The sequence below is a fragment of the Mobula birostris genome, chromosome 13 (assembly GCF_030028105.1).
Source record: "Mobula birostris isolate sMobBir1 chromosome 13, sMobBir1.hap1, whole genome shotgun sequence".
Lineage (NCBI taxonomy): Eukaryota > Metazoa > Chordata > Chondrichthyes > Myliobatiformes > Myliobatidae > Mobula > Mobula birostris.
In genome coordinates this window covers 32,078,167-32,148,841 of record NC_092382.1, presented here as the reverse complement: position 1 = coordinate 32,148,841, position 70,675 = coordinate 32,078,167, and the positions used below count along the sequence as shown (strand labels likewise).

Sequence of the window (70,675 nt, the reverse complement as noted above, 5' to 3'; positions counted from 1 at the left end):
CCAGAATTCACAGAGTCTGAGAAATGTAAGGAACAAGGAGATTAAAACCACTCTTGCCCGCAAGTCAATGTCTGGACTCTGCCGAGAGACGGTAGTCTTCCCCGCCACACATTGCCTTCTTGAAAGATGTTAGAGAGATGACACCGTTTAATTTTCAAAACATTTTCATGCTGAATAAAGCTTCACCCCCTTCCCAGGCTGCCTCCCGGAATCACTGCCATTGCCAAGTGGCCACATTGTTGCTGACCCTGCTGCTTCACGGGGGTCGGACTGGATTCAGTCACTGCTCGGCAGATGGGTTTGAACAACAATCCGGTCACCACTGAAGTCACCATCACTGGCCTTTCAGCTTGACCGACTTGCCCTCCTCTCGCATTCTTGTTCCAGCTTCTTGGCTACTTCCATAGAAACCATAGAAACCATAGAAAAACTACAACACAGAAACAGGCCTTTTGGCCCTTCTTGGCTGTGCCGAACCATTTTCTGCCTAGTCCCACTGACCTGCACACGGACCATATCCCTCCATACACCCCCCATCCATGTGTTTGTCCAATTTATTCTTAAATGTTAAAAAAACACACACTTACCACCTCGCCTGGCAGCTCATTCCATACTCCCACCACTCTCTGTGTGAAGAAACCCCTCCCCATGTTCCCTTCAAACTTTTTCCCCCTCACCCTTAACCCATGTCCTCTGTTTTTTTTTTCTTCCCTTGCCTCAGAGGAGAAAGCCTGCTTGCATTCACTCTATCTATACCCATCATAATTTGATACACCTCTTCCTTTCCACTCCTGGTGAAGGGTCTCGACCTACAACGTCGATCTTCTGCAGGTGTTGCTGAACCTACCGAGCTCTTGCAGTATTGAGTGTTTGCTCCCCCTGCGATGCCCTGGAAGCTTCTTGGGGGATGGGATGTGTGGCACGTGGTTTAGTTTTTTTACAGCCCCTTGGAACTGACTGAATGCTTGAGAGTGGGTGAAGAAGGGTTTGGCCAGGTGTGAATACTCTACGTACTACAGCCTTCAGTCCTGAAGGGGGAGAAAAAAACCAGCTATAACTAACATCGATCTGTAAAACTGTTTGTATGTTTTTCAGCATGAACTGGCCTGTGGGGTGAGGTGATCGATGGAGGGGGAACTGAGTTGTTTTTGACAGCATTTCTGTTTGAATTGAACTGCTGAAGAAATATGGGAAGTGATTACCGCAGTTCCCCATTTCTCTCTTATCTGTTGCTAGCAGACAGTGTAGCGTTAGACACTGCAACAGAACTAACGGATACAATAACAACGTTAACGTTCCCTGCCTCCACCAGCGGCACTTAACAGCCGATGTGTGCACAGTCTATAGAATGCAGTGCAGTTACTCACCAGGACTATTATACGTCAACCTACGACCACCACCCCCACCACTGCACCCACCGCCGCACCCCACCTCCCACCTCCTCCCTCGCACCCTCTCTATCGCTCTCGCCGTGGGGGCGAATGGCAGCAATAAGATGAACGAATAGCGCCACCCGCTTATCCCGCCACTCGGAAATCTGCCCGTCCTGCCTGCATCACAGTGCGGGTCCGATTCCCGGAACCCGCTACCTGACAGCACTTTGGGACCACCTTCCCCAGACAGGGTCTGACAGTTCAAGGAGGGAACCCACCAGTAACACCTCAGTGAGGGGTTTTGGTGAGGGAGGAGTGATAAATACCAGCCTTGACAACAGCACCCAGATTCATCCCTTAAAATACTAAGGAACAATCCCCACAACTCTCTGCTGAAAATATTCCCCTGGGAATTGTTTTCCATACAACCGTTTTACCATATAGCAATTACAGCACGGAAACGGGCCATCTCGGGCCTTCTAGTCCGTGCCGAACTCTTATTCTCACCTCGTCCCACCGACCTGCACTCAGTCCATAACCCTCCATTCGTTTCCTGTCCATATAGCTGTCCAATTTTACTTTAAATGACAATATCTAAACTACCTCTACCTCTTCTATTGGAAGCTCGTTCCACACAACTACCACTCGCTGAGTAAAGAAGTTCCCCCATGTGTTACCCCGAAACTTTTGCACCCTAAAACTCAATTCATGTCCTCTTGTTTGTATCTCTCCCACTCTCAATGGAAAAAGCCTATCCACGTCAACTGTATCTATCCACCTGATAAATTTAAATACCTCTATCAAGTCCCCCCTCAACTTTCTCGGCTCTAAAGAATAAATACCCAACTTGCTCAATCTTTCTCTGTAAATTAGGTGCTGAAATCCAGGTAACATCTAGTAAATCTTCTCTGTACTCTCTCTATTTTGTTGACATTTTTCCTGCACTTCGGTGACCAGAACTGTACACAGTACTCCAAATATTGCCTTTCCAATGCCTTGTACAATTTTAACATTCCATTCCTGGTGACCATATCCCGCTGAGGTATGTCTCAGTGGAGAGACTATGTTCATTCTGTAATCTATCAACACACATTGATATTGGACAAATCAACCAACCTCCCTTAGCACCCGATCCCGAGAAGCTCAATCCTTCCTGCTGAATCTGTCTGCTCTTGGTTTTTAAAATGCTCTCCCTGGTACATCTATAGATTTTTTTCTACGATCATTGGTGACGTACCACGTACTCTGATAGTTTAAGGAGACAGCCCACCAGAAACACCTGAGTGAGGGTTTTGGTAAGGGAGCGGTGATAAATTCCAGCCTTGCCAACAACACAAAGATTCATCCCTTAAAATACTCAGCAACAATCCCAACCACTCTGTCCTAACACCCGGTTAAATATCTCAATTGCTATGTTTTTATTTTCTCTCATCCTCTGTAGTTGCATTAATGTGCTTGACACAGATCAGATACTCTGAAATGTTAACAGCCAACAGCATGAAGCTGATCACGATTGCATTGCTGATCCATCATTAAGGGCTGGTGCATTCCACGCACCAACCACTCTCTGAGTAAAAAACTTTCCTCTAATATCACCCTTGCACTTCCCACCCCTTACCTTAAAGCCATGTCCTCTTGTATTGAGCAGTGGTGCCCTGGGGAAGGGGCGCTGGCTATCCACTCTATCTATTCCTCTTATTATCTTGTACACCTCTATGATGTCTCCTCTCATCCTCCTTCTCTCCAAACAGTAAAGCCCTAGCTTCCTTAATCTCTGATCATAATGCATACTCTCTAAACCAGGCAGCACCTGGTAAATATCCTCTGTACCCTTTCCAGTGCTTCGACATCCTTCCTATAGTGAGGTGACGAGAATTGGACACAGTACTCCTAGTGTGGCCTAATCAGAGTTTTATAGAGCTGCATCATTACACCTCGACTCTGAAACTCTAACCCTCGACTTATAAAAGCTCACAACCCCATAAGCTTTCCTAACTACCTTATCCACCTGTGAAGCAACTTTCAGGGATCTGTGGACATGTACCCCGATATCCCTCTGCTCCTCCAAACTACCAAGCATCCTGCCATTTACCTTGTACTCTGCCTTGGAGTTTGTCCTTCCAAAGTGTACCACCTCACACTTCTTCGGGTTGAACTCCATCTGCCACTTCTCAGCCCACTTCTGCATCCTATCAATGTCTCTCTGTAATATTTGACAATCCTCTACACTATCTACAACACCACCAACCTTTGTACCGTCTGCAAACTTGCCAACCCACCCTTCTACCCCCACATCCAGGTCGTTAACAAAAATCGCGAAAAGTAGAGGTCCCAGAACAGATACTTATGGGACACCACTAGTCACAATCCTCCAATCTGAATGTACTCCCTCCACCACCACCCTCTGCCTTCTGCAGGCAAGCCAATTCTGAATCCACCTGGCCAAACTTCCCTGGATCCCATGCCTTATAACTTTCTGAATAAGCCTACTGTGTGGAACCTTCTTAAATGCCTTACTAAAATCCATATAGATCACATCCACTGCACTCTCCTCATCTATATGCCTGATCACCTCTTCAAAGAACTCCATCAGGCTTGTTAGACACGATGGCCCTTCACAAAGCCATGCCGACTGTCCCTGATCAGAAAATGATTCTCTAAATGCCTACAGATCCTATCTCTAAGAATCTTTTCCAACAGCTTTCCCACCACAGACGTAAGACTCACTGGTCTATAATTACCTGGACTATCCCTACTACCTTTTTGAACAAGGGGACAGCATTCGCCTCCCTCCAATCCTCTGGTACCATTCCCGTGGACAACGAGGACATAAAGATCTTAGCTAGAGGCTCAGCAATCTCTTCTCTCGCCTCGTGGAGCAGCCTGGGGAATATTCCGTCAGGCCCCGGGGACTTATCTGTCCTAATGTATTTTAACAACTCCAACACCTCCTCTCCCTTATTATCAACATGCTCCAGAACATCAACCTCACTCATATTGTCCTCACCATCATCAAGTTCCCTCTCATTGGTGAATACCGAAGAGAAGTATTCATTGAGGACCTCGCTCACTTCCACAGCCTCCAGGCACATCTTCCCACCTTTATCTCTAATCGGTCCTACCTTCACTCCTGTCATCCTTTTTTTTCATTCTCGTAATTCAAGAATGCCTTGAGGTTTTCCTTTACCCTATCCTTGCCATAGAGGGAGTACAAAGAAGGTTCACCAGATTGATTCCTGGGATGGCAGGACTTTCATATGAAGAAAGACTGGATGAACTGGGCTTGTACTCGTTGGAATTTAGAAGATTGAGGGGGGACCTGATTGAAACGTATAAGATCCTAAAGGGATTGGACAGGCTAGATGCAGGAAGATTGTTCCCGATGTTGGGGAAGTCCAGAACGAGGGGTCACAGTTTGAGGATAGAGGGGAAGCCTTTTAGGACCGAGATTAGGAAAAACTACTTCACACAGAGAGTGGTGAATCTGTGGAGTTCTCTGCCATAGGAAACAGTTGAGGCCAGTTCATTGGCTATATTTAAGAGGGAGTTAGATATGGCCCTTGTGGCTATGGGCGTCAGGGGGTATGGAGGGAAGGCTGGGGCGGGGTTCTGAGTTGGATGATCAGCCATGATCATAATAAATGGCGGTGCAGGCTCGAAGGGCCGAATGGCCTACTCCTGCACCTAGTTTCTATGTTTCTATGTTTCTACTTGCCAGGGCCTTCTCATGCCCCCTTCCTGCTCTTCTCAGCCCCTTCTTAAGCTCCTTTCTTGCTTCCCTGTATTCCTCAATAGACCCATCTGATCCTTGCTTGCTAAAACTCATGTATGCTGCCTTCTTCCACCTGACTAGATTTTCCACCTCACTTGTCACCCATGGTTCCTTCACCCTACCATTCTTTATCCAGTTCCCAGCCTTCTCCCCGTTACCTTTTAATGCCATGTCAAATCAAGAACCTATCAATCTCTCGGATTACTCGGAGGCATTTAAAGTCTGGAAGAAGAATAATGGAATGGTCGGGGAGGGGTGAGTTGGCAGGGGATCGAGTGTGATAGGGACCTGGGAGTGAAGTGTTTTGGACATATTCTACTGAATGATTCGGCATGTTAGAGGACCGGAGAATTGTTTTGTGTTGCTGTTCCCCTGTGCTCATCTGACAACAGATGTTGCGGACAGTATAAGGATAAAAGAAAGTTTGAGACAGGATCTCTAACCTGACAACATAGGACTAAGCTCGTCAAAGGCTGACATTCGTGAGAAGTTTTTTTGTTTTTTCTCTTGGTTTTTCTTAGAATTGAGCTCGGGAAGTATGTGTTACACAATGCCAGTTTGTTCGGAACCGACTTTGTTTACAACAAGGGAAGCAGCCGATTGCCATCTGCAGAAACTAGATCGACAGAAAGTTAACTCTTTATAAACACCAACAGAGAGACAGAGAAGATGGGGAGCGTGACTGAACACGGGTCACCGAGGGTGCGCCAGAACAGACCACGTCCATCTCAGATCTCCTATCGCCTCTTTTTTTTTATTTTTCGAGTGTCATCTTCTTCTCATATGTACGCTTTTTAATCCTGAGGACGTGTCTTCTGGTCTTAGATTCTCCCACCATAAGAAACATCCTCTCCACATCCACTCTCTCTGTGTCAACTGGTCCTAGATTCCCCCACTATGGAAAACATCCTCTCCACATCCAATCTCTCAAAGCCTTTCACCATTCGAGAGCTTTTATTGAGGTCACCCCTCATTCTTCTGAACTCGCTGTATACAGGCCCAGGGCCATTGAAAGCTATTCATTGAACAAGCCATTCTACCCTGGAATGACTTCCACACAGCTGCTTTGAACTCTTCATCAGTTTCAGCTCATCGTTTGTCAGACAAACGGCTCAGACCTGCTTACAATGCCACAAGTGATCTTTCACCAGGGCATTATGAAGTTTTAATATTGCATCTTGCTTCTATATTCGAGTCCTCTTGAAATGAATGCCAACACCTCTTTTACCTTCGTCATCAGAGACTGATCCTGCAAGTCAACCTTTAGCGAATCCTGCACAGGGAATCCCAAGTCCCTTTGTACCCCAGTTTTTGTCTTGTATTTCCTTTCCATTTAGCAAACAGTCAACCTTCCATTTCATCCCCCAAAGTGCATGCTCAAACACTTCCGAAAGTACATTCCAACTGCCTCTTTTGACCATTCTCCCAATCTGTCTGAGTCCTTCTTTAGCCTCTCTAATTTGATATCTCTTCATCTATCTTCCAATCGTCTGCAAACCTTACAACAAAACCATGACTACCCCCATCCCACTCATTGACATCTGACGGAAAGGAACCTTTCCCAACACAGACCCTGTGAAACACCACTCGTCACCGTTTGCCAGTCCAAAAAGAGTTCCCTTATTCCCACCCTTCGTCTCCTTCCCGGACTACGTGTTCCCGTTCTGGGAAACTGCCAAGCGGCCTGCATTATTTCCGGATTTTCTGGAGCTGCTTCGGCGACGAGTGCTTTCGGGGTGAGGCTCTGGGTGTGACCCGATTCCTCGCCGATTTCGCCGACTGAAGCATCTGGGGAGACCGAAATGTCGAGACAGCAGGCGCTGTGCGAGCTACCGGAGGCCTCTCTATTTCTCCCGGTGGTGACAGACAGTCCACTGGTCCCAGAGTCAGGGCAGCTGGAATGGACTCAGGTTATCAAATCATTTTCATGTAACTGAGTGGAATTCAAAGCGATCTGCGTGAGATTCAGGGGTACACGCAAAAAGAAAATTATATTCAGGTGGACAGCGGCAAGGTGAATTGCTGAATTCCAACAGTGACAGAAGACAACACAATCAGCTTGAATACTATGGGTTAATGGCTGCAGGAGCCCATACTGATATAATTTGATTCATGTTATCCAAATGAAAGAAAAAAAAATACGGAAAGCACAAATTGGGGGCGGGTGGTAAATACGAGAGGAATTAGTGAGAAGGTGAGAGAAGGAAAAGTGAAATCCAGATTTACATGAAATACCGAGAGTGGTCGGTGCCTTGAACGCACTGTCAGGGGAAGCAGTGAATTGCAGTTTAAGTGTCATTTGGGCATTTACGCGGGGAATGGAAGTGTGCTGATCTCATATCGGCAGATGTATTGTTCTAATCTCACATGATGGTTTTCGTTGGCCGAGGTGCCAGTTCCTATTCACGTCTGTTCCCCCCTCCTCGCCACCCCCCAGCCACCTTGAGCTGTACGAACCAAAGAGCAAAGAAAGAAGAAGTTTGAATCCATAATACGCAACAAAATATCAGGTAACTGCGTTACAGTGAAACATAGACACCAGGGAGACTGGTGGAAGAACCAGGGGATGTGAACGGGTTATGGGGTAAATCAGGATTTTTCAAACAGGAAGTGACGTCATAATCTCGGTGTACAGGAACATTGGTAACGGAGGCTGAATCAGTGACTCGGATTGATAATCATTTACTGAGCTAATTCACGCAGAAATCAGGAGGCAACTCAGGGTTTCAGCAAAGTTTTCTGTTTTATTACGTTTATTATTCAGCCATAAAGCGCGGAATAGCCTTTCAGCAACCGACGACAAACCCCATTAACAGAGGAGATTTACGAGGGCGATGCCTGGGTTGGAGAGCCTGGTCTATCAGAATAGGTTGCGTGACCTCCGCCTTTTCTCCTTGGAGCGACGGAGGATGAGAGGTGACTGATAGAGGTGTACAAGACGATGACGGTGATTGATCGTGTGGACAGCTGGAAGCTTTTCCCCAGAGCTGAAATGGCTAACACCAGAGAGCATAGCTTTATGGAATTTGGGGGTCGGTACAAGGGGAAGGTCAGAGGTAAGATTTTCACACAGAGAGTGCAGGGTGCGTGGAATGCACTCCCAGCGAAGGCGGATGCAATGGATCTTTAAGTGCAAACACAGAATAATCTGCAGATGCTGGGGTCAAAGCAACACTCAGAGCACGCTGGAGGAACTCAACAGGTCGGGCAGCATCCGTGGGAAAGATCGGTCGACGTTTCGGGCCGGAACGTCCCGACGAAGGGTTCCGGCCAGAAACGTCGACCAATCTTTTCCACGGATGCTGCCCGACCTGCTGAGTTCCTCCAGGGTGTTGTGGGGATCTTTTAAGTGTCTGTGAGATCGGCGCATGGAGTTTAGAAACATAGAGGGCTGTGTGGCAGGGTAATTCTAGGCCGTTTCCAGAGTAGGTGCCATGATCGGCACAACATTGTAGGCCGAAGAGCCTGTAATTTGCTGTAGATTTCTATCTTCTATGTTCGATGTTCTAACAGTAACTTAACCACGGGACACTTTACAATGACCAATTAATCTTCACGGACTTTGGATAGGGAGATCTACAGATTTATTACACATGACGCCGGACTTCATCTCCGAACTCGCAATGCTAACAGCACCTGAGTAAAATAGGGTTGATTGAGGCTTAAGAGCAGAGAGACTATGTTATTTGCTGCTTCGCTTGGAAACACTAAAGTTTATTAGGTATTTTCTAGTCCCTGGATAGACACTCCTGCCTCCCATCCTCGTATCCCCACCACTCTGTCCAAATGGGTTTGTGCCTCTGAGACACTAATGGAAGCTGAATACGAGCAGACTGACACAATATTCAGTGGGCGAATACGTATCCCTTGCTCACAGCGAGCTCCGTGACGCTAAGGGTGAAATTAATGGAATTATTCCCACTTGGCCGCTTGTGCCGCTGAACCGGCCTCACGCCAAGTGAATAACGGAGCTATGCTGGGGGTTGAGAGCGAAACACTACGATATTTCATGTTTCTGAGCGTACCAAGTGGTCAGAAAACTATCGGCCCATGATGGGGGTCAGGAGGGTATAGAAATTGTATCACACAGCAGCGTTGAGAGGGAATATGTTGGTGGCAGTGTGAAGGTGGCAATTACGGGATGTAAGGTCTGGGTTGAGCTGAGAAAACTAAGCTGCTTTGATACTAACGAGTCAAAACCTTCAGTGATATCTTCATCGTGAGGATGTGAAACGCAGAGAGAATCCTACGGAGACATGGGGAACAATTATAAAGAAACAAGGAAAGACATTCTGAACGATGGCTTTTTCCTCGATGGTTGTCCATCCTCTGTGTCAATTCACCTGCCAACTATCCTCTTCCGTTCACCAGTGACGTCATCTGAGGAAACAACACACCATTTATGTTGACTACGTCAGCAACCCGGAAGTGCTGCTGCTGGTGAGGAGAATTACGAGGTGACGATTTTCGAATCTGTGCTAAAACATCGTGACAATGCAACCTTGAAAACAACTAGTATATTTCATATAGATACAGGCCCAGAAAATTTGTTCCTTTCAATATCAATAAAACGCTGTATGATACCGCCTAACTCGAATCTTGCGTTGTTACGTGTCTCGAAACTGCTAATCACAGTGTAGTATATACATGGACACAACCATTGCACTGCATAACTCACAGACCTGAAATTAGTAGATACGTTTCCTTTACAAGTGACACTGTGTATCGTCAGCCCAATATTCCATTCACATACCTCTTCAGATCACTGTAAACAGAACGGTCCTGCAGCACAAGTCCCTGTTAATGTGAGGAAATCAGCATGATTAGCAGCATTTTGTTATTAAAAGCATTTTGTGATAGAAGAGAACAGCAATAATACTGAAGAATACTTGCGCTTATTTAATAAATTCTGTCTGAAAGTAACACGGAATAGTCAGACCATGATGAAAAGAGGATCAGAGACAGACAGTCATGATCCCCAAGCGAAAGGGAGCATAATCCCTTGTCATTCGCTTCTCTTCCTTCAAAAGATCAGAGTGATATTTGCAACTTTCCAGTCCTCAGAAACAATTCCACAGCAATCTGTAGCTTGGAATATCAGTAATTATCCCTCTACTACCTCTTCAGTGGCCCATTTCAGAATGGTGTGGTGCAGTTAATCTTGTCCATTTAGTCCAGGTGATTCATCTACCTTCAGCCCTTCCAGCTTGCCTTGCATCTTCTCCTTATTAGCCACTCCCGTGTCCTGACACTGTCAGACTGATAGTTTGCTCCACAGCAAAGATTGACACATAATACTTCATGAATGGATCCGCCATGTCTTTGTCCCCAACTGCTGCCTCTTCGATTTCATTTCCGCTATGGAATGTCTCACCTCATCGTCTGTCTCTTACTGTGTAAAGTGGAAACAATTACTTCAAGAAGGCATTGACGCAAATGTAGTCCTTACCATATAAGTGGAATTTCAATCATCTGCATTGTTCCTTGTGCCCTGGAACGAGAACATGAAGATTTCTATTGAAGCGTTTAACCAAGTGCACAACAATTGTATTCTGACTCTGCACATAAAAAAGGGAGTATCAATTTTCACATTCACTGCTGATTGGAGCATATTGCATCATTCGCCGTTCGACAGACTGCGTGTTTCGGATTCAGTGTCAGAAAAGTACATATTTTCTCTGACACCAGGAACGCTTCCGGACAGCATTAGATGATTTGTAAGCATTCAGCAATAAGGGTAGCATGATGAATGTTATTTGACGAGGAGCTCGCCTTCAGAACCAAACATCTTGAGAGATTATTCCTGATCAGAATTTGCACGTCACAGAGAGGGGATATGGACTTGCGTCCTCAGGATGCTGACCGTATTTGCTATTTCTCTAAACGTTCACATAGATCATCGCTGATCACAGTCCGGCAGGTGCAGACCTAACCACCGCTTCCACTTGTGTCTTTCCCGCTTTGACCGGACATTTAAAGAGGATCCTTCATGAAATATATTCCACTCAGAGTAAGAGCTGTCTTTTTTGCATTGTACAACAATTATGTATTCTGCAGAAACAGCAAATAACTCGGGTGAAGAAGTTCTGCAGGTGCTGGAAATACGGAACAACGCACACAAAATGCCGGAGGAACACAGCATTTCAGGTAGCATCAATGAAAATTAATAAACATTCGACGTTTTGGGCCGAAAGCCTTCTGCTGGACTGGAAAGGAAGCAGAAAGGCGCCAGAATTTAAAAAAAAAAACAATAAGTGGGGGAGAGGAAGGTTGTCTATGTGGAAGATGAATGGTGGACCTGGAGAGTGGGGAAGGTAAAGCGCTGAAGGAAAATGAATCCGATTACAGAGGAAACTGGACCATGGTAGAAATCGAAGATGGAGAGTCTCCGGGGAAGTTCATGGACATGTGAAGATAAGAGATAAGAGTCGAGGGCGAAGAATGGAACAAGAGGGAAGTGAACAAAAACACGGGTAGGAAAAGGTCCATGTTCGTTGCTATCTGGTTTGGGTCTACTTTGAGGCGTTGTTCCTCAGTTAACTGGAAATGTGAACCAGTGATCTACATAAATGGCCAATCAGTGCCCAAGGGCCCGATGGACGCTACCGATCACATTACCGATGTTCTTATCTTTCCTTCGCAAAACAATGACTGAGACCATGAACATAATACAAACATCCAACCTGCTCATTCCTTGGGAAATTTTCATAGTTTTGCGATGCGTCCGCAGCGTTTGTATCCAAGGTGCCTGTGGGATCAAAACAGATATGTCACAACGGTGAAGAGCAGTAGGGACCGTTGTTAGTACTGCAGACGTCAATCCGGGCCCCAAACAAAATGCAACCATAGCGTGAGCCACGTCCCATCCAGTTGTCAGAAACACGTAATCTCTTGTACAGAAGACCAGTAACTGAGGGCCTATATTGATCAATATGAAGGGAAATTAAGTCCACTAAACTACAATTCCATCTCCCCCTGATATTGTAATGTTCAGTTCAAAATTTAAACTTTTTTCACTGGGATACCAAACGATAGGCAAGATAAAACGACCTCCAGCTTGTGTGCGCTATGAGCTTCCATATTTAAATGCAATGTTTAGATTTCCGTGGGCTCAGTAATAGAACAGTTCAAACGGGGTTCACTCACTCTTTCTTCTGGAATTGGTGCTCGTGTCGTGTTTGGATTGCGGTGGATCTTTGATGCTGAATGAACAGAAACAAAGGTCAAAACATGAATTCGGCAGGATGTCACTTTCCTTCACTGATCCACCGAATGAGAACGACCCCTATAATTCCATTTGATAATTTCTATTCATTCCTTGATACTGTTCCTGTTATTAGATACCCTGTTCCAGTCCTACTCGATCTCAACAACAGTGACCATAATGGGTTATGGATAGAAAACGTTCTGGAATTTCGGACCTCAGCTTTCCAGGAGAAAGTGACACACCTGCATTAATGAACGCAGCCCACTTTCAAACAAATGCTCACACTTCAGGAAAGCCACGTCCACGTACAAGATAATACTGATTCTGTCCACGGATGTCTCCTGATCTGTGGCATAATTCTAGAGTTGCTAATCAATTTTAGCTCCTCCTTGGGTAAAGAGGTTTAAAATGCCAACAGGTGGAGACCGAGCAGTCCCCATTTTCCTTAAACACCGGGGACGTGCGGATTGACCAACTGCTCCACTGTGACTGAAACTGATTGTTATCGACAGGGTAATATTCAGTCATAGATCCGTTATCTCACGGAAAAGGACCTCAGTGCCTGGTGAGGATCTACACCAATGCACCGTCCGTGTTCCATTCCTGAACCTTGGACATGAATCGTCACCATTTAATTATCCATTTCCCTCTTAAATTCCGCAGCTGATCCGCCCTTAGGAAATCTGCAAACAGAGCTTCCCCTGTTCCAACAGCAAACTGCTGGCAAACTAACCATTCACCCTACACACATCAAAGTTGCTGGTGAACGCAGCAGGCCAGGCAGCATCTGTAGGAAGAGGTGCAGTCGACTGCACCTCTTCCTACAGATGCTGCCTGGCCTGCTGTGTTCACCAGCAACTTTGATGTGTGTTGCTTGAATTTCCAGCATCTGCAGAATTCCTGTTGTAACCATTCACCCTGACTTGTAATGGCTGCCTCTTTCATCTTGAGTCTCTAGACTTTAATCCTGTACTCAGTGATGTGGGAGAGCAAATTCAAACTCACATATGAACTCCGATGTTTATGTGTTTCAGTATGAACTCCACTCAAAATGCCTTCCAGGAAACAGCGTGCTTCCAAAAGCACAATCTGTCCCTGAACCCAGTATCCGCTCTGGTATATTTCTTCTGCACCATTTCTGAATCCCTAGCTTGCCTCCTGTCATATGCTGAGGAGGCAGGAAAAAATAACTTTCAACACGGCCAATAGTTCTGTTCCTGCTATGCACGCATTCCAGACTTCAATAATTGTTGTTTCGGAAACAAATCCCAGGACCCGTTGTGCCGTGTGAAACACTTCCTCGTCCTGCATCTCCGCATCTAAAAAGGGTCTGTTCATGTTCCCCCACAAATAATGCCTGACTCGCCAATTTCCTCCAGCTCCAGTTTGTGTCCCCTTCTTCGTTCACCGGCTGCATCGCAAATTCGCGTTAAAGCTTCCAATAACCCACTTCTGCCAAAAAGAAAAATCTTCCGCACTAAATGAAAGTAGAGGTGACATTCGGGAAAAAAAAATAAAAACATGCATTTACCCGTCAGTGTTCCTGGTGATCAACCATCCACTGACTACGCCGATCATGATCACGCCAAGGAAAAATACCACAATGCCCAGGATTGCGCCAGAGCTGAGGATACATTTGCCATCTGTTTTTTCTGTTAACACACAAAGAAAATGAATATCTTACATTCCGAGAACACGTCTTTATCAGTGACAAATTCATTTTCACAGCAATTTGACTGGGTCAGTTTAGAGTTGTATATTGTCTCACAAGGATTACCCCCGGAATGAAAGCGTTAACATACGTTGAACGTTTAATTGGTCTGGGTGTGCAGTCGTTTGAATTTACAAGGATTGTCGGGGGGGGGGGCGTGGAGGGAACCGCATTGAAACTTTCAACGAATGTTGGGAGGTCTAGACAGAGTAGATGTGGAAAGTGTGTTTCATGCAGTGGGAGTGTCTCGGATATGGAGGCACAACCTGAGGATAGAGGGGTGTCAATTTAAAATAGTGATGCGCGGATATTTCTGCATAAGACCATAAAACAAAGGAGCAGAAGTCCGCCATTCGGCCTATCGAGTCTGCTCCGCCATTTTATCATGAGCTAATCCATTCTCCCATTTAGTCCCACTCCCCCGCCTTCTCACCCTAACCTTTGATTCCTTGGCTACTCAGATACCTATCAATCTCTGCCTTAAATATGACTTAGCCTCCACTGCCACCGTGACAACAAATTCCATAGATTCACCACCCTCTGGCTGAAAGAAACTTCTTCTCATCCCCGTTCTGAATGGGCGCCCTTCAATCCTTAAGTCGTGGCCTCTCGTACCAAACCCCGCCATCATGGGAAACAGGTTTGCCACATCCACTCTGTCTATGCCGTTCAACATTCGAAATGTTTCTATGAGATCTCTCCTCATTCTTCTAAACTTCAAGGAATACAGTCCGAGTGCGGATAAACTTTCCTCATATGTTAACTCTCTTATTCCTGAAATCATTCCAGTGAATCTTCTCTGCACCCTCTCCAACGTCAGCACATCCTTTCTTAAATAAGGAGCCCAAAACTGCCCACAATACTCCAAGTGAGGTCTTACCAGCGCCTCATAGAGCCTCAAAATCTCATCCCTGCTGCTATACTCTATTCCGCAGGAAATGAATGCCAACATTGCATTCGCCTTCTTGACCACCGACTCAACCTGGAGGTTAATCTTACGGGTTTCCTGGCACGAGGACTCCCAAATCCCGTTGCACCTCAGAATTCTGAATTCTCTCCCCATTTAAATAATAGTCTGCCCGTTTATTTCTTCTGCCAAAGTGCATAATGATACACTTTCCAACATTGTATTTCATTTGTCACTGCTTTGCCCATTCTTCCAAGCTATCCAAGTCTCTCTGCAGACTCTCCGTTTCCTCAGCACTACCGGCCCCTCCACCTATCTTTGTAGCATCAGCAAACTTAGCCACAAAGCCATTTATTCATTAATCCAAATCGTTGATGTGCAACGTAAGAAGAAGCGGCCCCAAGACGGACCCCTGTGCAACACCACTGTTAACCGGCAGCCAACCAAAATAGGATCCCTTCATTCCAAATCTCTGTTTCCTGCCAATCGGCCAACGCCCTATCCATGTATGTAAATTTCCCGTAATTCCATGGGCTGTTGTCTTGTTAAGCAGCCTCATGTGTGGCACCTTGTCAAAGACAGTCTGAAAATCTAAATATACAACATCCACCTCATCTGCCTGGTCTAGTCTACTGGTAATTTCCTCAAAAAATTATAATAGGTTTGTCAGGAAGGATTTTCCTTTCAGGAATCCATGCTGAGTTCTGCCTATCTTGTCATATGCCTCCAGGTGCTCATCCTTGACAGCAGACTCCAACAACTTCCCAACCACCGATGTCAAGCTAACAGGTCTATAATTTCCCCTTTGCTTTCTTGACCCCTTCTTAAATAGCGGAGTGACATTTCCAATCTTTCACTCCTCCGGAACCATGCCAGAATCTATCGACTTTTGAGCGATCATTGCTAATGCCTTTGCAATCTCCACAGCTACATCCTTCAGAACACGAAGGTGCATTGCATCTGGTCCGGGAGATTTATCTACCTTTAGACCATTCAGCTTCCTGAGCACTTTCTCTGCTGTAATTGTGACTGCGCACATTTCACTTCCCTGCCACCCTTGAGTGTCCGGTATACTGCTGATGTCTTCCTCAATGAAGACTGATGCAAAATACTCGTTCAGTTCCTCCGCCATCTCCGTATCTCGCATTACAATTTCTCCAATATAATTTTCTATCGGTCCTATATCTACACTCAACTCTCTTTTTCTCTTTATATACTTGATAAAGCTTTTAGTATCCTCTTTCATATTATTTGCTAGCTTCCTTTCATAGTTTCAGATTCCTCGCTTCTGCTGAAAATACCGTGAACATCCCAATAATCTGTATTGTTGACTTCACAAACTTCTATATGGTCAGGCCAAGGCCTTCCACGCTCCGAGGATAACTTGAACAATCTCCCATTCCAGTAGCATCCTTGTGAATTTTTTCAGCGCCTTTAAGGCTGTATGAAATTCTTCTCAGAATTCTTTCTGCCTATTCGAGGAATGATAATGCAATTCCTAACCATAAGCTTCAAGGTGAATTTTATGTCCCATCAAAACATCTAACCCTACAGTAAAATTCGTCATTCGCGTCATATCACCTCAGCGGGAATCTTGATGGCCTAAGCCCGCAAGCGTCGACTCGACCCTGGCTCCTGGAATGCAGTCCCAAAACTTACTAAAGCTAATTGCACCTCTTTCAGATGTTTGGGGGGACCGGAGCTCCCATTGTCATTCGGACTGACAAAGGGCTGAGGCCCGGAACGTCGACCGTACCTCTTCCTACAGATGCTGCCTGGCCTGCTGCGTTCCACTAGCATTTTGTGTGTGTCACTCAAAGATGGTTGCTTAGCTCACTGATATACGCTCTCTTCACACACGACGTGACTAGTGACAGATCATATTCCAAACGTCAAATTGCCGATGATACAACTATTGTTGACAGAATTTTCGATGCAACGATAAGGCATACGGGAGAGTGACAGATCAGCTTGGTGACAGGTGCCGCAACAATTACCTTGTACTCAACTTCACTGAGTCTGAGGACGTGATTTGAACATCAAGAAGGGTTAGTCGAGTGCAAACACACACCAGTCCTCATCGAGGGAACGGAAGTGGAAAGGGCGAGCGGTCTCAAGATGCTGGATGTCAACCTCTCTGAGGTTCGACCCTGGGCCGAACATATTGATGCATTTGCAATGAAGGCACCGCGGCGGCCATTTTTCATCAGTAGTTTGAGGAGATCTGATATGTTACAGAAGATACTCGCAAATTTCTACAGATGTACCGTGGGGAGCATTCCAACTGTTTGCCGGACGTGCTGGTCCTGGACCCAGCACACAAGTGCAATAGCGAAGACTGCATAGCAGCTCCTCGACTTCCTTTGGAGATTGTGAAGATTCGTCATGGCGTCTACCTTCGATAGATGTGTAATGCTGAATGTATTGACCTACTGCTTCGCGGCCTGGTATGAGAAAAATCAATGCTTTTGAATGGAAAATTCTATAAAAAGTAGTGGTCACGGCCCAGTTCATCACCGGTAAAGCCCTCCCAAGCACTGAGTGCATCTACATGAACGGCTGTCGGATGAAAACATAATTTGCCCTCAAATATCCTCACCACCCAGGACATGCTATTTTCGCGATGCTGACATCAGGTAGAAGGTACAAGAACCTCAGGACTCACACCACCACGTTCAAGAACAGTTACAACCCTTCAACCATCAGGCTCTAGAACAAAGCGGATAATTACACCCACTGGCCATCCAGTGACATGTTCCCACAACCAATGATCTCAGTTTAAGGACCCTTACCCCGTGATTTCATGTCCTGAGTATTTATGACTATTTATTTATATTTGTATTTGCACTGTATGTTGTCTTGTCCACTCCCGTGGACTGTTCATTGATCCTGTTGTAGTTCCTAATCTACAGCTTTACTGGGCCGGGTGAGAGTTGAACAGTCCGCAAATTGGGACCGGCAGGGTGCGGTAGAGGCGAGGTTCACCACCCACAGCCACTGATCATCGCCGAACGTTGTCCGAGAGGATCTTCAAACTAAATCTAATGCAGATCTGTGTTGTTCACTCGGTACAATTTTTTTTTTCATTCAGAAACAATGGGTCATCCAACAACGAAAAGTACAGGTCATATTGTATTCTGTCGCCACAGGAATAAAATTGAATGTTATAGTCCGAGATTGCATGACTCTGTAAAGCTTTGTCTCACTTACCAATAACACGCAGAAAGATGGTCGCTGAGGTTCGGGAGCCATTAGTTGGAACGATAGTCACACGGTATTCCCCATTGTCCGACATGTTCAACGACTTCAGCAGAAGCGACCCATTGGAGATGAATACATAAGCCCGCGATGTGTAGGCCTTGTCAACGGTCACGGTCTGGTTGATCCACTGGGCGATTGTTTCCCCCTTAAAAATCCAGTCTCCACTGCTGACATTGCCCGACGGCCGCACTGAAAAGAGCGCATCTCCCCCGACGGTGACCTTTATCTGGCTGTGCTCAACGAAAATGGTGAACTGCTGAGACTGACCTGAGGAAGAGAAAATGGTATGAGGGAAAAGCGACAGATGCGGAGAGACTGGAGAGCTGTACTGGGCTCAATCAGCACAGACAGCTGAGATCTGTACTTAGCTCAGTAGGATCGTCCCCTGTAACCTGCCCTTCTTTCCTCCAACCACCCGCCACTGTTGATGATACGACCACGGACGATTGGAGAGAGCGACCCTCACCCGCCGTTATGCAGAGACAAAGAACGAGCGCTGCGAAGGGCAGTCCCGACATCCCGACAGAGAGCAGCGCCGATCTCTGTTACACTCGGAGACTGAGCCGCACTTCCGGGTTTGCGGGGCAGATAATTGGATTCTGACGTCACAAGCGGCAGCGCTGATTGGATCAGAGAATCTGTACTCTGCTCAAAATCCAGATCAAATCTTGTGTGCTGTTCTACAAATATCTGCTGCTGTGTTGAATCCGATTATGATCTCAAAGAGAGTTTCTCTCACCCACCGTCATGAACAGAAAGAGAGAGAGTAAAGTGAACGTCATCCAAGCGATCCGGAGAGAGCAGGGCCTGTCTCTGTTACAATGAGAGAGTGAGACGCATTTCCTGGTCACCGTGACTGATTTCGAGAGTCCTGATCTGAAAAGCCGGAGCTGATTGGATCGTACAGCGAGAAGGCGGAGATTGAACGAACATAAAACGCTGCAGAAACAGGAGGCTATTCAGCCCTCGAAATTCTTCATTCTCTATATGGGTTAGTGCTCGGTCCTGACATTCGGGCTGTGTTCAGACCCTGCATGAGAATCGCCTCGATAGGACATACCAGACTTTCGCCTGGTGAATCTGTCTTGCACTGCCTGAAATGCTTGTGAACAGCATTTCAAATCAGAATCAGAATCAGGCATCGTGTCATTGGCATATGTCGTGAGATTTGTTACTTTGCAGGTGCAATGCATTGCATTTATTAACAATAAAAAAACATATAAATTATCATAACTCTCATTCGTAAGGCCAGAGATGTTGTGGGGATGGAACTGGACTCTCTGACGGTGGTGTCTGAAAAGAGGATGCTGTCCAAGTTGCATGCCATCTTGGACAATGTCTCCCATCCACTACATAATGTACAGGTTGGGCACAGGAGTACATTCAGCCAGAGATTCATTCCACCGAGATGCAACACAGAGCGTCATAGGAAGTCATTCCTCTCTGTGGCCATCAAACTTTACAACTCCTCCCTTGGAGGGTCAGACACCCTGAGCCAATAGGCTGGTCCTGGACTTACTTCCTGGCATTATTTACATATTACTATTTAATTATTCATGGTTTTATTACTATTTAAATATTTATGGTGCAACTGTAACGAAAACCAATTTCCGCCAGGAACAATAAAGTATGACAATGACTATGAAATAAATAAACTGAGAGAAAAAATAAATCATGGATAAACGCATCGAACCTAGCCAGAATAATGACAGAATACCTATGTCCTCAGGACAAAAAGGCAAAGCCAATCTGAAAACAACACTTTGTCACAAAACTGACACAGGAAAATATATATGAACCATGAGCAATGATCACAACAGCGACGGCGCAGGGACCTACCTGCAAATTAACTGTAATTGTGCAGGTACGTCATTACATCAAATTACATTCAGTATTACTTATTACAGGAACAACACGCCATCCCGATTTCTGTTGGAAATGGAACAGACAACACCGGGGATCAGCCGCAGACGTGCCAAATATTGTCACCAGTCAGAAACTCTTCCTGCCCAGTCAATCCCCAATGCTGACTCTAGATGGCGCAATGGGATCGATCATGTGCACACAGGACAAGGCTGCGCCATCGAGCCAGTCAGCAACTTTGGCAGCGGAAATTATATCTGTCAGTTTGAGAGCAAAGTAACCGTCACACACAGCAGCCTTTCACTGAAGTTTCTGTCTCTTCTCCGCTTCAATCGACCGCTTACACGTCGAAGTAGGTTTATTTTGCAATTTCCGCGATGTGCGCTTCTGTCCACTATGGAGAAGGGAAACAGATATAACGGAGGGTTTGAAGTGATTTATTTAAAAGTCAATTTACCAGAAATTTGAAATATACATTTTAGCAATGTAGCGAACAATGTTCGAAGTTTGCCGGAGCAGAGAGAACAGGGTAGAAAACTGAGGTTAAAGTAATGGCGAGCCGTGTCTGTTCATCACCCTCAGTAACCGGGGACATGATTGTAAGCAGCTTCCTCAAATCCGTTCTGCATAACAACAGCTTTAGTTGACTCCAGAAGTTTTGAGAAGTAGATATGTTTCTCAGAATTCAGAGTCCTGAGCAGCGCCGATCTGACTTCACGAAGTTAAGTTTACCATCCGCAGCCGCTTTACACACTGAAATGATCTATCATTTAGCCGGTTGCAATGTTTTGAGCAAAATGACTTTCAGGAGTAATAACAGAAAACGCTGGAAGCACTCAGCATGTCGGATCGCCCCAGTGAAAGGAGGGCAAGAGGTCAACATCCCTGTACAGGGCGTGAATGTGAACGTGAATTGACCTTCACCAGAGGGGGAGTGAAACGCGGCCGATGGGATTTATCAACCAATTCAACAATCAGTTGGCTGAGTTGTGCCTGGGATGTGCTTTCCTTGGAGAGAGTACAGAGGAGATTTCCGGGGATGATTATGGGAATGAAATCGTTAGCACTGTCATAAGGGCGGTGGGTGGCAACGGACCCAAGTGCAAGGCACAGACACTGAAGCACTAGGGACAGGACTAGGATACAGGGCGATGGCAAGAACATGGACAGGAAAACGAGGAACCTGGAACAGGACTGAACAGGAGAGCTAGGAGCCCGGGCTTGGACTCCGAGCCAGAGACTGGACAAGGACAGAGTACCTGGGCCTTGATCTGGCTCAGACCCCAGAACTAGGCAAGGACAAGAACTGGCAAGCAGGGAGGACGAGGCTGGAGTCTCAAGGCTTGAGGCTAGAGATTAGAGGCCAGGCTTGGCAGGAGGCAGGAGGCTGGAGTCTTCCGGCTTGAGGCTAGAGGTTAGAGACGTGGCTTGGCTTGGCAAGAAGCTACAAGATAGAAATTTGGCTTGGCTTGGCAAGAGGCTAGAGGCTAGTGGCTGGAGTCATCAGGCTTGAGACTAGGCAGGAGACAAGGCGAGGCTTGGCAGGAGGCTGGAGGCAGGAGCCTTGAAGCGAGGCTGGAGACTGGAGGCAGGAGACTTGAGGCGAGGCGAGGCTGGAGGCTGGGGGCAGGAGACTTGAGGCGAGACTGGCGGCTGGAGGCCGAAGACTTGAGGCGAGGCGAGGCGGGAGGCTGGAGGCAGGAGACTTGAGGCGAGGCGAGGCTGGAGGCTGGGGGCAGGAGACTTGAGGCGAGACTGGCGGCTGGAGGCCGAAGACTTGAGGCGAGGCGAGGCGGGAGGCTGGAGGCAGGAGAGTTGGGGCGAGGCGAGGCTGGAGGCTGGAGGCAGGAGACTTGGGGCGAGGCGATGCTGGAGGCTGGGGACAGGAGAATTATGGCGAGGCGATGCTGGAGGCTGAAGACAGGAGAATTATGGCGAGTCCAGCCTTGAGGCTGGAGGCAGGAGACTTGAAGCGAGTCGAGCCTGGAGGCTGGAGGCTTGATACTTGAGGCGAGGCGAGGCTGGAGGCTGGAGGATGGGGCAGGAGAGTTGAGGCGAGGGGAGGCAGATGACCTGAGGCGAGGCGAGGCTGAAAGCAGGAGACTTGAGGCGAGGCGAGGCTGGGCTCCTCCTGGGCAGGGTGCGGATCACGTGGGCAGGGCGCGGATCACCACCCGACGGAGACAAGGGACAGGAAGTGACTGAACCAATCCCAGGTAACGGCAAGACGGCCTGAATTACCTGGGCGGAGACAAGGGATAGGATGGGAACTAGGTACAGGGTGGCTCCAGGACAAGACAGGAAAACAAGGCAAGGCTTCAGGCAAAGCGAGGCAAGATGAGAACTTCAGGCTAGGCGAGAGTTGCAGCAAGACAAGGCGGGGCTCCAGGCGAGGAAACAGAAGGCAGAGGAAGGGATACAAGGAGTAAGGACAAGAACAATCCAGCAGCTCGCCCTGGTCTCTGGAGGTATTTATGCAGCCAGCCCCAACTAGCATCAGCTGCCTTAATTAGTGTTTAACAGGAACAAAAACAGTGTAGACAGGAAAACCTGGAGCAAGGGTCGATGGACCGGACCATGAACCGGAATACGGACTTCACGGACGGAACATGACAAACACATGAGGAGCTTTCTGCAGCTTTGGGCCTGTACACACTGTAATTTAGAAGTACGCGGGGACATTTCATTGAAACATACCGAGTGTTGAAAGGTCGAGATATTGCGTATTTTGAGAGGATGTTTACTCTGGTGGGATTTTGCAGAACAAAAGGGCACAGTGTCGAAATTGAGGGGCCGCCCTTTAGAACAAAAGAAAGGGGAATATGTTTTTTTAGCCTGAGAGTAGTAAATCTGTGGAATGCTCTGCCACAGTCTGCGGTGCAGGCCAAGGCCTGCTTATATTTAAAGCGGAAGTTTTCCTTTCCTGGCCGGCGAGGGCATCAAAGTATATGGTGGGAAGGCAGCTGTATGGGGTGGAGTGGAATCCTTGATCGGCCATGATGGACTGGCGGAGCAGACCCCATGGGTGGGATGGTCCAATTCTGACGTCACGGCTTCTGGTCTTCTGGTCTTCTGGAGCCAGAGCTGGAACATAGAGAGTCCTTCATCTCCCTCCCGTCCATGCGTATTGATTAGTTATTATTATCCTGTCTTTCGTTTATTATTTCCACAGTTTATTCTCTTTTGCACACTGGTTGAACACCGAGTTGGAGCGGAGTTTCACTGGTTCTGTTGCGGCTATTATTCCGTAGATTTACTGAGAATGCCGCAGGAAAATGGACCCCAGTGTTGTATCTGGTGACATAAATGTGCTTTGATAGGACCAAACGGAGCAAAGAAAAACAGCCACCGTGAGATGTTGTTGAAATCTCCCCAGAATCATGGAGTGAGGCAGAAATCAGGGCCTGAGAGTGAAGATGTCGCAGACTCCCCCTGGGTCGACTGAAAAAGGCGCCCATGTGAGTTCGCATCCGAGACATGAGTGGATCACTACAGACAAATGAGAGAAGCGCCCTTTTAGCGGGCGCCTCCAGAAACACGGTTGGTCACCCCCTCGTTAACAAACCAATGGACTCAGCAGTGAGAAAGCCGCCTTTAGCCGGCTCAGTACGTCCTGCGTCGATGTGACTTGGGACCCACCAGACCGGGAGAGCCCGAATGTTTCAACCATCTGCCCGCCAATTTCTGCGAATACTGTGTAAATGCTGTCCACTTGTAACTCCCCGTCAACAGGGAATAACAGTTAGGACACTGCATACAATAAAAATCTAAAATTTATGAATGCCGACTTAAGGAAACAGTTATTCAAGAAGAAACAAAGGAAACGAATACAATAGAAGTGGCCATTATAACTAAACCAGTCAAATGGGCACAAAGTTTTAGCTCAGATCATCCAAGAGGTGGCGCTGTCCCTGTACTCACGGCGCTGGCTGATACTTCCGCTTCAAATTGTCGCCGTAACCTACGGAAATGGCCGACGCGCATTGTGAGCATTTATACCTGTGCGTTGGTGAGTCTGCGTCGTTCGGTAATTCGGGCACGCCACGCATGCGCACACACCTGCCCGTGCAAGCCTTAATGTTCATGGTAGTCTTTCTAGGGTAAACAAGTTTACAGCGAACGTCTTTTTCCGTAAAAGGGAAAAGTGTCCTCCATAATTTCGGAGGCCTGTTCAGCTTTACGGAAAGCATTGCAGCCAGAGTTCCTTCCCTGCTCTTCAGTCGCCCAATGGGAAGCGACGGCAGCGTAGGAGGAAATGCGATGCTACCAAGCGGACCAATCACAGTCTTTGCGGTCTGCGTTGCCGCGATGTGCAGTTACATTTTGGGAAAGGTGCGCGTCAGGCTCCCGAGAAAGTCCGCGTCGTCGTACCTAGTGGGTCGATTTGACGCGGAGAATAAATTAACATTCCGGTTGGATGGAGACCTACCGCTGGTTCTCTCGGCCTTACTCTCTCTTCATCACCCGCCGAAGAAGCCATCGTCCCGTTCATTTAGTGTCAGTCAGCAAAGCTCCCCGCCCAGCTTTCTCAACAACTGTCCACCATCCTGATTGACTGAGCGGACATTCCTGTGACAGTGACCCGCAGGAATGAAGAGCCAAAGAACAGGCGCTGAGAAGGACAACCCCGCCATCCCGAGAGAGCAGCGCCTGTGTCTGTTACACTCAGAGACTGAGCCGCACTTCCTGGTCTCCGCGCCGGATTACTGCAGCCCGTCATCTGACAAGGCGGGGCTGAATGGGTCGTCGAGCGAGAACGAGTCGAGGGGAATGAACGAACCTAAAACGCGGAAGAAGGAGAAGGCCGTTCCGTCCTCGCTCCTCTTATTTCATCCTCTACCAGCTCCCATGACATTTTTCTGAATACTACTTACCTGCCAGATAGATAGACTGGTGAGTGATGCCGCACAGCAAGACAGCGAGACGAAGGAATGTACTGTGGACTTCACGAAGGAGAATTCAAGCGAACAGACACCCGTCCTCCCGGAAGTGGAGAGCAGCTTTAAGTTTCTTGGCGGGAGCTTCTGAGAGGATCTCTGTTTGGCCTCAGATATTTATAATTTCACAAAGAAAGGCACATCAGCGGTTGTATGTTATGAGGAGTTTGAAGAGATTTGACATGTCACAAAAGACGAGAACATGTCTACAGACGCAGGGTGGGGAGTATTCTGACTGCTTTCACACGCGGCTGGTAGACGGCATCGTCAGAGATTGCAAAGGGTCGTGGACTCGATCACATCCGTCAGCGGCTCTGGTCTCCACATCACGGAGTCACAGAGTCAAAGCACAGCGCAGTACAAAAACAAGCGCTGCTATCCATCTCGTCCGTGACAAACCATTTATCGGAATAGTCCCATCGACCTACAGCTGGAACATAGATAGCCCTACATTGCCTTGCATAGAGTCTGTCTGTCTACTGCTAGTCAGTCCCTCCGCAACCATCACCCCGATCCCTCTGAGTCAGGGCGGAGAGGTCCCGGAATATCTTCAACATTTATTGGGGAGAGGATGTTACATAAAGTAAAGTTTACCACTCTCCCAGTTCCTCATTCTGCACAACATTTAGTCATAAGGCGTTGATTGCCTTTCAATTCTCCACCTTCTACCAGGCTCTGGGTCAACACCAACCGTCTGGCTGAGAGGTAAAGGTGATACCGGTGGAGAATTTTGACAGTCTTACTTCCGTCTTCTGTCATCACCCGGAAAACTGAAATCTCCTCTGCAGTCCATCATAAATGCCGTTATAAGCTCCATTTTTATAAGATCTTGTGTGCACCGGAGACCTTCATATTGCACAGTTTCAGTGGAGGCGTGGTCAATAAAATCCGGATCCTCACCATTTCTGGTCGAACTGTACACTTACAGACAAACGAGTGAAATTCTCTTTTACCAGGCTGCTCCGGAAACTCGGCTCGTTAACAGGCCAACTGAGTCAGAGGGGAAAAAAAAATAAAACAGCTTTCGCCAACTCCGTTCGTCTACGGTCGACAAGAGTTGAGCCCCGCCAGACCCGGAGATCCGGGATGTTTACATGGAACATAGAACATAGAATAGTACAGCACGGTACAGGCCCTTCGGCCCACAATGTTCTGCCGACGCTCAGACCCTGTCTCCCAAATGAGCCCCCACCTTAGATTCCTACATATACCTGTCTAGTAGTCTCTTAAACTTCACTAGTGTATCTGCCTCCAGCACTGACTCAGGCAGTGCATTCCACGCACCAATCACTCTCTGAGTGAAAAACCTTCCTCTAATATCCCCCTTGAACTTCCCACCCCTTACCTTAAAGCCATGTCCTCTTGTATTGAGCAGTGGTGCCTGGGGAAGAGGCGCTGGCTATCCACTCTATCTATTCCTCTTTTTATCTTGTAGACCTCTATCATGTCTCCTCTCATCCTCCTTCTCTCCAAAGAGTAAAGCCCTAGCTCCCTTAATCTCTGATCATAATGCATACATTCTAAAGCAGGCAGCATCCTGGTAAATCTCCTCTGTACCCTTTCCAATGTTTCCACATCCTTCCTATAGTGAGGTGACCAGAACTGGACACAGTACTCCAAGTGTGGCCTAACCAGAGCTTTATAGAGCTGCATCATTACATCGCGACTCTTAAACTCTATCCCTCGACTTATGAAAGCTAACATCCCATTAGCTTTCTTCACTACCCTATCCACCTGTGAGGCAATTTTCAGGGATCTGTGGACATGTACCCCGAGATCCCTCTGCTCCTCCACACTACCAAGTATTCTGCCATTTACTTTGTACTCTGTCTTGGAGTTTGTCCTTCCAAAGTGTACCACCTCACGCTTCTCCGGGTTGAACTCCATCTGATACTTCTCAGCCCACTTCTGCATCCTATCAATGTCTCTCTGCAATACTTGACAATCCTCTACACTATCTACAACACTACCAACCTTTGTGTCGTCTGCAAATTTGCCAACCCACCCTTCTACCCACGCATCCATGTCGTTAATAAAAATCACGAAAAGTAGAGGTCCCAGAACAGATCGTTGTGGGACACCACTGGTCACAATCCTCCAATCTGAATATACTCCCTCTACCACCACCCTCTGCCTTCTGCAGGCAAGTCAATTCTGAATCAGCCTGGCCAATCTTCCCTGGATCCCATGCCTTCTAACTTTCTGAATAAGCCTACCATGTGGAACCTTGTCAAATGCCTTACTAAAATCCATATAGATCACATCCACTGCACTACCCTCATCTATATGTCTGGTCACCTTCTCAAAGAACTCTATCAGGCTTGTTAGACACGATCTGCCCTTCACAAAGCCATGCTGACTGTCCCTGATCAGACCATGATTCTCTAAATGCCTTGAGATCCTATCTCTAAGAATCTTTTCCAACAGCTTTCCCACCACAGACGTAAGGCTCACTGGTCTGTAATTACCCGGACTATCCCTACTACCTTTTTCGAACAAGAGAACAACATTCGCCTCCCTCCAATCCTGCGGTACCATTCTCGTGGACAACAAGGACATAAAGATCCTAGCCAGAGGCTCAGCAATCTCTTCTCTCGCCTCGTGGAGCAGCCTGGGGAACATTTCGTCAGGCCCCGGGGACTTATCTGTCTTAATGCATTTTAACAACTCCAACACCTCCTCTCCCTTAATATCAACATGCTCCAGAACATCAACCTCACTCATATTGTCCTCACCATCATCAAGTTCCCTCTCATTGGTGAATACCGAAGAGAAGTACTCATTGAGGACCTCGCTCACTTCCACAGCCTCCAGGCACATCTTCCCACCTTTATCTCTAATCGGTCCTACCTTCACTCCTGTCATCCTTTTTTTCTTCACATAATTGAAGAATGCCTTGGGGTTTTCCTTTACCCTACTCGCCAAGGCCTTCTCATGCCCCCTTCTTGCTCTTCTCAGCCCCTTCTTAAGCTCCATTCTTGCTTCCCTATATTCCTCAATAGACCCATCTGATCTTGCTTCCCAAACGCCATGTATGCTGCCTTCTTCCACCTGACTAGATTTTCCACCTCACTTGTCACCCATAGTTCCTTCACCCTACCATTCTTTATCTTCCTCACCGGGACAAATTTATCCCTTACAACCCGAAAGAGATCTGTAAACATCGATCACATGTCCATAGTATATTTCCCTGCAAAAACATCGTCCCAATTCACATCCGCAAGTTCTAGCCTTATAGCCTCATAATTTGCCTTTCCCCAATTAAAAATGTTCCTGTCCTCTTTGATTCTCTCTTTTTCCATGATAATTATAAAGGCCAGGGAGCGGTGGTCACTGTCCCCCAGGTGCTCACCTACTGAGAGATCTGTGACCTGACCCGGTTCATTACCTAGTACTAGATCTAATATGGCATTCCCCCTGGTCGGCCTGTCCACATACTGTGACAAGAATCCATCCTGGACACACTTAACAAACTCTGCCCCATCTAAACCCTTGAACTAATCAGGTGCCAATCAATATTAGGAAAGTTAAAGTCACCCACGATAACAACCCTGTTATTTTTGCACCTTTCCAAAATCTGCCTCCCAGTCTGCTCCTCTGTATCTTTGCTGCTACCAGGGGGCCTATAGAATACCCCCAGTAGAATAACTGCTCCCTTCCTCTTCCTGACTTCCACCCATATTGACTCAAAAGAGGATCCTGCTACATTACCCACCTTTTCTGTAGCTGTACTCGTACCCTGACCAGTAATGCCACCCCTCCTCCCCTTTTTACGCCCTCTCTATCCCTTTTAAAGCACTGAAATCCAGGGATATTGAGAAACCATTCCTGCCCTGGCGCCAGCCAAGTCTCTGTAATGGCCACTACATCATAATTCCATGTATGTACCCAAGCTCTCAGTTCATCACCTTTGTTCCTGATGCTTCTTGCATTGAGGTACACACATTTCAGCCCTTCTACCTTACTGTCTTTACACCGTTTATTCTGCTTCTCTTTCCTCAAAGCTTCTCTGTATGTTAGATCTGGCTTTACTCCATGCACTTCCTTCACTGCTCTATCGCTCTGGGTCCCATCCCCCTCGCAAATTAGTTTAAACTCTCCCGAACCATGCTAACAAACCTACCTGCAAGGGTATTGCCCCCCCCCCCGCAGCCAATCTGTACAGGTCCCACCTTCCCGAGAAGAGATCCCAATGATCTAAAAATCTAAAACCCTGCCCCCTGCACCAACTCCTCAGCCACGCATTCAACTGCCATCTCCTGCAATTCTTACCATCTCTGTCACGTAGCGCTGGCAGCAATCCTGAGAACGCCACCCCTGAGGTCCTGTTCTTCAGCCTTCTGCCTAATTTCTGCCTAACCACTCGCGCCCCAATCTGAGCGAATACTGTGTCCACTTGCAATTATGCGTCGGTAGGATATAACAGATTGTACAATGTAGACATTTATAAGAAAGGCACATTTATAATAGGCATATTTTTGGTTAAATTCAACTTAACCAAAGAGTTCTTAAAGAAGAAAGAATAAGATAAAAACAAGAGGAGCGATTAGAATTAAATCATTCAAATGTGCAAAAAGCTGTTGCTGAGATCTTCGAGAAAGCTGGAGTGCTTGTACTTACAGCATCAACTCCTATTCACCAGACACCGACAGAACCTCTCATCCGGGACGCCATCGAATCGTCCATTCCTTGAGATCTCCCTGTCCCCCTGCGGATGCCTTCCCGTGTCCATTACTTGTGATTTCCGGCAACTGAAGTCACCTCGTCACTTGACGGCGCTCAGCTGCATCCTCAATTACGCAGGAGCCCAAATTCATTATCTAGCATCGAGTCTGTCTTTCCACAGCTCGTCCCACCCTCCGCAAGTCAGCTTGGAGAGGTTCCTGAATATCTTCAACATTTATTGGGTTGGGTGGGGGGCGGGGTTGCATAAAGTGACGTTTATCACACCCCCAGCTCCTCATCCTCTGATTCAACGAGGCATTTAGTGATTAGGTCGCCTACAAGCTTCTCCGTTGGTCGTCTTTCTGTTATACCATTCTGCAAGAGCTTTCCTACTAGTTCTACGGTAAATACCAGTCTCTGGGTCAACGCGTACCGTCTTGCCTGGAGGTAAAAAGCGATTCATTGGAGATTTTGAAAGAATCTTTCCCATCTTCTGGAATCACCAGTAAACTGTGAAAACGTCTCTGTAGTCTATAATAAACCACGCATCTTTCAAGAATTGATGGATTCTGGCACTGTACCGGGCGGCTGGAAAATTGAAAAGATATTCCGCGATATAAGACGGTAGGAGGCAGCAGAAAGGAGACGATAGACCTGTTAGCCTGACATCAGTGGTTGGAAAGTTATTGTAATCGATTGTTTGGGATGAGATACGGAGTACCTGTAGGGACATGACAAGATAGGCCAAAGCCAGCATGGTTTCCTGAAAGGAAAATCCCGCCTGAGAGACCTACTGCAATTCTTTGATGAAATTAACAGCAGGGTAGACAAGAGAGATGCGGTAGACCTGGTTTACTTAGATTTTCAGAAGGCCTTTGACAAGATGCTACACATGAGGCTGCCTAGCAAGATAAGAGCACATGGAGTGACAGGGAAGTTTCTAGCATGTGTGGACCATGGGCTGATCGCAGAAGACAGAGTGAGAATAAACGAATCCTTTGGTCATGTACTTTGGTGGAAGAAACAAACAGGCAGACGATTATTTAGATGGGGGGAGAATTCAACATGCAGAGATGCAAAGGGTCTTGCTGCTCCTTGTGCAAGATACCCGAAATATGAACCTCCAGGTTGAGTCGGTTGAAAAGAAGGAGAATGCAATATTGGCCTTCATTTCTGGAAGTATAGAATATAAGAGCAGGGATGTGATGATGAGGCTCTATAAGGCACTGGTGAGATCACACCGTGAGTATTGTGTGCAGTTTTAGGCTCCTTGTTTTAGAAAAGATATACTGACATTGGAGAGAGTTCAGAGAAGATTCACGAGAATGATTCCAGAAATGAAAGGGTTACCGCATGAGGAACCTCTGGCACCTCTTAGACTGTATTCCCTGGAGCTCAGGAGAACGAGGGGCCAGGGGGTGGGGGATGGGTGATCTCATAGAAACATTCCGAATGTCAACAGGCCTGAACAGATTAGATATGGCAATGTTATTCCCCGTGGTAGGCGACGACTTCTGGATTGCAGGACGTCCATTTAGAACTGAGAAGCGGAGAAATTACTTTAGTCAGATCGTGCTATATCTGTGGAATTCGTTGACTCGAGCGGCAGTGGAGGCCAAGTCATTGGGTGTATTTAAGAGAGAGATAGATATATTCTTGATTAGCCAGGACATCAAAGGGTATGGGGTGAAGGCATTGGAGTGGGGATAACTGGAATAATTGGAACAACACATGATTGAATAGCGGAGTAGACTCGATGGACCGAATGGCCTACTTCTGCTCCTATATCGTATAGTCTTATGATTTTATTATGGTCTAATTGCAACGTAAGTGATTACAGACTCACGACCTATTGTTTAACAGGTAGAATTCTGCCTCCCAAGCGCCTGATTTCATTGCAGACTTCCTAAAACCCTATTGTGAATCAACCCAAATGTTCCCCAGCTTATGGGCCAACAGAAAGAAATAGTTTGCACGACAAATGAAGCCTGTTGGAGTTATCCACCTTTGGCATGATCGATTGGTATCTGCTCTTTACCGAAAGGCAGTATCACCTGATCATCTACCCTGCTGGCTTCGATTGTACCCTCATGGAAACGACAGACGTGTTACCTCAAAATAATGCATCCACGTATTTAAGGTTTGGGTACCAGGGTTATTACATACAGTATATGGCAGAAAATGGTTATCCATCTAAAATTTCAGCATTTACCCTGAATCCGTGACCTCTATTGTAGTCTCACCAAAAGTGCCAACTAACAATTAGCCTCTCTCTATCGCTGATAATTCTGCATACTTCCAATAAACCTCCGCTCTAACCTCTCAATTGTGATAGTGCTCTAATTGTTCAATTGTCGCATTGAGCAGTCCGGAAAATCGAGCAGATGCCGCTAACAAATCACTAATCATCTTCCGAAAAGGTTATTGTGGGTATAAGACTGAATGTCGACTGCAGGCCTCGTTGTACATATTTATGAACTAATAACTGTAACGAGGTGGACTTTGGATGGAATTAAAAATCCAAACAAATCATGTTTTCCGACCTGAAATCGCATTGTCAGCTTGTGGATTAGTTGTCAATGTAGTTTGATCTCTGTTCAGAATTAAATATTAACTTTAGGTTTTTATGATGCCCACAGGATGACTTTCAAAGTTCTCCCTTAGTAACTTTATCACTGCTGATAAATATCCAGTAGTGAATTTGTAATCTGGGCTGCTTCAGCGAAGTTTCGCAAGATGTCTCATTTTTTTTTTTATTTTATCGCTTGAGAAATAAACAGACAGGTTAATCTATAATCGGACGCCATGCGATTCAGCTGAGGAGAGAAACGGCATGTGGAAGGGAAATGGGAGAATTACTTTTCTGCCAGAAGTACAGATTAAGGTGGAGGTTTATGAGATGCACATCCAAATTTGGCAGTATAAAGCGAATGGCCAGATGAACTTATGAAATACCAGGTCTAGGAATGTTGTGGAGCTCGGCCTGGAAACTGGGTTTCACCAGACAATTTAATTAGGACAGACACGGACAATATGAAACGAATACCCCACTTCCATGTTGTGTGACGCTGTAATTTAATGGCTGATCTCATGCGGTTCTGTGATAGTTGTCGCGAAGGAATTTAGCCTACGTGTTTTACTGGTTTAAAATCTACTTGTATGGAAGAATATTTACTTATGGGAAAAAATAACCAGTCACGGAGTATCGCTGAAAAGGTAATGGGCAGAATGATTCGTAATTAATTTGCCTGCAATAAACTTCCTCGCTTTGAGAGATGGCGATGCAGAGAAGTTAAGTGGACAAGTTTGGAGTTGAGAAACTTCAATGTCGTCAAAATATGGGATTGTCCAGCACACATTGGAGACTGTGTAAACGTTTTAGAGAGATGGATCGATAAATAGGGTGAGATAGATAGAGTGAGAGAGACAGAGAAGAACGAGATGGGGGGGGGGGAGGAGAATTAGGGTTAGGGTTACTGATACTGATCCTGCCCTACACGAGTGTCAGGGCGCAATATTGGGGTTAGTGCTGACGCTTTGCAATAGGGACGCACCTTTTCCTGAAAGATCGACGGCAGTCGGAGGCCTCTGTCCTCGAGGGATCTCTCCGTGTCTCTCCCAATGGTGTCAGCGATTCGGCTCGAAGTCGAATAAGCCACGCTGCAGATTGAAACATCCAAACAGTGAGGTTTTGGCCGGTGGTCAGGAACAAGAGGGTGTGACTCCCACTGAGGTGGGTAGTGGGATGGGAGAGACAGTGCTGGAGGAGCCTCAGCCCTTCAGCCTGTCCAACAGGACTGAGATCCTTGCTCCCAGTTTGGAGGAGAGTAGGGGCTGAAGGAAGGATGCGCAACCTAACCGTGGCACCGTCGATCAGCGTGCCATTCATGACGGGAGAGAACAGAAATGTAGTGGTAATTGAGGATAATGCAGCAAGAGCAATAGACAGAGTTCCCTGTCGCGGGGACAGAGCGTCGCCAAAGCTCTGTTGCCTGCCTGGTGTCCGGGTGCGGGACCGTTTCCATCCAGCAAAGGAATTTGCAGTGGGAGGAAAAATATCCCGTTGGCCTGGTCCATGTGGGTAGCAGCGACTCAGGCAGAACGAAGAAGGGTTTTCTACTGAGCGTTTTTGGGCAGCTGGGGACTAAAGTAAAAAACAGAAACGAAAGGGTGGTAATATCTGCATTAGCACCAGAGCCACGGCAAATTGGCAGAGGGCCAAGAAGATTGGAGAGTTAAATGCGTGACTCGAGGATTGGTTTGGAAGAGGTAGGTTTGAATTCATGGGGAATTGGTACCGGTATTGTGAAGGAGAGACCTGTACCAATGGGACGAGATGCACTTGGAATCTAGCAAAAGAGAAAATTCTGGATGGAGATACAGCAAAAGCAAAAGATAAAACAAGGGAAATGTAAGAGTGGAGTGAAGAGAAGTCAAGTGCGAAAAGGAAAATAACAAAGTTTAAAAGATTTCAATAGTGTAATGAGTGTAAGGGGACTTTTTTTCTCAATGTCCGTCATATTCTAAGCAGGGTCACTGAAATTTTGGCACAAATAAGTACAGAGGGGTATGATTTAGTGGCCATTACAGAAACGTGCTGTAGGGTGAAGGGGATTGCGAATTCAATTTCCCAGGATATCAAGGAATAAGGAAGGATAGGCAAGAAGGTAAGGGGGCTGAGGCAGGGCTCTTAGATAAAGATATCATGGCGATTGTGAAATATGATAAACGATCTAAAGAGCAGAAGGTTAAATCCATCTGGGCAGAGATTAGGAATTGTAAAGTGAAAAAAATCATTGATGGGAGTTTTCTATCGGCCACCAATAGACGAGAGAAATATCTAAGGCATGTGAAAATGGAACAACAGTTATCATGGGGGATTTTAACTTGTGCGTAGATTGGGTGAATCAAGTTGGTCGTGACAGAATTGAGGAGGACTTCACAGAATGCATTCGTGATGTCTTTCTTGAACAGTAGTAGAGCTACTGGGACTTGATGTTACAATCCCTATGGTAAGTTGTTGAGAAGGAGGGAGAGGTATAACGCTTCAATCTATCACCCACAAAGAAACTGATCCATCAGGCAGGCGCGGTATGGATTCAGAAAAGGCAGGCCCCGTTTGACGAACCTACTGGAGTTCTTTGAGGATTTAACGAGCGCAGTGGATAGAGGGGAACAAATGGGTGATAGTTACTTGGATTTCCAGAAGGCGTTCGATATGGTGCCGCATAAAAGTCCTATCCATAATGGAGGGGTGCACAGTGTTGGGGGTGGTGTATCAGCATAGATAGAAGATTGGTTAACTAGAGCAAAGCAGAGAGTTGTGATGCGCGGGTGTTACGCTAGTTAACAATCAGCGGTGAGCATTTTCTTACCCTGCAGGGGTCGGTGCTGGTCCCACAGATGTACACGATGTACATTAACGGTGTGGAAGAGGGCACAGAGTGTAATGTATCTAAGTTTGCTAAGTGGGTGGAAAGCGGATCCCCCTGGAATAACGCAACCAACAGGAATTCTGCAGTTGCTGGATATTCAAGCAACACACTTTGATGTGTGCCTCCTGGAATAACACACGCATTCCACGAGGTATAGCTATAGACATGTTACAGATGACACCGAAATTGACTTTGAACTCCGGATCGACTGGTGCTGTAATAGAATACAACTGAATAGATCTGAATTGATTTGACTTGAGTTTATTACTTACATCCCTCACATACATGAGGAGTAGAATATCTCACGTTATATCTCCGTCTAAATATGCAATGTGTAATTTATAGTAATTTATACTAAATATTAAGTACAACAGGATAGTCATTATAACGGAAATAAAGCTGCATCCGCATGAATTAATCAGTCTGAAGGCCTGGTGGAAGAAGCTGTCCCGGAGCCTGTTGGTCCTGGTTTATATGCTGCGGTACCGTTTCCCGGATGGTAGCAGCTGGAACTGTTTGTGGTTGGGGTGACTCGGGTCCCCAATGATGCTTCAGACCCTTTTTACACACCCGTCTTTGGAAATGTCCTGAATCATGGGAAGTTCACATCTACAGATGCCCTGGGCTTGAAACATGGAGGCCGATTGGTCGAGCCAACAGTGGACGGTAATGTCTATGGCCGCCTTCAGTTTCAGCTTCCGACTATCCTTTGGCAGCATCATGCTGGAGGAGTGATCCGATTTTCCAAATGGGCGGGGAAGGAGCGCTTTGTAAGCGTGGCGGAGAGGAGAGTAGCAGTTTCGAGTGCGCTATTTCTCCGTGAGCTCACCTGGATGTGTTGACAAAGCTTCGGAGAGACTTTATACAGTCACGGTCTATTAAGGTCTCCGGCGACGATGAAGGCGGCCTCCGGGAGTGCAGTCTCCAGGGTGCTGATGGTCTCGTACAGTTCCTCGAGAGTCAGGTCAGTATCAGCCTGCGGAAGAATATACACCGCTGTGATAATAACAGCCGTGAACTCCTAGACAGCCAGAAATGAAAAACACAGCAACTCCTGGTACTCTGGATCAGGGATGGCAAAAGGCCTTGATATTATTGAATGGCGGGGCAAGCTCAATGGGCCGGATGGATAACTCCTTCTCCTATTTCTTACGGTCTTATGTCATCGCGATATCAATGCTCTTTTCACGTTCATGGTCCAGGCCAGGATTTTATAATTCTTTGTTCACAGCAATGCCTTATCATTCTTTACAATGCTCCTTGATCGAAAATGAAGAACAAATGAACAATGTTGATTTGCTAGTCATTTACCAAGCGCTAACGCTGAGTATGCATCTTCAAATCATTGGGAAATCACTTCTCCTCCCCGTGCTCGAATTGCCACCACTCAGCCCGAATGAGCTTCTGCCTCCGTGACACTTAGTGAAGGTGGGACGGGAGTACTCGGAAGGTGACGCGGTATTCAGTGAGCGAAACCTATACTTTGCTAATAGGAAACTCCGAAAAACACCTGCCCATGATGTGGATGAAGAGTTTATAGAGAGCATATCGCACCAAAATGTTGAGAGGGCAGCTGCCTGTGGCAGTGTGACGGTGCCAAGTATGGGATGTAAGGAGTCTGGGTTGAGGTGAGAGAACTAAGCTTCTACAATGCAAATCAGTCAAAATCTTCAGTGATGTCTCCGGCGTCAAGCTGTGAGCGCGCACTAGAAATCTAACACAGACATTGATTTAAAATGGCAAAGAAATAGTCAGAGACGTTTTCAGTAAACATCCTCGATGGTTGTCTTTCTGATGTGTCCATCCACGTCCCAACCATCCTCTTCCATTCACCAGTGACGTCACCTGCGGAAACAATACACAACTCATGTTGACTCCGCAGCAACCCGAAGGAGTTGCTGTTGGTGAGCAGAAAGACGAGCGGTGCTTTCTCAATCCGTGTCAAACACCGTGACAAAGCAACCTTGCATACAATTTACATATTTCATATGACCACGGCCCCATGAAAATTGCTCGCTTGATTATCAATATATCGCCTCTCAACGCCTCCTGATTCCAGTCCTACACTGTTACATGTACGTATATTGCTAATCACAATGTGATATGTGCACGGGAACGATCATATATCCTGCACGACTCACAGTCTTGAACGTTATGGATACGTTTCTTTTGTAGCTAACATTTTACATCGAGAGCCGAATATTCTGTTCACTTACCTCTTCAGATCACTGTAAACAGATCGTTCGCCCAGATTCAGTTCCTGTTAAGGTGAGCAAATCGTCAGGATTAGCAAAAAATATTGTCAAAATCAGGACGTGGTAGAGGATAATTGGAAGAATATTGGAAAGGACCTGTCCGTATTTAACAAACTGTCCCTGAAAGAACCGCGGAACAACCAGACCATGATGGAGAGAGGATTTTCGGAGACACGCAGTTATTAAAAATTGCAGGAGGAACCAGACTTCCATGAGTCTCCAGGAGAAGACGCAGGAGAGGATTTAATCAATTCCTGACATGGAGCCCACTCCTCCATTTTATCATGCCTGATTTACTGTCACTCTCAAACCCATTCACCCGCCTTCACTCTGTAACATTCGGCGCGATCAACGCTTCATAACAGAGAACATTGGTCTCCACAGCCATAAGAGACAATAAATAGCTCAGATAAAACACGCTCTTTCTAAAGATATTCCTCCTTATCTCCGTTCCAAAGGGCGTTCATTGTACACTTAGGCTGTGCTCTTTGGTCCGAGACACTCCTGCAATTAGAGATATTTTCTCCATGTCCAGGCAATATAGGTCCTTTAATACTCGAAGTTTTAAGGATCATTCTCCCAAACTGCAGTGTGTAGAGGACTCAGAGTCATTAAACGCTCTACACACGTTTACGCTTTCACCCCTGAGATTATCTCGTTAATTTCCTCCAAAGCCAGCCCGTCCTATCTCAGAAAAGGGCTCCAAAACTGTTTAAAATACCCGGAATGGGATCTGACAAAAGTCTTTAAAATCCTGAGAATCGCATCCTTTGGTTTTTATGATCTGTACCTGTCAAAATGAATGCTAAATTTGCATTTCCTTCCTTATCACTGACTCAACATGAAAGTTAGGCTTTCAGCAATCGTACACGACAACTCCAAAGCTCATTTTCACATGCGATTAATAAATTAAATCTATAAATAAAACGTATACTGATTCTCTTTTGGAAAATAGACTCCGGCTTCACTCCTTCTGTCAAAGTGCACGAACCAATGCTTCTATGTGCTGGGATTTATTTGCCCTTTTTTGTCTGTTCCTCTCATTGTTCCAACTCCTTCTACATACCCGCTGCTTCCAAAGTCCTGAACACTCCCTGCAACTATCTCTCTATCGTTCCCAATCCTGGCCACAAATCCCCCAACTCTGTTGTCGAGATTATTGACTGAAAACGTGGAAACAAGCGGCCCAACACCGACACCCGCAGAACGGCATTGTTCATCGGCAGCCCAAGAGAAAATATCCCATTCATTTCCGCTCTTCCCTTCATTCTAGTCAGCCAAACCTCTGTGCATGCTATTTCTGCCATCTAATACCATAGGCTCTGATGCTCAGTGGCCTGATGTGCGTCACCTTGTCAAAGGCCGTTGGAAAATCGTCAAACACCGTCTGACTCTTTTTTCTCGATCACGCATGTGATTTCCTCCAAGAAACCCGACAGCATTGTCAGGCACGATTTTAGCAGGGGCAAACATTGCTGCCTTCGACCCGTTTCATCTCGTGCCTCCAACTATCCCGAAACCCCTTCTTTCATCGTGCAATCTAAGGCCATCTTGTCATTTGAACCCCAGTCTTCATGAAGAGCAGAGTGATATTTCCAGTTTTCGAAAACAATTAAACAATAATTTGAAGCTTGGGACAACAGTGCTAATTTCTCTACTCCCTCTTCAGCAGCCCATTTCATAAACCTGGCGTGTTGCTCATCTCCTACATTTTGTCCAGGTGACTATTCTAACTTCTTTCATTTCAGCTTCCCATGAATCTTAAACAACAGGTGCAGGAGTAGGCCATTCGGCCCTTCGAGCCAGCGCCACCATTCACTGTGATCATGGCCTATCATCCACAATCAGTATCCAGTTCCTACCTTATCCCCATAACCTTTGATTCCGCTATCTTTAAGAGCTCTATCCATCTCTTTCTTGAATGCATCCAGAGACTTGGCCTCCACAGCCTTCTGGGGCAGAGCATTCCACATATCCACCACTCCCTGGGTGAAAAAGTTTTTCCTCAACTCCGTACTAAATGGCCTACTCCTTATTCTTAAACTGTGGCCTCTGGTTCTGGACTCACCCATCAGCGGGAATATGCTTCCTGCCTCCAGCGTATCCAATCCCTTAATAATCTTATATGTTTCAATAAGATCCCCTCTCAGCCTTCTAAATTCCAATCTTCCCCTTATAACAGTGACTCTAGTCACTTGCGTGTGCTGACACTGACAGATTAATGGTTTGCTCAAAAGAGCGCACTAACACAAAACATTTCATGAGTTTATCCGCCATATCTGTGGCTCCCATTGCTGACCCTTCGAATTCCTTTTTGCTGTCGAAAGTCTCACTTCAGGGGCTTGTTTCTTACTGTGCGAAGTGAAAGCAATTACTTCAGAAAGGATGGCGCAAATATTCCCCTTACCATGTAAATCGAGCTTTCATCTTGTGCATTGTTACTTGTGCCCTGCAACAAAGAAGGTGTACATTTCTATTGTGACGTTTACCCAAGTGCACAGCAATTGTACTCTGACTCTCTACATGTAAACCCTGAGGATATCAATGTTCACATTCATTGGTGCTTGGAGATAAATTGCATCGTTCGCTGTTCGACGCACTGCGTGTTTCTTATTCAGTGTGAGAGCAATATGTTCTCCCTGCGACATCAGGAATGCTTCTGAAAGTCATTGAACCATTCGTCAATGCTCAGTCACACAGGAGAATGACAGATATGACTTGAGGAGCAATTCGCCTTCAAAACCATTCCTCTTGAGACATTTCTCTTAAACGCTCACACAGATCACTGTTGATCACAGACAGAAATATGCAAACCTGACCACGGCTTCACTCTGTGTGTGATTGTGGAGTCTCCGCCTTTACTCACATCGATCGCACATTATAAAGGACTCTTTCATGAAATATATTACAAGAAAGGTAAGTTTTTTTTGTATCGCACATGAATTATAGATTCTGTGGAATTCCGTGGAAGTTTCTGCAGATGCTGGAAACTCAGAGAAACACACCCAGAATGCTGACGGAACTCAAAGTGTCAGGCAGCATTAATCGAATTTACTAATCGGTTTACGTTTTGCGCCGAGACCCTTCTACGGGGCTGGGAAGGGGGCAGAAAGTCGCCGGAACAAAATGGATACGAGGGGAAGGAGAACCAGCTGGGAGCTGAGAGGCGAGGCCTGATGATTGGGGATAAAGAAAGGCTGCAGAAAAAGTAATCCGATTGCAGAGGCCATCGGAGAAGGGGAAGAAGGAGGGGCACCGTGGGAGTCGATGGACAGGTGAGGAGTAGAGATAAGAGGCCAGGGTGGAAAATTGAAGAAGAGGGAAGTGAACAGAAATACCGGCGGGGGAAGGTCGATTTTCATGCAATCTGGATTGGGTCTATTTTGTGTAATATGATCCTGTTGTTTCTCCATTAACTGAACATGAGATCCGGGATCGATCATTCAGGAACTTATTAAATGCCCAGTCAGTTCCGAAGGGTCTGATGGACACCACCGCTCGCATTATTGATGTTCTTAGCTTCCCTTTGCAAAAAACAATGACTGAGATCATGGTCATAACACAAGCACCCAACCTGTTCATTGCTTCGGAAGTTTTCGTAGGTTCGCGGTGCGTTCGCGGTCTTTGTATCCGAGGTGCCTGTCAGAACAAAAGAGATATGTCACAGCGGCGAAGAGCATCAGGAACTATTGTTCAGCAACAACAGACTTCAAAGCGACCACTAAACAGACCGCCATTACTAGCATCAGCTTTCTTCACACCAATCGCCAGAAACATGAAGTGAGGGCCGTTATTGATCAATGTGAAGAGATATTAAGTTGTATAAACGACCATTCCATCCTTCCGCTGATATTGTAATCTTGAACAGAAAATTCTAACTAATTTAATTGGAAAACTCAACCGCAAATGTCGGATTATTCATGACCATTCGCTGAGATGAAAACCTCCAGCCTCCGAGCACTATCAGCTCCCGTATTTAAATCAAATGTTCAGATTTCCATGGGCTCAGTAACAGAACAGTTGAAACGGAGTTCACTCACTCTTCCTTCCGGAATCGATGGCCGTCTCATATTGGGATTGTGGTGCATTTTTGATCCTGAACAAACAGAAACAAAAGGGAAAACATGAATTCGACGGGAAGTTACTTCCCTGCACGGATACACCAAATAGAGCGGTTTCTATAATTCCATTTTGTTCTCTTTAGTTATTCCTTCATACTGTTCCGATTATCGGATGCTCGATTCCAGTGCTACTCGATCTCAGCGACATTGACCATAATGGGTTAAGCAAAGAAAATTGCTTTGGCCTTTTCACATAACTATTGCTGAACGCAAACCTGTTTCAGACAAATGTTCAAATTTCAGGCAACCAACTTTGCCGTCAAGGCGGAATGCTGATTCTGTCCACAAATGGCCCTTCAATCGAGCAAAAGTCGTTTTTGCATAAATCCTCAAGCAATTATTGAAGTAGAAACGAGATTCGGAGAGAAATGCGTTTACCCGCCCGTTTTCCTTGCGATGAACCATCCACTGGCTCCTCCGATCAGCCCCACGCCAAGTAAACCAAGTACAATGCCCACGATTGCGCCAGGGGTGAGGGTGATATTGTCAACTGCCTTTGGTGCTAGCAAAGAAAACAAACGTAAATTTTGCATTGCAAGAACACATCTTCTTCAAAAATGAATATTGATACACGCTGCGGAATATTCTGGCCGCTGGTCTCGAAATTGATTCAATTTAAATTACGTATAATTTTATTCTGGCAAGCCATTTAGAGGGAAGAGTGGAGGTACGGCATGAGGAGGGTGTGAGAGGGAAATGGTTTGTGTCTTTGATCAGTGGGTTTACATGGAATAATGAGAGACACATTCGCTCAGCTTGTGCGGTAACATGGACAGTGAGGTTGCTGTTCCTGTTGGTTACGCCGTTAGTAACCCGGCATGTATAACTCCCAACATTAACAGAGCTCATTGACACGACGGTGAGTTCCTGCCCTGTGTGCAGGAGATTGTTCCCGTTGTACCATGCATATATACCCCAGGGGACTGACAGAGCAAAGCAAGTTAATGTCAGGTTTGACACCATATTGGATACAACTGGATGCTCCGGTACAATTCTGACCTTCTCTGGTCCATGTATAAAGTGATAAAAAACATGTTGATCAGAGTAATATCCTGGTGGATCTGGGATATAGAACATAGAATATAGAATAGTGCAGCCCAGTACAGGCCCTTCGGCCCACAATGTTGTGCCGACCCTCAAACCCTGCCTCCCATATAAGCCCCCAACTTAGATTCCCCCATAGACCTGTCTAGTGGTCTCTTAAACTTCACCAGTGTATCTGCCTCCACCACTGACTCAGGCAGTGCATTCCACGCACCACCCACTCTCTGAGTAAAAAACCTTCTTCTAATATACCCCTTGAACTTCCTACACCTTACCTTAAAGCCATGTCCTCTTGTATTGAGCAGTGGTGCCCTGGGGAAGAGGCGCTGGCTATCCACTCTATCTATTCCTCTTAATACCTTGTAACCTCTATCATGTCTCCTCTCATCCTCCTTCTCTCCAAAGAGTAAAGCCCTAGCTCCCTTAATCTCTGATCATAATGCATACTTTCTAAACCAGGCAGCATCCTGGTAAATCTCCTGTGTACCCTTTCCAATGCTTCCACATCCTTCCTATAGTGAGGTGACCAGAACTGGACTCAATACTCCAAGTGTGGCCTAACCAGAGTTTTATAGAGCTGCATCATTACATCGCGACTCTGGAACTGAATCCCTCGACTTATGAAAGCTAACACCCCATAAGCTTTCTTAACTACCCTATCCACCTGTGAGGCAACTTTCAGGGATCTGTGGACATGTACCCCGAGATCCCTCTGCTCCTCCACACTACCAAGTATCCTGCCATTTACTTTGTACTCTGCCTTGGAGTTTGTCCTTCCAAAGTGTACCACCTCACGCTTCTCCGGGTTGAACTCCATCTGCCGCTTGCCAGCCCACTTCTGCATCCTATCAATGTCTCTCTGCAATCTTTCACAATCCCCTACACTATCTACAACACGACCAACCTTTGTGTCGTCTGCAAACTTGCCAACCCACCCTTCTACCCCAACATCCAGGTCGTTAATAAAAATCACGAAAAGTAGAGGTCCCAGAACAGATCCTCGTGGGACACCACTAGTCACAATCCTCCATCTGAATGTACTCCATGCGCTACCATTCTCTGCCTTCTGCAGACAAGCCAATTCTGAATCCACCTGGCCAAACTTCCCTCGATCCCATGCCTTCTAACTTTCTGAATAATCCTACCGTGTAGAAACTTGTCAAATGCCTTACTAAAATCCATATACATCACATCCACGGCACTACCCTCATCTAGATGCCTGGTCACCTCCTCAAAGAACTCCATCAGTCTTGTTAGACACGGTCTGCCCTTCACAAAGCCATACAGACTGTCCTGATCAGACCATGATTCTCTAAATGCCTATAGATCCTATCTCTACGAATCTTTTCCAACAGCTTTCCCACCACAGACGTAAGACTCAGTGGTCTATAATTACCCGGACTACCCCTACTACCTTTTTCGAGCAAGGGGACAACATTCGCCTCCCTCCAGTCCTGCGGTACCATTCCCGTGGACAAAGACGACATAAAGATCCTAATCAGAGGCTCAGCAATCTCTTCTTTCCCGTCGTGGAGCAGCCTGGAGAATATTCCGTCAGGCCCCGGGGACTTACCTGTCCTAATGTATTTTAACAACTCCAACACCTCCTCTCCCTTAATATCAACATGCTCCAGAACATCAACCTCACTCATATTGTCCTCACCATCATCAAGTTTCCTCTCATTGGTGAATACCGAAGAGAAGTATTCATTGAGGACCACGCTCACTTCCACAGCCTCCAGGCACATCTTCCCACCTTTATCACTAATCGGTCTTACCTTCACTCCTGTCATCCTTTTTTCCTTCTCATAATTGAAGAATGCCTTGGGGTTTGCCTTTACCCTACTTGCCAAGGCCTTCTCATGCTCCCTTCTTGCTCTACTCAGCCCCTTCTTAAGCTCCTTTCTTGCTTCCCTATATTCCTCAATAGACCCATCTGATCATTGCTTCCTAAACCTCATGTATGCTGCCTTCTTCCACCTGACTAGATTTTCCACCTCACTTGTCACCCATGGTTCCTTCACCCTACCATTCTTTATCTTCCTCACTGGGACAAATTTATCCCTAACATCCTGCAAGAGATCTCTAAACATCAACCACATGTCCATAGTACATTTCCCTGCAAAAACATCATTCCAATTCGCACCCGCAAGTTCTAGTCTTATAGCCTCATAATTTGCCTTTCCCCAATTAAAAATTTTCCTGTCATCTCTGATTCTATCCTTTTCCATGATAATTATAAAGGCCAGGGAGCGGTGGTCACTGTCCCCCAGATGCTCACCCACTGAGAGATATGTGACCTGACTCGGATCATTACCTAGTACTAGATCTAGTATGGCATTCCCCCTGGTCGGCCTGTCCACTTACTGTGACAGGAATCCATCTTGGACACACCTAACAAATTCTGCCCCATCTAAACCCCTGGAACTAATCAGGTGCCAATCAATATTAGGGAAGTTAAAGTCACCCATGATAACAACTCTGTTATTTTTGCACCTTTCCAAAATCTGTCTCCCAAACTGCTCCTCTGTATCCCTGCTGCTACCAGGGGGCCTATAGAATACCCCCAGTAGAGTGACTGCTCACTTCCTGTTCCTGACTTCCACCCATATTGACTCGAAAGAGGATCCTGCTACATTACCCACCCTTTCTGTAGCTGTAATTGTATCCCTGTCCAGTAATGCCACCCCTCCTCCCCCTTTTCCGCCCTCTCTATCCCTTTCTAAGCACTGAAATCCAGGAATATTGAGAATCCATTCCTGCCCTGGTGCCAGCCAAGTCTCTGTAATGGCCACTACATCATAATTCCATGTATGTACCCAAGCTCTCAGTTCATCACCTTTGTTCTTGATGCCTCTTGCATTGAGGTACCCACATTTCAGCCCTTCTACCTCACTGTCCTTACACCGTTTATTCTGCTTCTCTTTTCTCAAAGCCTCTCTGTATGTTAGATCTGGCTTTACTCCATGCACTTCTTTCACTGCTCGATCGCTCTGGGCCCCATCCCCCTCGCAAATTAGTTTAAACCCTCCCTAACCATGCTAGCAAACCTACCTGCAAGGATATTGCTCCCCCTCGAGTTCAGGTACAACCCATCACATCTGTACAGGTCCCACCTTCCCCAGAAGAGATCCCAATGATCCAAAAATCTAAAACCCTGCTCCCTGCACCAACTCCTCAGCCACGCATTCAACTGCCATCTCCTCCAATTCTTACCATCTCTGTCACGTAGCACTGGCAGCAATCCTGAGAACGCCACCCTTGAGGTCCTGTTCTTCAGCCTTCTGCCTAATTCCCGAAACTTACCCTTCAAGACCTCATCCCTTTTCCTGCCTATGTCGTTGGTCCCAACATGTATCACGACTTCTGGTTGCTTTCCCTCTCGTACCAGGATGTCGTGCACCCGGTCAGAGATATGCCGGACCCTGGCACCCGGGAGGCAACAAACCATGCGGGTGTCCTTCTCACGTCCACAAAATCTCCTGTCTGCTCCTCTGACTATAGAGTCTCCAATGACGACAGCTCTCATCTTCTCCTATTCTGACTTTCTCTGGTCATCTCTACCATGAGAACATGTGTTGATAAATGTTATATCCGATGCAAATGAACGCGGTTGATTAACTGTGTGCTTACAGTAAACTTGCACGTAGGTCTCTCCAGCTCCACTGCTGAAAGAGTTGCTGGCGATGCACTTGTACGTCCCTGCATCCTTTCTGTTACCATTGATTATAATCAGTTTCGCCTTGTCGGGAGATGTAAATATTCTTCCGTCTTCCTGGATGGATTGGTTATCCTTGAACCATGTCCGTGTCTGAACAGTGCCCGACGCATCGCAACTCAGTGCAATGGTATCAAGATTTTCCAGGGGAGTGGAATCATAGGCCACCACAGTAACCCCGGTCACCGGCTCTGTAAATACAAATAAATGCAAATAGTTTTATACTTGCTTTTATCGACGACATACACATACTTTGTGGATCCAGAACTGGCTTGCCTGCATAAGGCAAACAGTGTTTGTAGACATCTCATATTCTGCATGGAGGTCGGTGACCAGTTGTGTGCCTCAGCGATCTGTTCTGGGACCCTTACCCTTCGTCAAGTTTATAAATGACCTGGATGACGAAGTGGAGGGATGGGTTAGTAAGTTAGCAGATGACACAAAGGTTGGGGGTGTTGTGGATAGTGTAGAGAGCTGTCAGGGGTTACAGAGGGACATTAATAGGATGCAAAACCGGATTGAAAAGTGGCAGATGAAGTTCAACACAGATCAGTGTGAAATGCTTCGTTTTGGGAGGTCACATATGATAGCAGAATATGGTATTAATGGTAAGACTCTATGCAGAGTGGAAGATCAGAGGGATCTAGGGGTCAGAGTCCATAGGATGATCAAAGCAGTTGCACAGGTTGGCCCTGTGGTTAAGAAGGCATACAGTGTATTGGCCTTCATCAATTGTGGAATTGAATTTAGAAGCCGAGAAGTAATGTTGCAGCTATATTGGATCCCGGGCAGACCCCACTTGGAGTACTGTGCTTAGTTCTGGTCGCCTCACTTCAGGAAGGATGTGGAAGCCATAGAAAGGGTGCAGGGGATATTTATAAGGATGTTGCCTGAATTGGGGAGCCGGCCTCATGAGAATAGGCAGAGTAAACTCAGACTTTTCTCCCTGGAGCGACGGGGGATGATAGCTGACCTGATAGAGGTGTCTAAGATGATGAGAGGCATTGATCGAGTGGATAGTCAGAGGTTGCTTCCAAGGGCTGAAATGGTTGCCGCAAGAGGACACAGATTTGAGGTGCTGGGGAGAACGTGCAGGGGATATGTCAGGGGTAAGTTTTACATTACGCAGAGAGTGGTGTGTGCGTGGAATGGGCTGCTGGCAACGGCGGTGGAGTCTGACACGATTGGGTCTTTTAAGAGACTTTTGGATAGGCACATGGAGCTTGGAACAATAGAAGGCCATGGGGAAGTCTAGTAATTTCTAAGGTAGGGACATTTTCGGCACAACTTTGCGGGCCGAAGGGCCTGTATTGTGCTGTAGGTTTTCTATGTTTCTATGTTTTTATATTTGGATGCTGCCAACTCAATTTCGTCGCCATTGCTTGCTTCTATCCCTGTGTGTTTCGATATCAGGTAAGAATCCATTTTGAAGTGAACGTCGGCACAAAGTTTTACTGCTGTTACCTGAGGGGACGGTGAGCAACATACTCTCCTTTCAGAGGTTCCCCAATTATTGGTTTCCCCTTCAGCGAGAGTGTACATTATCTATCAAGACACACTGAAACAGAATTGTACTTGGCTATCTTTTAATTGTCCCGTGGATCATGTGAAAATAAGCTGTCACTGCCCCGTGCAGTTGAGGTCAGAAGTAGAAATATATCGTATTTAATACGTGGCTAAAGATTTGGCGGAGGAGGGAGGGCTTGCGAATTTTGACCATGGGTTTTCTTCCAGGGAGGTTGCGACCGGTAGAGAAGGGAACGTTTGCTCTGAACTGGGGAGGGATGGATATCCTTTTGGGCAGGTTTTATTTTTTGTTGTTGCTGCACGATAGGCTCTAAACTGGAGTTGCAGTGCGATGGGAACCAGAATGCCAGAACGATCCGTGGAGATGTTATGGAGCCAGATATCGGTCAGACGTCGGCTGAACCGGAATGAGGTTTGTGCAATGAGCCAGAATTGACTGGTAGCCTCAAGGGAAATAAAATGTAGTAAGTGATCATAATCTGATGGAATTCTTCCTGAACATTGAGAAGGAGAAGCTGAAGTCAGATGAACCAGTGTTAAAGTGGGGTAAAAGCAATTAGAGAAGCAAGACAGAACGGTTAACCTGATTTGATTGAAAAAGAACACTGGCAGGGATGACGGCAGAGGAGGAAGAAATATTCTAAAGGGAAGATGGCATAACCGTGGAGATAAGGAGAAGTCAACGCCATCACAAAGGCCAAAAGGACACTTTAAAAATTATTGGGACGTTTTAAAAATAAACTAATAGATGGCAACTGAAATTTCATTGAGAATTTAAAGATGGAATGCAAAGCCACTCTAGCCAATATATGAAAGAGCATACGCAAAGGTTCCTCAGATACATACAGTGTAAAACGAGAAGCGAGAGTGGATATCGGGCCGCTGGAAAACTATAGTGGAGAGGTGGTATTGGGCAACAACGAATTGGTGGACGATCTAAATAAGCATTTTGCATACCGAATGGAATTCAGAAAAATGCGGGGTGACGTTATGGAGACCTATCGAATTGTGAAAGGCCTTGTTAGAGTGGATGCAGAGAGGATGTTTCTCATGGCGGGAGAGATTAATATCAAAAGGCACACCCTCGACATAGAGTGGCGTCCTTTACAACGGAGACGAAAGGGAATTTATTTCGCCTGAGTGTGATGAATCTAGAAATTATGTTTCATAGGAAGCTGTAGATGACATGCCGTTACGTAAGTGTAAGGAGAGGATGATAGATTCTTGATTGGTCAGTGCATGAAGGAATATGCGGGGAAGGCTTGTCATTGGGACTGTGAGGAATATTGGATTAACCACGATGAAATGGCGGAGCAGACACCATTGGCTAAATAGTCTAATTCTCCTTCCTATGCCTTATGGTCTTAGGGTATTAACTGCAACAAGTAATTATTTGTAGTTTAATTGACAAGGCAAAACAATTCCGATATGCATCTTTATAGATACTCTTTTTCATCAATATGCAGCGTTGTGGATTGGTATTGTTAGTCAATATTGTAATCGGGTTTAGGCAGTTAGTTCCATTACACCGGCCTGGCTGCACCAACAGCGCATATACGCCCTCAACAAAGGGAGGGACAGACTACCTACCGAACACATTGATTTCCTTGCTTGCGGCACTTTTCCTCATTGTAAACATGTTATAAGCCTCACAGGTGTAGTTTCCCGTCTGGCTCGCAGAGATGTTTTCGAGGCTGAGAAGCTGCCCACTTTGCAGATGGACACCGCTCAGTTGCCAATTCAATTCAGCGTCTGGGCGCGACAGTGTAAAACATGTGAGCGTTATGCTGCTTCCGGCAACGTGAGGAATGGAGGCTGGTTGAGTGAGGATATGTGGACGATCCGGTCCGTCTGAAAGAAACGCACAAAACGGAAGGCAACAAGTCAGCCAGGAAATTTGGCAGGGTTTCTTAGCGAGAGACGCGGAGCAGCCCATCACCAGTGAAAGTTCTCCTACACACCGGCGAATAGGTTCGTCTGGAAGACACGTGCTGTAAGTAGGATAGGAGAGTCGGGAGACACTTTCAGATTATCCCCAAACCCACTTCCCTCTCCAAACTGGAGACAATGCACGCCAGTCAAAAGCGTATCCTTTTGTATAACTTCTCTAAGTGTGTGGTTTGTGGAGAAGAATTCAGGAAACATTCCCAAACAAAATATCCGGCGTCTCTCTGCAGTGCTAAAGAAAGGCAGCTTGGAGATTAGATACAGTAGCGAATGTATTCAGAGTGGATAGGCATCCCACCCAAATTTCATGTAGATCACAATTGCCTTTGATCTGTGGTGATTGGAAAAGCTCAAAACGCATTGTTCTGTGTGAAGACCCAAGTAGGACAGAGCAGTTTATCCTGCACATTTCTTTCATCTGAAGTACAGAAGTGAGCCGACGATGTGGTAGTTTCATCGCCGGCTTAATGCGACTCGGATTTGAGGTTGAAAGTTCAGAATTTCAATTTGAATTCACCAGCACCCGAGATGGGCTCGGATCTGTCTCCCAATTAACTGTTCAGTTACTTCGGTGCTTGTCTGTAGTTGTTTATTTCTAGGGTAACATTCACTGATATAATCCCACTCTCCCGGAACCCCGCATCCAGCAGAATTTGTAAAATTATGTGTAATTACCGGAGACTCGGGATACTTACAGTAGACATCGAGATAAAACGGGGCGCTTGTCAAGCTGTTTATCAAGTTGCTTGCTCTGCAGGTGAAACTTCCGTCTGTCCGTCGCACTCCTGAAACAGCGAGTGTGCTGTTATCGGCACTCAGTTCAAACCTGCCACCGGGAATTATCGGGCTGTTCTCCTTAAGCCACAGGTAAGAGACTTCCGTGCCTCTTGCGAAGCAGGTTATTGCGACGCTGTCACTGTACTCTATCAGACTGGAGGCATTAGATGTTACGGTGACATTGGAAACAGGTTCTGTTAAAACATAGGCGATTGGTTAGTGCTCAGCTCAGGAATGTAATCTGGAAGTTTATGGATCCAGTTCCATATCTGAAAATGAAATCAAACATTTATCATTCCATAATAAGTTAACATTAAACAATAATTCCATTTGATGGTCATAAGGTTTGATATAAAATATTTGGACCTGAGACACGTCTCTTCATTCTTCATTCTCCGCTCACTCAGAGCCAGTATTCTGAAATTCTCTCCCTTCAGGCTTATCCATGGCGTGATAGGTCGTCTCAGAGGCCCTTCGGCCGATTTCCTTCATGATGACCAGGATGTCTCTCTGAACTATTCCCATTTGCCTGCGACTGGACCGTGTACAAGCTGTTATATCCTTTTACTATCTAAATGATTTCTGAACATTAAAGTTGCACGCACCCCCAGCATTCCCTCTGGCAGTTCCTAACACTTACGAAACACAGGTTGCATGAAGATGTCGCTATTTGGGATCCTTTTAAATTATACCTCACTCGGTATCAATCTATTTTCTTTATTTTATACCCCTCCTTCTGAGAAATACGTGAACATCGAGATAAGCTGTTCCCCTCGTGCTCTTTACTAACGTTTATATGGTCATGCAACGGCCTCACACCCTCCCAGATTAAGGTCTTGGTCGAACAAGTCGTCTAACTTCAAAGGTTGCCCATTCTGTTTGCATCCTTGTGAATATTTTATGCACCGTTTGCAGCTTAATGGAATTATTCTCATTCTATGTAAAGATGAATGATTGGCTTTATGATCATGAAAAAAAATATGCAGGTTGTCGACTCCGTCTATGACTCGCATAATCTTATTGCCCGTGCCCTCTGACTCAGGCAGCATCCTTGTCAGCCACCTCTGCGCCGTCTCTAATGCCTCCACAACCTTCATAAACAGCGAAACTTTCCCATTTTAAATAGTGAAGCATTATCTGGTCACCAGCCCTCCTGGACCTCATTTCTTAGGAGAGGGGATAGGAAGATATTTGCCATTGGTCTCCTCACTCTCTGAATAGGAGTGTGGATTTATCCACTTTATTGATCTTCTGGAGAGCCAATACTCCTAGCTCCATTTTGAGTTCTCTGCTAGTTTATTTTTTTTTTAGCTATTAAATAACCAAGAATCATTTTTTACTTTGGATTCCTAATCCTTACATTTTATTTTCCTGGGTAAATTCACTGCTGTCTCGTAATTTAAAGAGCTCTGATAGTCAGACGCTTATCCTTCCTTCTACTGGAACAAACGTCCTGTCTATTGTGCACTGGGCAGTTGGTGCTTAAGGAGTTCCACGTGGCAGGTGTGGACGTCCCTAAAGTCAGCTGTTTAAAATGACTCTCCCAAGATCCCGCCTATTGGAGTCATAATTGGCACTGATCAAATTTAATTTCTCCCGCAATGTCTACACCGAACCTCATTCATCGCTATCTTAAAACTGAAGGGATTATGATCATTGTGAGATCTTGTAGCATATGTACGTTACGGGAAAAAATGTGCTGAATGATGGATATTTGGTAATTGTGTTCCATTTATCATGACGAGTGGAAAGCACAAGCTGGGAAACCCCCGGCCAGAGAGCGTGTTTTCAGTTACAGGAACAGTATTTAAGGGACTTCTAAGAGACAAAGCCTACCATCATTCTGATAGTCAAGGCTTGATCATGAATGGTCAGTGTGGTAATTCTGCGCGTCTGACAAAGCATTTCGATTTGCCCAAATTCTCTCTGCAATCTTTGACAATCCTCTACACTATCTACAACACCACCAACCTTTGTGCCGTCTGCAAACTTGCCAACCCACCCTTCTACCCCCACATCCAGGTCGTTAATAAAAATCACGAAAAGTAGAGTTCCCAGAATCGTTCCTTTTGCGAACGACTTGTCACAATCCTCCTATCTGAATGTACTCCCTCCACCACCACACTCTGCCTTCTGCCGGCAAGCCAATTGTGAATCCACCTGGCCAAACTTCCCTGAATCCCATGCCTTCTCACTTTCTGAATAAGCCTACCATGCGGAACCTTAACAAATAACTTAGTCAAATCCATCTAGATCACATCCACTGGACTACTGCCATCTATATGCCTGGTCACCTGCTCAAAGAACTCTATCAGGCTCCTTACACACGACCTGCCCTTCACAAATCCAGGCTTAATGTCTCTAATCAGACCATGATTCTCGAAGTGCCCATATATCCTATCTCTAAGAATATTTTCCAACAGCTTTCCCACCACAGACGTAAGACTCACTGGTCTATAATTACCCGGACTATCACTACTACCTTTTTTGAACAAGGGGACAACATTCGCCTCACTCCAATCCTCCGGTACCATTCCCGTGGACAACGAGGACATAAAGATCCTAGCCAGAGGCTCAGCAATCTCTTCTCTCGCCTCGTGGAGCAGCCTGGGGAATATTCCGTCAGGCCCCGGGGAATTATCTGTCCCAATGTATTTTAACAACTCCAACACCTCCTCTCCCTTAATATCAACATGCTCCAGAACATCAACCTCACTCATATTGTCCTCACTATCATCAAGTTCCCTCTCATTGGTGAATACCGAAGAGAAGTATTCATTGAGGACCTCGCTCACTTCCACAGCCTCCAGGCACATCTTCCCACCTTTATCTCTAATCGGTCTTACCTTCACTCCTGTCATCTTTTTTTTCTTCACATAATTGAAGAATGCCTTGGGGTTTTCCTTTACCCTACTCGCCAAGGCCTTCTCATGTTCCCTTCTTGCTCTTCTCAGCCCCTTCTTAAGCTCCATTCTTGCTTCCCTATATTCCTCAATAGACCCATCTGATCCTTGCTTCCTAAACCTCATGTATGCTGCCTTCTTCCACCTGACTAGATTTTCCACCTCACTTGTCACCCATGGTTCCTTCACCCTACCATTCTTTGTCTTCTTCACCGGGACAAATTTATCCCTAACATCCCGCAAGAGATCTCTAAACATCGACCACATGTCCATAGTACATTTCCCTGTGAAAACATCTTCCCAATTCACACCCGCAAGTTCTAGCCTCATAATTAAACACTTTCCTGTCCTCTGCGACCTGACCCTCTCTCAACTGGTCAACTGGCCAATCAGAGGCAGTCTGGAGACCTAATTAATCTACCAGCCAATCAATGGCAAGCTCGAACGGGTCAACCGACCGATTGGAGGCCAACTTGGGCGCTCAATTGGTCAACCAACCAATCCCAGCCTACGCCGGAGACTCAATGGGTCAACTGGCCAATGGGATGCCGGTCCGCAACTCCAAATGGGCAACCGGCCAATTGGAGCCCGAGGTGAAGCCCCAACTGGTCAGCCAGCCACTCAGAGGCCTCTCCTCATGAACTTTCAGGGATCTGTGGACATGTACCCCCAGATCCCTCTGCTCCTCCACACGACCAAGTATCCTGCCATTTACCTTGTACACTGCCTTGGAGTTTGTCCTTCCAAAGTGTACCACCTCACACTTCTCCGGGTTAAACTCCATCTGTCACTTCTCAGCCCACTTCTGCATCCTATCAATGTCTCTCTGCAATCTTTGACAATCCTCTACACTATCTACAACATCACCAACCTTTGTGTGGTCTGCAAACTTGCCAACCCACCCTTCTACCCCGACCTCCAGGTCGTTAATAAAAATCACGAAAAGTAGAGGTCCCAGAACAGATCCTTGTGGGACACCACTAGTCACAATCCTCCAATCTGAATGTACTCCCTCCACCACCACCCTCTGCCTTCTGCAGGCAAGCCAATTCTGAATCCACCTGGCCAAACTTCCCTGGATCCCATGTCTTCCAACTTTCTGAATAAGCCAACCGTGTCAAATGCCTTACTAAAATCCATATAGATCACATCCACTGCACTACCCTCATCTATATGCCTGGTCACCTCCTCAAAGAACTCTATCAGGCTTGTTAGACACGATCTGCCCTTCGCAAAGCCATGCTGACTGTCCCTGATCAGACCATGATTCTCTAAATGCCTATAGATCCTATCTCTAAGAATCTTTTCCAACAGCTTTCCCACCAGAGACGTAAGGCTCACTGGTCTATAATTACCCGGACTATCACTACTACCTTTTTTGAACAAGGGGACAACATTCGCCTCCCTCCAATCCTCCGGTAACATTCCCGGAGAGAACGAGGACATAAAGATCTTAGCCAGAGGCTCAGAAATCTCTTCCCTCGCCTCATGAAGCAGCCTGGGGAATATTCCGTCTGGCCCCGGGGACTTAACCGTCCTAATATATTTTAACAACTCCAACACCTCCTCTCCCCTAATATCAACATGCTCCAGAAAATCAACCTCACTCATGTGGTCGTCACCGTCATCAAGTTCCCTATCGGCCCTACCTTCACTCCTGTCATCCTTTTGTTCTTCACATAATTGAAGAATGCTTTGGGGTTTTCCTTTACCCTACTCGCCAAGGCCTTATCATGCCCCTCCTTGCTCTTCTCAGCCCCTTCTTAAGTTCCTTTCTTGCTTCCCTATATTCCTCAATAGACCCATCTGATCCTTGCTTCCTAAACCTCATGTATGCTGCCTTCTTCCACCTGACTAGATTTTCCACCTCACTTGTCACCCATGGTTCCTTCACCCTACCATTCTTTATCTTCCTCACCGGGACAAATTTATCCCTATCATCCTGCAAGAGATCTCGAAACATGCATCACATGTCCTTAGCATATTTCCCTGTAAAAACATCATCCCAATTCACTCCCGCAATTTCTAGCCTTATAGCCTCATGATTTGCCCTTCCCCAATTAAAGAAAAAAAATCATGTCCTCTCTGTTTCTATCCTTTTCCATGATAATTCTAAAGGCCATGGAGCGGTGGTCACTGTTTCCCAGATGCTCTCCCACTGAGAGATTTGTGAGCTGACCTGGTAAGTTAATTAACACTAGATCTAGCATGGCATTCCCCCTAGTCGGCCTGTCAGCATACTGTGACAGGATTCAGTCCTGGACACACTTAACAAACTCTGCCCCGTCCAAACCCTTGGAACTAATCAGGTGGCAATCAATATGAGGGAAGTTGAAGTCACCCATGATAACAACCCTGTTATTTTTGCACCTTTCCAAAATCTGCCTCCCAGTCTGCTCCTCTGTATCTCTGCTGCTACCAGGGGGCCTATAGAATACCCCCAGTAGAATAACTGCTCCCTTCCGGTTCCTGACTTACACCCACCCTGACTCAAAAGGGGGTCCTGCTACATTACTCACCCTTTCTGTAGCTATAATAGTATCCCTGACCATTAATGCCACCCCTCCTCCTCTCCCACCCACATCCCCTTTAAAGCACTGAAATCCAGTAATATTGAGAATCTATTCCTGCCCTGGTGCCAGCCAAGTCTCTGTAATGGGCACTACATCATAATTCCATGTATGTATCCAAGCTCTCAGTTCATCACCTTTATTCCTGATGCTTCTTGCATCGAGGTACACACATTTCAGCCCTTCTACATTACTGTCTTTACCGTTTATTCTGCTGCTCTTTCCTCAAAGCCTCTCTATATGTTAGATCTGGCTTTATTCCATGCACTTCTTTCACTGGTCCCAGCCCCCTTGCAAATTAGTTTAAACCCTCCAGAAACATTTTAGCAAACCTACCTGCAAGGAATATGTTTGGAGTGTTTTGACTGAACGGAGCAACTGAGAATAGCGAGGAGTTGCAGAGGTCGGCATGGACATGTTGGGCCGAAGGGACTGCTTCCTTGCTGTTTTAATCTATGACTCCATGGCATTTCATATTTCAATAACAAACCCGACAGAAATGTCAAATCAATGGAGCTCGTGAAGGAGGAAGAAGGAAATAATTCACTTCAGGCAAGGGTCACTTGGCAATGAGAAAGATGTTGCATAACCACTGGTAAACACAGAACAGAACTGCTGGCAACGGTGTCCAATATCATCCAGATAAACTATGGTTACTGAAATGATTCAAAGTTCAGTGTTATTGTTAATGCTATGGAGGGAATGGAAGTTGTTATCACACAAAAACTAACAGATTTAAACTGGGGCTCGTCTTAAAAGCATGCGTCGCCAGCCCAACACTGCGTAATGACACGGATCAAAATAAACTCTGTGTTTATAGATACACAACTCAGACACTTTTAGCCCACCTCTCAGGATAGTACGAACTGTACCCCGGAAGAAATAGTTTCGTGTAATTGAGCTGGATCGTTCGTTTGCATTGTTAAAAGCCACACGCGTAGAAGAAAATGTTGGGGATAAATCGACAAGTATGAGGCGCTGTCCAAATTATTAAAAAAAGGGACCACAGGGTTCTGAAACAGACGTAAAGGGGAAAATCGTGTTTGACCCCGTCCCGTCTGCGGCACGTTCTGATTTTATTGATTTTCCTGGTCCACCTCAATCAAAGGCAAAGTCTGTTTGCAGAATATCATTCACGACTCCAACCCAGGGTTTGTATTCCGTCTTCAAGAAACTACATTTGACTGAAAGCAGGGAGGTCAAGGGGCGGAAAATACTAAGCGCTTCCACGTAACCACACCCCAAAATAGAGGAAGTTGGTATGGAAATAATCTAATTTCAATCGCAATGAAGGCACAGAAACGGGTATATTTCATCAGGAGTTTGAGGCGCCCTGATATGAAGCTAAAGAAACCCACAAATTTCTACAGATGCACCTAGCGGATCATTCTAACTGTTTGCAGGACATGTTGGTCTTGGACCCAGCACATAAATGTATTTGCGAAGATTACACGACAGCGTCTCTACTTTCTTTGGAGACTGCGGAGATTCGTCATGACATCTAAAGCATTGTCAACTTCTATATATGTGTAATGTTGAGTGTTTTGGCCTGCTGCCTCACGGTCTGGTATGAGGAAAATCAATGCCTTTGAATGGAAAATCCTACAAAAATTAGTGGGTGCGGCCCAGCCCGTCACGGGTAAATCCCTCCCAACCATTGAGCGCATCTCCTTGAAGCGCCGTCGTAGGAAAACAGCACCCGTCATCAAAATCCTCCCGGGAGGGGGACGAAGACGGCAGCGCGCGCGGCCACTCCGGTGGTGATGTCTGTTATCTGTCAAGTAGAGAATCGTGCACAATTCGGATTTGATGGAGACGGACGTGCAAGCCAGCGCGACATCTGGAAAAGTTCTGAAATGCCCACTTTGCTGCGGCCGCTACTGTGTGGTAAGCGGAATCTCCGGAGCTGAAAGCTCCGTAATCTTCGGCTTTGCGTGTTTCAGCGGCCGGGGAGAGGTCGAAGGCGCTCGGCAGAGGATGGCGCTCGGGAGACTGTATCGGAGAGGCTGGTCGGAGACTAGAAGATTTCGGACGAATAGACTCAGTGTCGGCTGTGGTCGGCTTCTTCCAAGGCATTGGCATGTTGACGGTGCCTTGAGGTTTATGGCAGGGAGTTTCTCCCTTTTGCCGCCGACTTCGGGGACTCGGGAGTCCATCGAGTCGGGACTTTGAGAATTTTTTTTACTGTGTCCATGGTCTGTTATTCATCAAATTATGGTATTGCTTTGCACTGATGTAACTATATGTACTAATTATGTGGTTCTGTCAATGTTTGTCTTTGGTCTGTCTTGTTTTCTGTGATATCACTCAAGAGAAACATTGTATCATTTCTTAATGCATGTATGCATTTCTAAATGACAATAAAAGAGGACTGAGTGTTCTCGTAATCTAAAATATCCTCACCACCCAGGACTTCTCGATATACGGCATCAGCTAGAAGTTAAAAAAAACCTCAGGACTCGCACCACTGGGTTCAGGAACAGTTACAACCCTTCAGGCATCAGGCTCTGAAGGAAAGTGGGTAACCACACTCACTTGCCCATCCAGTGATATGTTCCCACAACCAATGATCTCACTGTGCAGACATTTTATTTCGTCATTTCATGCTCTCATTATTTATTACTATTTATTTATATTAGTATTTTCACAGAATGTTGTCTGGTCCACTCTCGTGGATTGTTCATTGATCCTGTCATAGTTACTAATCTGCAGCTTTGCAGGTTGTGAGTGAAAGTTGAGCAGTCTGAAATGTGGGATTCGTAGGATTCTTCTTGCATTCACAGACACCGATCATCGCCAAGGCCTTTCCGGGAAGCACTTCAAGCTAAATCTAACACGAAACTGTGTTGTTTACTCGGTTTAGTTTTCATTCGGAATGATCCGCCATCCAGTAACGAACAGCAAGCATTACATGACACCAGGAATAAACTGAAAGTTATAATGCGAGATCGCATGACTGTGTATAACTCTGTCTCACTTACCAATAACACGCAGAGTGACGGTCGTTGAGTTTTGGGAGCCACCCACTGGAACCATAGTCACACGGTATTCCCCACTGTCCGACATGTTCACCGACTTCAGCAGAAGCGACCTATTGGAGATGAATAACTCAGCCCGCGATGTATAGGCATTGTCAACAAACACGGCTTTACCGATCCACTGGACGACTGTTTTCCCTTTAAAAACCCAGTTTCCACTGTTGACATTGCCCGACGGCCGCACGGAAAAGAGCGCATCTCCCCCGACGGTGACATTTATCTGGCTGTGCTCAACGTATATGGTGAACTGCTGAGACTGACCTGAGGAAGAGAAAATGGTATGAGGGAAAAGAGACAGATGCGGAGAGACTGCAGAGCTGTACTGGGCTCAATCAGCACCGACAGCTGAGACTGTACTTAGCTCAGTTAGATCGTCTCCTGTAACCCGCCCTTCTTTCCTCCAACCACCCGCCACTCTTGTTGATCGGACCACGGACGATTGGAGAGAGTGATCCTCACCCGCCGTTATGCAGAGACAGAGAACGAGCGCTGCGAAAGGCAGTCCCGACATCCCGACAGAGAGCAGCGCCGATCTCTGTTACACTCGGAGACTGAGCCGCATTTCTTGGTTTGCGGGGCAGATAAGTGGATGCTGACGTCATCAGTGACAGCGCTGATTGGATCTCATCTTCTTCCCTACAACCAGCCGCTGTTGTGTTGATTATCCGAACACTAACGGTTGGAGGGAGTGATCCTCACCCGCCGTAATGGGGAGACAAAGAATGAGAGCCGGCATCACGAGAGAGCAGCGCCGATCTCTGTTACACTCGCAGACTGAGCTACATTTCCTGGGCACCAATGAAAATCTAGAGAGTCTGTTATCTGAAAAGCCGGAGCTGATTGCATCGCACAGCGTGAAGGCGGAGACTGAACGATATAAAACGCTGAAGAAACTGAAGGCTATTCGGCCCTTAATATCGTCTGTCCTCCTCTAACATTTCACGTGGCAATTTTCTCAAAGCTATTTTGCTACGAGATTGATAGACTGGTCAGGTGCTGTCGCTGCAATAATCTTCCACACAAAGACAGCAAGACAAGGAATTGATAGTTAACTCCAGGAAGGAGAAGTGGGGAGAACTCACACCAGTCCTCATTAAATGGGCGGTGGAGGTTAAGTGTGAGCAGCTTTAAGCTCCTTCTCTGTTTGGCCTCACATATTCATAGATTAACAACGAAAGGCACGTCAGCGGCTGTGTTCAATTCGGTGATTGAAGAGATTTGGTATTGGTAAGTCCCCAAAGACTGGGAAATGTACGCACATGGAAGGTGGAGAGCATTCTGACAGTTTTGATCACCGTCTGATATGCAGGCTCCAATGCACAGGATCGACAAAGATCGCAGAGTGTTGTATACGCGATCGGATCCATAACGGTAGAAGCCTCGCCATAATCCAGGCCATCTTCAAAAGGGGGTTCCACAGGAATGCCAGCTCAATAATTAAGGGCCATCACCTTCCGGTATATGCTCTTGTCTCATTACTACCTCTATGGATATGCACCCTTCCCATTAGTAGGATCCGGAATATGCTCTCTTCCTATTCATACTCTCCAGGATACGCTCTTGTCTCATTACTACCATCCGGGATTTCCTCTTTGTTGATTACTGCCATACGGGGTATGCTCTCTTCCCGTTACTACCGTCCGGGGTATGCTCTCTTCCCGTTACTACCACCCGGGATATGCACTCGTTTCATCACGACCATCCGGGAAATGTAAATGACCCTGAAGACCCACACTCAGCGATTTACCTGCAGCTGCTGCAATCAGATTTCTGAATGATCGATTGACCCATGCAATTACTCTTTTATTTGTTCGTTCATTTGCTTTTTCTGCTCATCTTTATTTATTCGGTCATTCGGTTGTTTACTTATGTAAATACTTTGTACATTTTATGCATGTATTACCGATTTATTTACTGACAGCGCGTTACGCCGCCTGGCGTTTATGACAGTAATGACAGGTCTTCTCTGAACTGGCCACCCAGATGTAGAAGGATTCTCCATTGTTGGACCGGCCATTGCTGGAGTGGGGAATTGTTAGAGTGGTCCGGCTTTAGTGAAACAGGCTTAGGCGAGAACAAGCTTAGACAAACGCAGGCGCATGCTCGAAGTAAGGATTGAAGTTCTAGTAAGTTGATTTTTCCCTCTGTTATTACATAGCTAGTGCGCTGAGAATAGATGCGGAGTCAGAGTCATGTTCCTTGTGTGAGATTTGGGGAAATTGAGATACCGCCACTATCCGTCATAAATTCATCAGCACACTGTGCATCGGGTGCAGCTCCTGGGGGAGAATGTTAAGGAACCGGAGCTGCTGTTACAGGAACTTGAAATCACACGGGACAATCAGGAGGGGAGAGATAGACACTACAGGGAGGTAGTCACACTGAGATGGTTTTTCGAGGCGGTATCATGGATGACAGCCAGAGCAGCGCCCCCCTGTGGCCGTACCCCTCAATAATAGGTATACCGCTTTAGATGCTGTTTGTGGGTCGCTGGTGCGTGGAAATTACCACGAGGCAGATACTGAGACTGGCTTTGTGGGCCAGAAGGGAATGATGAAAGGGGAGTGTAATAACGATTGGGGATCCTCAATCAGAGGACTAGAACCTATTTTCTGTGGGCGTGGAAGAAAAATCCGGATCCGCTCCGAGTCAATTGTCCGGGCACCATAATTTTCTTGTGCAATGTGTCGGTAGTGTTCATGTGGAGTTCGTATGATCGTTGGTGCATGTAGACAACTCGTGTTTTTTTTTGTGCTTAATTCGCTGAAGACTGCAGCGATAACAGCTCAGAAGACGTACATCTTCTAGATTTGTGAGCTGCTGGAAATTGCCTCCCCAGATCGCCAATGGTATTTTAATTATTATACAAGCTCGGTCCAATGTTTTCAAATCGGTCAGGGAGACGTTTAGGAGACAGAAACGATCCTGGAGACAGAAGGAGACGAAGGTGCGAGACCGGACTGCAAGGTGGATCGGCTCGGGGACGCGTGTGACCATTGCTCACATTCTGACCTTGAGTCCGCATGTTCCACACTGCCCCCTTGCGGTGACACCGTCCCGTCTGTTTTCTGTGTTGTTGCTCTTTCAACTTTGCCAATCAAAGTGCTGACGAAGGGTCTCGGCCTGAAACGTCGACTGCTCCTCTTCCTAGAGATGCTGCCTGGACTGCTGCGTTCACCAGCAACTTTTATGTGTGTTGCTTGAATTTCCAGAATCTGCAGAATTCCTGTTGTTTATGCTCAATCCCTTATCTGTTCTTAGTTTATCAGAATGCCAAACCACAATTTTAATGCATCTTTCATCGAAACCGAGCCCTTCTTTCGCCAGAGTCACTTCTCCAATTTTTCTGCACTAACCACTCGTTTCTGTTCTAATAAAACCTCTTTCCAATATCTATACTAATTTTTGTTTTTTGATCGGACGACATCTATTATTCATACTTTTCTATCAATTGAAATTTAATCAATACATTGATGGCTTTCTTGATCATAAACTTAACCGTTTCTCAGGGGTCACTGCCACAATGGGGGCGTTGATGGCGGACTCAAATGTAAGACACAGACACTGAAGTACTAGGAACAGGACTTGACTCGAGTAGGGACGTGACAGGATACAGACAAAGAGCAGGGAGAAGTCCGCAGACTTGGGCTAGGACATGGACAAGACAGGGAACCAGGACAAGGAACTACGCACAAGGATCCTAGGCTTGGGCTCGAAGCCAGAGACTGGACAACGACCCAGAACCTGGGTCTTGCCTCGGGTGCGGGTCCCCAGAACCAGGCAAGGACATGACGTCACTACAGGACAGGTCGTGACTGGGGTCTAGAGGTTTGGGGCGGCAGACTGGGGTCTTGGTCTTGAAGCCGGAGTCTTGGTCTTCAGGTTTGACGCTGTGGTCTTGGTCTTGAGGCTTGAGACTTGGGTCTTGGTTTTCAGGCTTGAGGCTGGGGTCTTGGTCTACAGGCTTGAGACTGGGGTCTTGACCTTCAGGTTTGAGGCTTGGGTCTTGGCTTTCAGGCTTGAGGCTGGGGTCTTGGTCTACAGGCTTGAGGTTGGGATATTGGTCTACAGGCTTCAGGCTGGGCTTTGGTCTGCAGACTTGAGGCTGGGATCTTGGACTTCAGGCTTGAGGTTGGGATATTGGTCTACAGGCTTCAGGCTGGGGTTTGGTCTTCAGGCTTGAGGCTGGGGTCTTGTTCTTCAGGCTGGAGGCTGGGGTCCTGGGGCTTGAGTTTGGAGACAGGGTTGGGTTTTGAGAATTGAGCTTGGAGATAGGCTGGAGTCTTGGGTCTTGAGACCTCACGCTGGGGTCTTGGGTTTTGGGGCCACAGGCTCTGGTCTTGGGTCTTAAGGGCGGTACATGTATTTGACAACAATGACGCTCTGTTTTTGACACTCCCTCTAGTGCAAACAGTTTAGCATCGCACATAGGGCAGTAGAGTGCATAATCAGAATCAGTATCGGGTATATGATCACCTGCATGTGACGTGAAATGTGTTAACTTAGCAGCAGAGCCTTTGTTCATCGAAAAACGTAACACTCGCCCCCCCCATGACGTAGCAGAACTGAAGCCGCGCGCCCTCGTGTTCTGAAGCTGCAATTCATTTGCCATTAAGACCCATATGTCGGTCACGATCGTAATTTGGTCTACAGAGCCCCAACTGGTATGACAAGAATGCAGTAAAATGGATTAGTTCCATTCCTCTTTCACGTCTATTTACAGAGCCCGTGTCTCGTGACCGTGTAACCAGCCACAATTTAAGTCACGTGGAAAGCAACAGTAAGGTTGAATTCACTTGTGACAAACAAGGGAACATTTCAAAGAAGAACATGAACAAACTCACCCAGGATAAGGACAGAATATCTCTGTCTTCAGAAAAAGTTAATCTGAACATAACCCGTCTTCACAGAACTGAAACAAGAAAGAACAAATGTCCCGTTAGCGATGATTATACCAGCGACATCTCAGGGATCTACCTGCAGGTTAACTGTAAGTGTGCATGTAGCTGATTACTTCAAATTAAATTCGGTATAACTGATAACAGAAACAACATACCGTCTAGATTTCTGTTGAAGGTGCCGCAGGTGGGTCTACCTGCGACAGATATCGTTACAAGTCTGAAATAAATTATTCCGCCCAGTCAATTCCCAGTGCTGACTATAGATGGCGCAATGGGACACATCATGCGCAGACAGGACAGGGCGACACCACCGATTTAGAAAACAACGTTGATTATGGAAAGTATACTTGTCAGGCTGACAAAAAAATAACCAGGAAACACAACAGCATTTCTGTAAAGATCACAGTACAGGGCAAGTAAAAGTTTCTGTCGATATTACACTTCAATCGGCCGGTTCAACTTCAGAGCAATTTTATTTTGCAAATTTCACGCTGTTCTATTCTGTCTACTTTAGTCATCAAAGAGAAAAAAAAACAACAAATTGTTCGTCAGGGACAGGCAAGATGGAGCAGAGTTATAGATATACTCGAGGTCCGGAAGGGATTTACGAGGGGTTATTGATAAATTCGTGGTCTAATGTAGAAAGAGTCAATTTTAGAAAACCCAGCACATTTATTTTTCAGCATAGTCCCCTCTGACATTTACAAACATAATCCAGCCGTCGTGGAGCATACGGATCTTAGACCTCCAGAAGGTGACCACAGCATGGGTAATTGATAAGTTCGTGGCCTAAGGTAGAAGGAGATGAGGTATACAGCTCTCGTTACAGGTACATGCAGGTCAACTCTTTGAGTGATTGTGCAGAAAGTTTGAAGCTAATATCTCCTTCGACCTTCGGTCACGAACTTCTCTATCACACTCGGATTTATGTCAAACTGCTGGATTTATGTATAAGTCAAATTTTCGGAGATGCTCATTTGACGCTACAGCGAATAATGTCCCGGACTTGCCAGAGCAATTTTAACTCTTCATTTAAAATAATGGAGGACCGTGGAAATAGGGCTGTATTCACTTTTGACGCAAGGGCAGGATTCAGGGAAGAACGTGGTTAGAGGATAACAGACCCATCCATGATAATGACAGGATATCTCTGTCTTCAGATAAAGCTAATCAAATCAAGATTCCCGGGGAGATAAGTGTGAAGTTCTACTACTTTTTCCCACTCCTTTGCTACTTGTGGATGGGACAGAATTGCAAGATTGAATCGGTTGTGTTTGGAAAATTAAGTTCATATTTTAGGAATCATCTATTAAGGATGGATATTGAGGGGGATCACTGGGAGGGAATTAAAGAGGAGACGAATACTGCTCGAAAGGTCGGGGTGGTGAATTGGCGCGGGATCGGAGGTGATGGGGAACCGGGACAGAAGTGTCTGGCGTAGATCCTTGTGAATGGCTCGGGAGTTTCGAGGAGCAGAATGGTTCCTCGTGTTGTTGTCTCCGTGTGTACATCCGGCATCAGATGTTGTGGACACTGGGTATAAAACAAGGCTGGGGACAGGGTCTCTGATCTGACAAAACAGGATTAAGCGCGCCAAAGGTTGACATTCGCGAGCTGCTTTTCCATTCTTTTTCTCACAATTCAGGGCTCGTTGAATTGAGCTCCGGAAGTGTTTGTTACACAATACCAGTTTGCTCAGAACCAACTTTATTTACTACAAAGGATGGAGCCGATTGCAGCTGCAGAAATCAGATCCACAGCAACCTGATTAACCCTTTATGAACGGCCAGAGACTCATAGAGAGGGCGGAGAGCGAGACTGAACACGGGACTCTGCGGCTGCGCCACTGCAGATCACATTGGTCTCTGATCTCCTGTCAGTGCTTTGTTTCCGAGTGTCATTTCTTCCTGGAATTGGCACAAATTACTGTAAGGACACGTCGGTTCAGGTAGTAGCTGTGGAGAGAGACACCGTCCGCTTTTCGGATCGGAGATGAAGGCACCAGGACCCAGAACATCAACTGGTTCTCACACCCAGATATTGGGCAGTGATGTTTAACACACTTTAACACACCGAGCGAAACAACAGCCGGCATGTCCATGACCCCACCCACACTGGGCATTCTCGCTACCCTCTTCCCCACCCCATTCCTTCGGTACAAGCCTGAAAGCACGTACCACCAGTCACAAGGACAGAGAGGAGACATGTTTAGCGATTTCGTGTTCACGGTTTCATTGTCCATTCAGAAATCCTTCTGAGGAAGGGAAGAAAATGTTCATGAAATTTTGCCTGCGTGTCTGCTGTCTCCATGCTTTTGTAGCTCCTCCCTGATTATGGTAATTCAAAGATAGGAAAGAGATTAATGTTTGATAGTTCGGGGATTGAGGGCCATGGCAAAAGGTGACAAAAGATGAGATCTGGAGCTGATTAGCTCTGATCATTCTGAAAGATAAGGCAGGGTGGAGTGGACAAGTGGCCTTCGTTTCTTCCTGTTTGCTTGTTCTTGTCTTCCAGTACAAGAGTAAGGTGGAAGGAGATTCAACATCTCTTTTGCCCCCAAATTAAACTGTTAGACGCCGCGGCGAGACGGGCTTCGTCTTCACCGTGACTCATACCCTTTTTGAAAGATTTAAATAGCATTGCACAGCTAGCATGTTAAAGTTGTTTATAATGAATGAAGTTTTTTTATTTCGTTGAGACGTTGGGCAGTGCTCTACGTGTACTTTAACACAGCCACCGGGCCGTCTCTTTCCCCAGCCGCCTTCTGGAACATCTGCAATGTCTTTGCTGCTCTTTTGGCTGCTGAGTCCTGCATTGGGAACCCTGTTGATCGACGGAGGCGAAACTAGTTTTGACACTAGGCACTAGACACTGGAAAACTACAGCACAATGCAGGACCTTCGGCCCTCCATGTTGTGTCGACGCATATATTACTTTTAAAAAGTACTAAACCCGGAGTACCCTGTAAACCTCTATTTTTCTTTCATCCATGTGCCTGTCCAAAAGGCTCTTAAATAAACCCAATGTTTTAGCCTCCACCTCCATCCCTGGAAAGTCATTCCAGACACCCACAACCCACTGTGTAAAAACTTACCCCTGAACATCCCTCCCTTAACATTGTACATATGCCCTCTGGTGTTTGCTATTCGTGCCCTGGGAAACAGGTACCGGGTATCCACCCTATCTGTGCCTCTCATAATCTTGTAGACATATTTCAAGTCCCCTCTCATCCTTCTACGCTCCAAAGTGAAAAGTCCCAGCTCTGCTATCCCTTGTTTTCCAATCCAGACAATATCCTGGTAAATCTTCTCTGCTCCCTCTGCATAGCTTCCACATGCTTCCTATAAAGAGATGACCACAACCAAACACAATACTCTAAGTGAGGTCTCACCAGAGAGTTGCAGAGTTGCAACATGACCTCTCCACTCTTGAACTCAACCCCCAATTAATGAAGCCTAGCATCGCATTGGCCTTCTTAACTATTCTATCAACCTGTGCAGCGATCTTGAGGGATGTCTGGGTTTGAACCCCAAGTTCCCTCTGATCATCCACACTCTTAGGTGACCGACAATTAATCCTCTACTCAGGGTTCTGGTTTGTCCTTCCAAAATGCATCACCTCACACTTACCCGGATTGAACTCCATCTGCCACTTTTCTGCCCAACTCTTCATCCTGTCTGTATCCTCTTGTAACCTTCGACAATCTACAGCTCCGTCCACAACTCCTCCAATCATCGTGTCGTCCGCAAACTTACTCACCCAGCCTTCTGCCTCTTCATCCAGGTCATTTATAAAAATCAGGAAGAGGAAAGATAAATTGCTCGTCAGCTAGATTTGAACAAGGGTTTAGTTACAGCTGAAGTCACTATCTCTGGGGTTTGAGTTTTACCTGATTTCCCTCCCCCAACATTCTTGTTCTGGTTTCTTGCCTTTTCTTTTCCAGTCTCGGTGAAGGGCTCTGATCTGCAACATTGTCCTTCCATATATGCTGTAAATCTTGTTGGGTCCCTTGAGTATTGTGTGTTTGTAAATGCTGCAGAGCGCTGGGCGTTTGGAAACAACTCTCAGATAATTTAGAGAGATGTGTTCGACAATTTACAACGATCGCGGAGGAGTTTGAACTCACATCTCTCAATGGCTGCAACCCACCCAGGCCCCCGACAGTGTTCAACCCTTCAGAGGCAACGAAATGTTGGAGTTTGTCGCTTCTGCAACATTGGTCACAGTACACACATGGGTGGGGCCGATGCCGTGCAGTTTCCGAGCATACGCCCCCCCCCGATGTGTGTGTGTGTGTGTGTGTGTGTGTGTGTGTGTGTGTGTGTGCGTGTGTGTGTGTGTGTGTGTGTGGAATGAATATGTGCGTAGAAGAGCAGGTCAGAGGAAACTGCTGGGGGATGGGTTGTGTGGTCTGTGGTTTAGTTTTCATTACAGTCTCATGGAACGGATTCAACGCTTAAGAGTGGTTTGAGAAGTCTTGTATGCAGTCTGAATGCTACAATTACTAAAGCCTCAGGTCCTGATGGAAATATAAACTGTTATTTACTTCGATGTTTAAATCACCCTGTATTTTGTCCGCCGTGAACTATCCTGTGGATTAGAGGGAGAGAAGCATCAGAAAGTGGGTTCTGTTTTGTATTATTTATTGTTTAATTGAACCGTTGAAGAACTATGAGGAAGTCATTCCCACAGTTTCCCTTTTCTCTCTTATCTATTGCTAGCAGACAGTGTGGAGTTGGACTCTGCTGCAGAACAAACTGCTGCAGTTGCCTTTCTTCACCAGCGACACCTAGTGGTCGATGTGTGCAACGTTTACAGAATTGCACCATCTTTACTCACCAGGGTGAATTCGCTCGCCCCTCCTGAAGTCTCACTCCCCACCCGGCATCTCCTGCTGTCTGCGGCTGAAGGGCAAAATAGAAAACGAGGAACCCCACCACCCTCTGGTGCCTGCACTCCGAAATCTGTCCACTGTGCCTTCACACTGGTGGGTTCCGAAGCCGGGAACTCCCTGCCTGACAGCACTTTCCGAGCAACCTTCCCAATCGAAGTGTGACACTTTAGTAAGGACAATAAGACCATAAGACAAAGGAGCAGAATCAGGCCATTCGGTCCATCGAGTCTGCTCCGCCATTTTATCATGAGCTGATCCATTCTCCTATTTAGTCCCACTCCCCGGCCTTCTCACCATAACCTTTGATTCCCTGGCTACTAAGATACCTATCAATCTCTGCCTTAATTACACCAAATGACTTGGCCTCCACTGCTGCCCGTGGCAACAAATTCCATAGATTCACCACCCTCTGACTAAAAAAAATTCTTCGCATTTCTGTTCTGAAAGGGCGCCCTTCAATCCTTAAGTCATGCCCTGTCGTACTAGACTCCCCCATCATGGGAAGCAACTTTGCCACATCCAATCTGTCCATGCCTTTTAACATTCGAAATGTTTCTATGAGGTCCCCCCTCATTCTTCTAAACTCCAAGGAATACAGTCCAAGAACGGACAAAGGTTCCTCATGTGTTAACCCTCTCATTCCCGAAATCATTCTAGTGAATCTTCTCTGTACCCTCTCCAACGTCAGCACATCCTTTCTTAAATAAGGAGATCAAAACTGCCCGCAGTACTCCAAGTGAGGTCTCACCAGCGCCTTATAGAGCCTCAACATCGCGTCCCTGCTCCTATACTCTATTCCTGTAGAAATGAATGCCAACATTGCATTCACCTTCTTCACCACCGACTCACCCTGGAGGTTAACCTTAAGGGTAACCTGTACGAGGACTCCCAAGTCCCGTTGCATCTCAGAACTTTGAATTCTTTTCCCATTTAAATAATAGTCTGCCCGTTTATTTTTTTCTGCCAAAGTGCATAACCATACACTTTCCAAAATTGTATTTCATTTTCCACTTCTTTGCCCATGCTTCCAATCTATCCAAGCCTCTCTGTAGACTCTCCGTTTCCTCAGCACTACCGGACCGTCCACCTATCTTCGTATCGTCAGCAAACTTAGCCACAAAGCCATCTATTCCATAATCCAAATTGTTGATGTACAATGTAAAAAGAAGCAGCCCCAATACGGACCCCTGTGGAACACCACTGGTAACCGGCAGCCAACCAGAATAGGATCCCTTTATTTCCACTCTCTGTTTCCTGCCAATCAGCCAACGCTCTATCCACGTATGTAACTTTCCCGTAATTCCATGGGCTCTTATCTTGTTAAGTTGCCTCATGTGTGGCACCTTGTCAAAGGCCTTCTGAAAATCCATATATTCCACATCCACTGCATCTCCCTTGTCTAGCCTACTTGTAATTTCCTCAAAAAATTGTAATAGGTTTGTCAGGCAGGATTTTCCTTTAAGGAATCCATGCTGAGTTCTGCCTATCTTGTCATATTCTTCCAGGTACTCTGTAACCTCATCCTTGTCAATCGACTCCAACAACTTCCCAACCACCGATGTCAAGCTAATGTCACTCCACTCTTTAAGAAAGGAGGAAGGCAGCAGAAAGAAATTATGGACCGGTTAACCTGACCTCTGGTTGGGAAGATGTTACAGTCAATTGTTAAGGACGAGGTGATGGAGTACTTAGTGACACAGGACAAGACAGCATAAAGTCTCTCGATCCCCACTCTCCCCTACTGCCCTTCTCTCTCTCCTCTCCCTATCCCCATTCCACCATCTCTCTCCCCTCTCTCCTCTCTCTCTATCCCCACTGTCCTCGTCTCTCTCCCTCTGTCCTCTCTCTA

At 46.3% G+C, this 70,675-nt stretch overlaps 2 protein-coding genes across 2 annotated transcripts in view; both read right to left on the bottom strand.

Moving 5' to 3' along the window:
* Positions 1–18,805, bottom strand: part of LOC140206691 (cell adhesion molecule CEACAM7-like) — a 59,296-nt gene extending 40,491 nt beyond the window's left edge. Inside the window, exons 1-2 of the mRNA XM_072274845.1 lie at positions 18,698–18,805; positions 18,181–18,498 (exon numbers count right to left, since the gene is read on the bottom strand). Coding sequence (XP_072130946.1) covers positions 18,181–18,498; positions 18,698–18,749 — 370 coding nt within the window. The 5' untranslated portion in view covers positions 18,750–18,805. The remainder of the gene's footprint in view (positions 1–18,180; positions 18,499–18,697) is intronic.
* Positions 18,806–35,871: 17,066 nt separating this feature from the next.
* Positions 35,872–59,542, bottom strand: LOC140207879 (cell adhesion molecule CEACAM1-like). The gene is made up of 11 exons (XM_072276425.1): positions 59,491–59,542; positions 58,975–59,292; positions 50,439–50,714; positions 49,387–49,647; positions 46,185–46,460; positions 41,886–42,009; positions 41,427–41,482; positions 40,961–41,025; positions 39,794–39,835; positions 37,348–37,391; positions 35,872–36,976 (listed from the first exon to the last, which is right to left on the bottom strand). The coding sequence occupies exons 1-11, from the start codon at positions 59,540–59,542 to the stop codon at positions 36,973–36,975; spliced, it is 1,518 nt and encodes a 505-aa protein (XP_072132526.1). The 3' UTR covers positions 35,872–36,972.
* Positions 59,543–70,675: the final 11,133 nt, after the last annotated feature.

Excerpts from the sequence above, each read along its gene's own strand:
- LOC140207879 (XM_072276425.1), bottom strand. The coding sequence starts at position 59,542 with ATGTCGGGACTGCCTTTCGCAGCGCTCGTTCTCTGTCTCTGCATAACG. Across the intron at positions 42,010-46,184 it reads GACCTACGTGCAAGTTTACT|CACCAAAGGCAGTTGACAAT; the intron begins GTAAGCACACAG and ends TTTCTTTGCTAG. Across the intron at positions 41,483-41,885 it reads ATCGCAAGGAAAACGGGCGG|GATCAAAAATGCACCACAAT; the intron begins GTAAACGCATTT and ends CTGTTTGTTCAG.